General features: G+C 35.2%; 4 protein-coding genes across 4 annotated transcripts; 2 read left to right on the top strand and 2 right to left on the bottom strand.

Moving 5' to 3' along the window:
• Nucleotides 1-32,053: 32,053 nt before the first annotated feature.
• Nucleotides 32,054-36,852, bottom strand: LOC144446700 (H/ACA ribonucleoprotein complex subunit 2-like protein). Its single transcript, XM_078136521.1, has 4 exons — nt 36,660-36,852; nt 34,681-34,750; nt 32,971-33,076; nt 32,054-32,541 (listed from the first exon to the last, which is right to left on the bottom strand). The coding sequence occupies exons 1-4, from the start codon at nt 36,814-36,816 to the stop codon at nt 32,416-32,418; spliced, it is 459 nt and encodes a 152-aa protein (XP_077992647.1). The 5' UTR covers nt 36,817-36,852; the 3' UTR covers nt 32,054-32,415.
• A 2,293-nt stretch (nt 36,853-39,145) lies between these two features.
• On the bottom strand, nt 39,146-42,447 carry LOC144446841 (uncharacterized). The gene is made up of 3 exons (XM_078136682.1): nt 42,341-42,447; nt 40,761-40,905; nt 39,146-39,496 (listed from the first exon to the last, which is right to left on the bottom strand). Exons 1-3 carry the CDS (start codon nt 42,406-42,408, stop codon nt 39,146-39,148), a joined length of 564 nt encoding a protein of 187 aa, XP_077992808.1. The 5' UTR covers nt 42,409-42,447.
• Nucleotides 42,448-54,232: 11,785 nt separating this feature from the next.
• LOC144446778 (alpha-tocopherol transfer protein-like) lies at nt 54,233-58,311 on the top strand. The gene is made up of 4 exons (XM_078136612.1): nt 54,233-54,614; nt 55,640-55,833; nt 57,115-57,225; nt 57,883-58,311. Exons 1-4 carry the CDS (start codon nt 54,233-54,235, stop codon nt 58,138-58,140), a joined length of 945 nt encoding a protein of 314 aa, XP_077992738.1. The 3' UTR covers nt 58,141-58,311.
• A 2,485-nt stretch (nt 58,312-60,796) lies between these two features.
• LOC144446787 (alpha-tocopherol transfer protein-like) lies at nt 60,797-68,656 on the top strand. The gene is made up of 4 exons (XM_078136621.1): nt 60,797-61,178; nt 64,548-64,738; nt 66,568-66,678; nt 67,934-68,656. Exons 1-4 carry the CDS (start codon nt 60,797-60,799, stop codon nt 68,189-68,191), a joined length of 942 nt encoding a protein of 313 aa, XP_077992747.1. The 3' UTR covers nt 68,192-68,656.
• The last annotated feature ends 3,433 nt before the right edge of the window (nt 68,657-72,089 follow it).

Genomic DNA, 72,089 nt, shown 5'->3' with positions numbered 1-72,089 from the left:
GTTATCTCCTACTACAGATCTGATGACTGACTCTATGAAAGTGATTGTATATTGTACATTAGTTATCTACTACTATAGATTTGATGACTGACTCTATAAAAGTGCTAGTATATTGTACATTAGTTATCTACTACTATAGATCTGATGACTGACTCTAGGAAAGTGATAGTGTACTTTACATTAGTTATCAACTAGTATAGATCTGATGACTGACTCTAGGAAAGTGATAGTGTACTTTACATTAGTTATCTCCTACTATAGATCTGATGACTGACTCTAGGAAAGTGATAGTGTACTTTACATTAGTTATCTCCTAGTATAGATCTGATGACTGACTCTAGGAAAGTGATAGTATACTTTACATTAGTTATCAACTAGTATAGATCTGATGACTGACTCTAGGAAAGTGATAGTATATTGTACATTAGTTATCTACTAGTATAGATCTGATGACTGACTCTAGGAAAGTGATAGTATACTTTACATTAGTTATCAACTAGTATAGATCTGATGACTGACTCTAGGAAAGTGATAGTGTACTTTACATTAGTTATCTCCTACTATAGATCTGATGACTGACTCTAGGAAAGTGATAGTATACTTTACATTAGTTATCAACTAGTATAGATCTGATGACTGACTCTAGGAAATTTAAGTGACAGTATATTGTACATTAGTTATCTCCTACTATAGATCTGATGACTGACTCTAGGAAAGTGATAGTGTACTTTACATTAGTTATCTCCTACTATAGATCTGATGACTGACTCTAGGAAAGTAATAGTGTACTTTACATTAGTTATCTACTAGTATAGATCTGATGACTGACTCTAGGAAAGTGATAGTGTACTTTACATTAGTTATCAACTAGTATAGATCTGATGACTGACTCTAGGAAAGTGATAGTATACTGTACATTAGTTATCTACTAGTATAGATCTGATGACTGACTCTAGGAAAGTGATAGTATATTGTACATTAGTTATCTACTAGTATAGATCTGATGACTGACTCTATGAAAGTGATAGTATACTTTACATTAGTTATCAACTAGTATAGATCTGATGACTGACTCTAGGAAAGTGATAGTATACTTTACATTAGTTATCAACTAGTATAGATCTGATGACTGACTCTAGGAAAGTGACAGTATATTGTACATTAGTTATCTCCTACTATAGATCTGATGACTGACTCTAGGAAAGTGATTGTATACTTTACATTAGTTATCTACTAGTCTAGATGTGATGACTGACTCTATAAAAGTGCTAGTATATTGTACATTAGTTATCTACTAGTATAGATCTGATGACTGACTCTATGAAAGTGATAGTGTACTTTACATTAGTTATCAACTAGTATAGATCTGATGACTGACTCTAGGAAAGTGATAGTATACTTTACATTAGTTATCAACTAGTATAGATCTGATGACTGACTCTAGGAAAGTGACAGTATATTGTACATTAGTTATCTCCTACTATAGATCTGATGACTGACTCTAGGAAAGTGATTGTATACTTTACATTAGTTATCTACTAGTCTAGATGTGATGACTGACTCAATAAAAGTGCTAGTATATTGTACATTAGTTATCTACTAGTATAGATCTGATGACTGACTCTATGAAAGTGATTGTGTATTGTACATTAGTTATCTCCTACTACAGATCTGATGACTGACTCTATGAAAGTGATTGTATATTGTACATTAGTTATCTACTACTATAGATTTGATGACTGACTCTATAAAAGTGCTAGTATATTGTACATTAGTTATCTACTACTATAGATCTGATGACTGACTCTAGGAAAGTGATAGTGTACTTTACATTAGTTATCAACTAGTATAGATCTGATGACTGACTCTAGGAAAGTGATAGTGTACTTTACATTAGTTATCTCCTACTATAGATCTGATGACTGACTCTAGGAAAGTGATAGTGTACTTTACATTAGTTATCTCCTACTATAGATCTGATGACTGACTCTAGCTAGGAAAGTGATAGTGTACTTGACATTAGTTATCTCCTAGTATAGATCTGATGACTGACTCTAGGAAAGTGATAGTATACTTTACATTAGTTATCAACTAGTATAGATCTGATGACTGACTCTAGGAAAGTGATAGTATATTGTACATTAGTTATCTCCTACTATAGATCTGATGACTGACTCTAGGAAAGTGATAGTATACTTTACATTAGTTATCTCCTAGTATAGATCTGATGACTGACTCTAGGAAAGTGATAGTATACTTTACATTAGTTATCAACTAGTATAGATCTGATGACTGACTCTAGGAAAGTGATAGTATACTTTACATTAGTTATCAACTAGTATAGATCTGATGACTGACTCTAGGAAAGTGATAGTATACTTTACATTAGTTATCAACTAGTATAGATCTGATGACTGACTCTAGGAAAGTGACAGTATATTGTACATTAGTTATCTCCTACTATAGATCTGATGACTGACTCTAGGAAAGTGATTGTATACTTTACATTAGTTATCTACTAGTCTAGATGTGATGACTGACTCTATAAAAGTGCTAGTATATTGTACATTAGTTATCTACTAGTATAGATCTGATGACTGACTCTATGAAAGTGATTGTGTATTGTACATTAGTTATCTCCTACTACAGATCTGATGACTGACTCTATGAAAGTGATTGTATATTGTACATTAGTTATCTACTACTATAGATTTGATGACTGACTCTATAAAAGTGCTAGTATATTGTACATTAGTTATCTACTACTATAGATCTGATGACTGACTCTAGGAAAGTGATAGTGTACTTTACATTAGTTATCAACTAGTATAGATCTGATGACTGACTCTAGGAAAGTGATAGTGTACTTTACATTAGTTATCTCCTACTATAGATCTGATGACTGACTCTAGGAAAGTGATAGTGTACTTTACATTAGTTATCTCCTAGTATAGATCTGATGACTGACTCTAGGAAAGTGATAGTATACTTTACATTAGTTATCAACTAGTATAGATCTGATGACTGACTCTAGGAAAGTGATAGTATATTGTACATTAGTTATCTACTAGTATAGATCTGATGACTGACTCTAGGAAAGTGATAGTATACTTTACATTAGTTATCAACTAGTATAGATCTGATGACTGACTCTAGGAAAGTGATAGTGTACTTTACATTAGTTATCTCCTACTATAGATCTGATGACTGACTCTAGGAAAGTGATAGTATACTTTACATTAGTTATCAACTAGTATAGATCTGATGACTGACTCTAGGAAATTTAAGTGACAGTATATTGTACATTAGTTATCTCCTACTATAGATCTGATGACTGACTCTAGGAAAGTGATAGTGTACTTTACATTAGTTATCTCCTACTATAGATCTGATGACTGACTCTAGGAAAGTAATAGTGTACTTTACATTAGTTATCTACTAGTATAGATCTGATGACTGACTCTAGGAAAGTGATAGTGTACTTTACATTAGTTATCAACTAGTATAGATCTGATGACTGACTCTAGGAAAGTGATAGTATACTGTACATTAGTTATCTACTAGTATAGATCTGATGACTGACTCTAGGAAAGTGATAGTATATTGTACATTAGTTATCTACTAGTATAGATCTGATGACTGACTCTATGAAAGTGATAGTATACTTTACATTAGTTATCAACTAGTATAGATCTGATGACTGACTCTAGGAAAGTGATAGTATACTTTACATTAGTTATCAACTAGTATAGATCTGATGACTGACTCTAGGAAAGTGACAGTATATTGTACATTAGTTATCTCCTACTATAGATCTGATGACTGACTCTAGGAAAGTGATTGTATACTTTACATTAGTTATCTACTAGTCTAGATGTGATGACTGACTCTATAAAAGTGCTAGTATATTGTACATTAGTTATCTACTAGTATAGATCTGATGACTGACTTTCTGAAAGTGATTGTGTATTGTACATTAGTTATCTCCTACTACAGATCTGATGACTGACTCTATGAAAGTGATTGTATATTGTACATTAGTTATCTACTACTATAGATTTGATGACTGACTCTATAAAAGTGCTAGTATATTGTACATTAGTTATCTACTACTATAGATCTGATGACTGACTCTAGGAAAGTGATAGTGTACTTTACATTAGTTATCAACTAGTATAGATCTGATGACTGACTCTAGGAAAGTGATAGTGTACTTTACATTAGTTATCTCCTACTATAGATCTGATGACTGACTCTAGGAAAGTGATAGTGTACTTTACATTAGTTATCTCCTACTATAGATCTGATGACTGACTCTAGCTAGGAAAGTGATAGTGTACTTGACATTAGTTATCTCCTAGTATAGATCTGATGACTGACTCTAGGAAAGTGATAGTATACTTTACATTAGTTATCAACTAGTATAGATCTGATGACTGACTCTAGGAAAGTGATAGTATATTGTACATTAGTTATCTCCTACTATAGATCTGATGACTGACTCTAGGAAAGTGATAGTATACTTTACATTAGTTATCTCCTAGTATAGATCTGATGACTGACTCTAGGAAAGTGATAGTATACTTTACATTAGTTATCAACTAGTATAGATCTGATGACTGACTCTAGGAAAGTGATAGTATACTTTACATTAGTTATCTCCTAGTATAGATATGATGACTGACTCTAGGAAAGTGATAGTATACTTTACATTAGTTATCAACTAGTATAGATCTGATGACTGACTCTAGGAAAGTGATAGTATACTGTACATTAGTTATCTACTAGTATAGATCTGATGACTGACTCTAGGAAAGTGATAGTATATTGTACATTAGTTATCTACTAGTATAGATCTGATGACTGACTCTATGAAAGTGATAGTATACTTTACATTAGTTATCAACTAGTATAGATCTGATGACTGACTCTAGGAAAGTGATAGTATACTTTACATTAGTTATCAACTAGTATAGATCTGATGACTGACTCTAGGAAAGTGACAGTATATTGTACATTAGTTATCTCCTACTATAGATCTGATGACTGACTCTAGGAAAGTGATTGTATACTTTACATTAGTTATCTACTAGTCTAGATGTGATGACTGACTCTATAAAAGTGCTAGTATATTGTACATTAGTTATCTACTAGTATAGATCTGATGACTGACTCTATGAAAGTGATTGTGTATTGTACATTAGTTATCTCCTACTACAGATCTGATGACTGACTCTATGAAAGTGATTGTATATTGTACATTAGTTATCTACTACTATAGATTTGATGACTGACTCTATAAAAGTGCTAGTATATTGTACATTAGTTATCTACTACTATAGATCTGATGACTGACTCTAGGAAAGTGATAGTGTACTTTACATTAGTTATCAACTAGTATAGATCTGATGACTGACTCTAGGAAAGTGATAGTGTACTTTACATTAGTTATCTCCTACTATAGATCTGATGACTGACTCTAGGAAAGTGATAGTGTACTTTACATTAGTTATCTCCTACTATAGATCTGATGACTGACTCTAGCTAGGAAAGTGATAGTGTACTTGACATTAGTTATCTCCTAGTATAGATCTGATGACTGACTCTAGGAAAGTGATAGTATACTTTACATTAGTTATCAACTAGTATAGATCTGATGACTGACTCTAGGAAAGTGATAGTATATTGTACATTAGTTATCTCCTACTATAGATCTGATGACTGACTCTAGGAAAGTGATAGTATACTTTACATTAGTTATCTCCTAGTATAGATCTGATGACTGACTCTAGGAAAGTGATAGTATACTTTACATTAGTTATCAACTAGTATAGATCTGATGACTGACTCTAGGAAAGTGATAGTATACTTTACATTAGTTATCAACTAGTATAGATCTGATGACTGACTCTAGGAAAGTGATAGTATACTTTACATTAGTTATCAACTAGTATAGATCTGATGACTGACTCTAGGAAAGTGACAGTATATTGTACATTAGTTATCTCCTACTATAGATCTGATGACTGACTCTAGGAAAGTGATTGTATACTTTACATTAGTTATCTACTAGTCTAGATGTGATGACTGACTCTATAAAAGTGCTAGTATATTGTACATTAGTTATCTACTAGTATAGATCTGATGACTGACTCTATGAAAGTGATTGTGTATTGTACATTAGTTATCTCCTACTACAGATCTGATGACTGACTCTATGAAAGTGATTGTATATTGTACATTAGTTATCTACTACTATAGATTTGATGACTGACTCTATAAAAGTGCTAGTATATTGTACATTAGTTATCTACTACTATAGATCTGATGACTGACTCTAGGAAAGTGATAGTGTACTTTACATTAGTTATCAACTAGTATAGATCTGATGACTGACTCTAGGAAAGTGATAGTGTACTTTACATTAGTTATCTCCTACTATAGATCTGATGACTGACTCTAGGAAAGTGATAGTGTACTTTACATTAGTTATCTCCTACTATAGATCTGATGACTGACTCTAGCTAGGAAAGTGATAGTGTACTTGACATTAGTTATCTCCTAGTATAGATCTGATGACTGACTCTAGGAAAGTGATAGTATACTTTACATTAGTTATCAACTAGTATAGATCTGATGACTGACTCTAGGAAAGTGATAGTATATTGTACATTAGTTATCTCCTACTATAGATCTGATGACTGACTCTAGGAAAGTGATAGTATACTTTACATTAGTTATCTCCTAGTATAGATCTGATGACTGACTCTAGGAAAGTGATAGTATACTTTACATTAGTTATCAACTAGTATAGATCTGATGACTGACTCTAGGAAAGTGATAGTATATTGTACATTAGTTATCTACTAGTATAGATCTGATGACTGACTCTATGAAAGTGATAGTATACTTTACATTAGTTATCAACTAGTATAGATCTGATGACTGACTCTAGGAAAGTGATATTATACTTTACATTAGTTATCTCCTACTATAGATCTGATGACTGACTCTAGGAAAGTGATAGTATACTTTACATTAGTTATCAACTAGTATAGATCTGATGACTGACTCTAGGAAAGTGATAGTATATTGTACATTAGTTATCTCCTACTATAGATCTGATGACTGACTCTAGGAAAGTGATAGTATACTTTACATTAGTTATCTCCTAGTATAGATCTGATGACTGACTCTAGGAAAGTGATAGTATACTTTACATTAGTTATCAACTAGTATAGATCTGATGACTGACTCTAGGAAAGTGATACTAGTAGTATATTGTACATTAGTTATCTACTAGTATAGATCTGATGACTGACTCTAGGAAAGTGATAGTATACTTTACATTAGTTATCAACTAGTATAGATCTGATGACTGACTCTAGGAAAGTGATAGTGTACTTTACATTAGTTATCTCCTACTATAGATCTGATGACTGACTCTAGGAAAGTGATAGTATACTTTACATTAGTTATCAACTAGTATAGATCTGATGACTGACTCTAGGAAATTTAAGTGACAGTATATTGTACATTAGTTATCTCCTACTATAGATCTGATGACTGACTCTAGGAAAGTGATAGTGTACTTTACATTAGTTATCTCCTACTATAGATCTGATGACTGACTCTAGGAAAGTAATAGTGTACTTTACATTAGTTATCTACTAGTATAGATCTGATGACTGACTCTAGGAAAGTGATAGTGTACTTTACATTAGTTATCAACTAGTATAGATCTGATGACTGACTCTAGGAAAGTGATAGTATACTGTACATTAGTTATCTACTAGTATAGATCTGATGACTGACTCTAGGAAAGTGATAGTATATTGTACATTAGTTATCTACTAGTATAGATCTGATGACTGACTCTAGGAAAGTGATATTATACTTTACATTAGTTATCTCCTACTATAGATCTGATGACTGACTCTAGGAAAGTGATAGTATACTTTACATTAGTTATCAACTAGTATAGATCTGATGACTGACTCTAGGAAAGTGATAGTATATTGTACATTAGTTATCTACTAGTATAGATCTGATGACTGACTCTAGGAAAGTGATAGTATACTTTACATTAGTTATCAACTAGTATAGATCTGATGACTGACTCTAGGAAAGTGATAGTATACTGTACATTAGTTATCTACTAGTATAGATCTGATGACTGACTCTAGGAAAGTGATAGTGTATTGTACATTAGTAATATCTCCTACTATAGATCTGATGACTGACTCTAGGAAAGTGATAGTGTACTTTACATTAGTTATCTACTACTATAGATCTGATGACTGACTCTATGAAAGTGATTGTATACTTTACATTAGTTATCTACTAGTCTAGATGTGATGACTGACTCTATAAAAGTGCTAGTATATTGTACATTAGTTATCTACTAGTATAGATCTGATGACTGACTCTATGAAAGTGATTGTGTATTGTACATTAGTTATCTCCTACTACAGATCTGATGACTGACTCTATGAAAGTGATAGTATATTGTACATTAGTTATCTCCTACTATAGATCTGATGACTGACTCTATGAAAGTGATTGTATATTGTACATTAGTTATCTACTACTATAGATTTGATGACTGACTCTATAAAAGTGCTAGTATATTGTACATTAGTTATCTACTACTATAGATCTGATGACTGACTCTAGGAAAGTGATAGTGTACTTTACATTAGTTATCAACTAGTATAGATCTGATGACTGACTCTAGGAAAGTGATAGTGTACTTTACATTAGTTATCTCCTACTATAGATCTGATGACTGACTCTAGGAAAGTGATAGTGTACTTTACATTAGTTATCTCCTACTATAGATCTGATGACTGATTCTAGCTAGGAAAGTGATAGTGTACTTTACATTAGTTATCAACTAGTATAGATCTGATGACTGACTCTAGGAAAGTGAGTGTACTTTACATTAGTTATCTCCTAGTATAGATCTGATGACTGACTCTAGGAAAGTGATAGTGCACTTGACATTAGTTATCTCCTAGTATAGATCTGATGACTGACTCTAGGAAAGTGATAGTATACTTTACATTAGTTATCTCATACTATAGATCTGATGACTGACTCTAGGAAAGTGATAGTATACTTTACATTAGTTATCAACTAGTATAGATCTGATGACTGACTCTAGGAAAGTGATAGTATACTTTACATTAGTTATCTCCTAGTATAGATCTGATGACTGACTCTAGGAAAGTGATAGTATACTTTACATTAGTTATCAACTAGTATAGATCTGATGACTGACTCTAGGAAAGTGATAGTATATTGTACATTAGTTATCTACTAGTATAGATCTGATGACTGACTCTATGAAAGTGATAGTATACTTTACATTAGTTATCAACTAGTATAGATCTGATGACTGACTCTAGGAAAGTGATATTATACTTTACATTAGTTATCTCCTACTATAGATCTGATGACTGACTCTAGGAAAGTGATAGTATACTTTACATTAGTTATCAACTAGTATAGATCTGATGACTGACTCTAGGAAAGTGATAGTATATTGTACATTAGTTATCTCCTACTATAGATCTGATGACTGACTCTAGGAAAGTGATAGTGTACTTTACATTAGTTATCTCCTACTATAGATCTGATGACTGACTCTAGGAAAGTGATAGTGTACTTTACATTAGTTATCTACTACTATAGATCTGATGACTGACTCTATGAAAGTGATTGTATACTTTACATTAGTTATCTACTAGTCTAGATGTGATGACTGACTCTATAAAAGTGCTAGTATATTGTACATTAGTTATCTACTAGTATAGATCTGATGACTGACTCTAGGAAAGTGATAGTATATTGTACATTAGTTATCTCCTACTATAGATCTGATGATTGATTCTATGAAAGTGATAGTATACTTTACATTAGTTATCTCCTAGTATAGATCTGATGACTGACTCTAGGAAAGAGATAGTGTACTTTACATTAGTTATCTCCTACTATAGATCTGATGACTGACTCTAGGAAAGTGATAGTATACCTTACAATTAGTTATCTACTAGTATAGATCTGATGACTGACTCTATAAAAGTGATAGTATATTGTACATTAGTTATCTACTAGTATAGATCTAGATCTGATGATTGATTCTATGAAAGTGATATTATACTTTACATTAGTTATCTCCTACTATAGATCTGATGACTGACTCTAGGAAAGTGATAGTGTACTTTACATTAGTTATCAACTAGTATAGATCTGATGACTGACTCTATAAAAGTGATAGTATATTGTACATTAGTTATCTACTAGTATAGATCTAGATCTGATGATTGATTCTATGAAAGTGATATTATACTTTACATTAGTTATCTCCTACTATAGATCTGATGACTGACTCTAGGAAAGTGATAGTGTACTTTACATTAGTTATCAACTAGTATAGATCTGATGACTGACTCTATAAAAGTGATAGTATATTGTACATTAGTTATCTACTAGTATAGATCTGATGATTGATTCTATAAAAGTGATAGTATACTTTACATTAGTTATCTCCTACTATAGATCTGATGACTGACTCTAGGAAAGTGATAGTATATTGTACATTAGTTATCAACTAGTATAGATCTGATGATTGATTATATAAAAGTGATAGTGTACTTTACATTAGTTATCTCCTACTATAGATCTGATGACTGACTCTAGGAAAGTGATAGTATACTTTACATTAGTTATCAACTAGTATAGATCTGATGACTGACTCTAGGAAAGTGATATTATACTTTACATTAGTTATCTCCTACTATAGATCTGATGACTGACTCTAGGAAAGTGATAGTATACTTTACATTAGTTATCAACTAGTATAGATCTGATGACTGACTCTAGGAAAGTGATAGTATATTGTACATTAGTTATCTACTAGTATAGATCTGATGACTGACTCTATGAAAGTGATAGTATACTTTACATTAGTTATCAACTAGTATAGATCTGATGACTGACTCTAGGAAAGTGATATTATACTTTACATTAGTTATCTCCTACTATAGATCTGATGACTGACTCTAGGAAAGTGATAGTATACTTTACATTAGTTATCAACTAGTATAGATCTGATGACTGACTCTAGGAAAGTGATAGTATATTGTACATTAGTTATCTCCTACTATAGATCTGATGACTGACTCTAGGAAAGTGATAGTGTACTTTACATTAGTTATCTCCTACTATAGATCTGATGACTGACTCTAGGAAAGTGATAGTGTACTTTACATTAGTTATCTTCTACTATAGATCTGATGACTGACTCTATGAAAGTGATTGTATACTTTACATTAGTTATCTACTAGTCTAGATGTGATGACTGACTCTATAAAAGTGCTAGTATATTGTACATTAGTTATCTACTAGTATAGATCTGATGACTGACTCTAGGAAAGTGATAGTATATTGTACATTAGTTATCTCCTACTATAGATCTGATGACTGACTCTAGGAAAGTGATAGTATACTTTACATTAGTTATCTCCTAGTATAGATCTGATGACTGACTCTAGGAAAGTGATAGTATACTTTACATTAGTTATCAACTAGTATAGATCTGATGACTGACTCTAGGAAAGTGATACTAGTAGTATATTGTACATTAGTTATCTACTAGTATAGATCTGATGACTGACTCTAGGAAAGTGATAGTATACTTTACATTAGTTATCAACTAGTATAGATCTGATGACTGACTCTAGGAAAGTGATAGTGTACTTTACATTAGTTATCTCCTACTATAGATCTGATGACTGACTCTAGGAAAGTGATAGTATACTTTACATTAGTTATCAACTAGTATAGATCTGATGACTGACTCTAGGAAATTTAAGTGACAGTATATTGTACATTAGTTATCTCCTACTATAGATCTGATGACTGACTCTAGGAAAGTGATAGTGTACTTTACATTAGTTATCTCCTACTATAGATCTGATGACTGACTCTAGGAAAGTAATAGTGTACTTTACATTAGTTATCTACTAGTATAGATCTGATGACTGACTCTAGGAAAGTGATAGTGTACTTTACATTAGTTATCAACTAGTATAGATCTGATGACTGACTCTAGGAAAGTGATAGTATACTGTACATTAGTTATCTACTAGTATAGATCTGATGACTGACTCTAGGAAAGTGATAGTATATTGTACATTAGTTATCTACTAGTATAGATCTGATGACTGACTCTAGGAAAGTGATATTATACTTTACATTAGTTATCTCCTACTATAGATCTGATGACTGACTCTAGGAAAGTGATAGTATACTTTACATTAGTTATCAACTAGTATAGATCTGATGACTGACTCTAGGAAAGTGATAGTATATTGTACATTAGTTATCTACTAGTATAGATCTGATGACTGACTCTAGGAAAGTGATAGTATACTTTACATTAGTTATCAACTAGTATAGATCTGATGACTGACTCTAGGAAAGTGATAGTATACTGTACATTAGTTATCTACTAGTATAGATCTGATGACTGACTCTAGGAAAGTGATAGTGTATTGTACATTAGTAATATCTCCTACTATAGATCTGATGACTGACTCTAGGAAAGTGATAGTGTACTTTACATTAGTTATCTACTACTATAGATCTGATGACTGACTCTATGAAAGTGATTGTATACTTTACATTAGTTATCTACTAGTCTAGATGTGATGACTGACTCTATAAAAGTGCTAGTATATTGTACATTAGTTATCTCCTACTATAGATCTGATGACTGACTCTAGGAAAGTGATAGTATACTTTACATTAGTTATCTCCTAGTATAGATCTGATGACTGACTCTAGGAAAGTGATAGTATACTTTACATTAGTTATCAACTAGTATAGATCTGATGACTGACTCTAGGAAAGTGATACTAGTAGTATATTGTACATTAGTTATCTACTAGTATAGATCTGATGACTGACTCTAGGAAAGTGATAGTATACTTTACATTAGTTATCAACTAGTATAGATCTGATGACTGACTCTAGGAAAGTGATAGTGTACTTTACATTAGTTATCTCCTACTATAGATCTGATGACTGACTCTAGGAAAGTGATAGTATACTTTACATTAGTTATCAACTAGTATAGATCTGATGACTGACTCTAGGAAATTTAAGTGACAGTATATTGTACATTAGTTATCTCCTACTATAGATCTGATGACTGACTCTAGGAAAGTGATAGTGTACTTTACATTAGTTATCTCCTACTATAGATCTGATGACTGACTCTAGGAAAGTAATAGTGTACTTTACATTAGTTATCTACTAGTATAGATCTGATGACTGACTCTAGGAAAGTGATAGTGTACTTTACATTAGTTATCAACTAGTATAGATCTGATGACTGACTCTAGGAAAGTGATAGTATACTGTACATTAGTTATCTACTCGTATAGATCTGATGACTGACTCTAGGAAAGTGATAGTATATTGTACATTAGTTATCTACTAGTATAGATCTGATGACTGACTCTAGGAAAGTGATATTATACTTTACATTAGTTATCTCCTACTATAGATCTGATGACTGACTCTAGGAAAGTGATAGTATACTTTACATTAGTTATCAACTAGTATAGATCTGATGACTGACTCTAGGAAAGTGATAGTATATTGTACATTAGTTATCTACTAGTATAGATCTGATGACTGACTCTAGGAAAGTGATAGTATACTTTACATTAGTTATCAACTAGTATAGATCTGATGACTGACTCTAGGAAAGTGATAGTATACTGTACATTAGTTATCTACTAGTATAGATCTGATGACTGACTCTAGGAAAGTGATAGTGTATTGTACATTAGTAATATCTCCTACTATAGATCTGATGACTGACTCTAGGAAAGTGATAGTGTACTTTACATTAGTTATCTACTACTATAGATCTGATGACTGACTCTATGAAAGTGATTGTATACTTTACATTAGTTATCTACTAGTCTAGATGTGATGACTGACTCTATAAAAGTGCTAGTATATTGTACATTAGTTATCTACTAGTATAGATCTGATGACTGACTCTATGAAAGTGATTGTGTATTGTACATTAGTTATCTCCTACTACAGATCTGATGACTGACTCTATGAAAGTGATAGTATATTGTACATTAGTTATCTCCTACTATAGATCTGATGACTGACTCTATGAAAGTGATTGTATATTGTACATTAGTTATCTACTACTATAGATTTGATGACTGACTCTATAAAAGTGCTAGTATATTGTACATTAGTTATCTACTACTATAGATCTGATGACTGACTCTAGGAAAGTGATAGTGTACTTTACATTAGTTATCAACTAGTATAGATCTGATGACTGACTCTAGGAAAGTGATAGTGTACTTTACATTAGTTATCTCCTACTATAGATCTGATGACTGACTCTAGGAAAGTGATAGTGTACTTTACATTAGTTATCTCCTACTATAGATCTGATGACTGATTCTAGCTAGGAAAGTGATAGTGTACTTTACATTAGTTATCAACTAGTATAGATCTGATGACTGACTCTAGGAAAGTGAGTGTACTTTACATTAGTTATCTCCTAGTATAGATCTGATGACTGACTCTAGGAAAGTGATAGTGCACTTGACATTAGTTATCTCCTAGTATAGATCTGATGACTGACTCTAGGAAAGTGATAGTATACTTTACATTAGTTATCTCATACTATAGATCTGATGACTGACTCTAGGAAAGTGATAGTATACTTTACATTAGTTATCAACTAGTATAGATCTGATGACTGACTCTAGGAAAGTGATAGTATACTTTACATTAGTTATCTCCTAGTATAGATCTGATGACTGACTCTAGGAAAGTGATAGTATACTTTACATTAGTTATCAACTAGTATAGATCTGATGACTGACTCTAGGAAAGTGATAGTATATTGTACATTAGTTATCTACTAGTATAGATCTGATGACTGACTCTATGAAAGTGATAGTATACTTTACATTAGTTATCAACTAGTATAGATCTGATGACTGACTCTAGGAAAGTGATATTATACTTTACATTAGTTATCTCCTACTATAGATCTGATGACTGACTCTAGGAAAGTGATAGTATACTTTACATTAGTTATCAACTAGTATAGATCTGATGACTGACTCTAGGAAAGTGATAGTATATTGTACATTAGTTATCTCCTACTATAGATCTGATGACTGACTCTAGGAAAGTGATAGTGTACTTTACATTAGTTATCTCCTACTATAGATCTGATGACTGACTCTAGGAAAGTGATAGTGTACTTTACATTAGTTATCTACTACTATAGATCTGATGACTGACTCTATGAAAGTGATTGTATACTTTACATTAGTTATCTACTAGTCTAGATGTGATGACTGACTCTATAAAAGTGCTAGTATATTGTACATTAGTTATCTACTAGTATAGATCTGATGACTGACTCTAGGAAAGTGATAGTATATTGTACATTAGTTATCTCCTACTATAGATCTGATGATTGATTCTATGAAAGTGATAGTATACTTTACATTAGTTATCTCCTAGTATAGATCTGATGACTGACTCTAGGAAAGAGATAGTGTACTTTACATTAGTTATCTCCTACTATAGATCTGATGACTGACTCTAGGAAAGTGATAGTATACCTTACAATTAGTTATCTACTAGTATAGATCTGATGACTGACTCTATAAAAGTGATAGTATATTGTACATTAGTTATCTACTAGTATAGATCTAGATCTGATGATTGATTCTATGAAAGTGATATTATACTTTACATTAGTTATCTCCTACTATAGATCTGATGACTGACTCTAGGAAAGTGATAGTGTACTTTACATTAGTTATCAACTAGTATAGATCTGATGACTGACTCTATAAAAGTGATAGTATATTGTACATTAGTTATCTACTAGTATAGATCTAGATCTGATGATTGATTCTATGAAAGTGATATTATACTTTACATTAGTTATCTCCTACTATAGATCTGATGACTGACTCTAGGAAAGTGATAGTGTACTTTACATTAGTTATCAACTAGTATAGATCTGATGACTGACTCTATAAAAGTGATAGTATATTGTACATTAGTTATCTACTAGTATAGATCTGATGATTGATTCTATAAAAGTGATAGTATACTTTACATTAGTTATCTCCTACTATAGATCTGATGACTGACTCTAGGAAAGTGATAGTATATTGTACATTAGTTATCAACTAGTATAGATCTGATGATTGATTATATAAAAGTGATAGTGTACTTTACATTAGTTATCTCCTACTATAGATCTGATGACTGACTCTAGGAAAGTGATAGTATACTTTACATTAGTTATCAACTAGTATAGATCTGATGACTGACTCTAGGAAAGTGATATTATACTTTACATTAGTTATCTCCTACTATAGATCTGATGACTGACTCTAGGAAAGTGATAGTATACTTTACATTAGTTATCAACTAGTATAGATCTGATGACTGACTCTAGGAAAGTGATAGTATATTGTACATTAGTTATCTACTAGTATAGATCTGATGACTGACTCTATGAAAGTGATAGTATACTTTACATTAGTTATCAACTAGTATAGATCTGATGACTGACTCTAGGAAAGTGATATTATACTTTACATTAGTTATCTCCTACTATAGATCTGATGACTGACTCTAGGAAAGTGATAGTATACTTTACATTAGTTATCAACTAGTATAGATCTGATGACTGACTCTAGGAAAGTGATAGTATATTGTACATTAGTTATCTCCTACTATAGATCTGATGACTGACTCTAGGAAAGTGATAGTGTACTTTACATTAGTTATCTCCTACTATAGATCTGATGACTGACTCTAGGAAAGTGATAGTGTACTTTACATTAGTTATCTTCTACTATAGATCTGATGACTGACTCTATGAAAGTGATTGTATACTTTACATTAGTTATCTACTAGTCTAGATGTGATGACTGACTCTATAAAAGTGCTAGTATATTGTACATTAGTTATCTACTAGTATAGATCTGATGACTGACTCTAGGAAAGTGATAGTATATTGTACATTAGTTATCTCCTACTATAGATCTGATGACTGACTCTAGGAAAGTGATAGTATACTTTACATTAGTTATCTCCTAGTATAGATCTGATGACTGACTCTAGGAAAGTGATAGTATACTTTACATTAGTTATCAACTAGTATAGATCTGATGACTGACTCTAGGAAAGTGATACTAGTAGTATATTGTACATTAGTTATCTACTAGTATAGATCTGATGACTGACTCTAGGAAAGTGATAGTATACTTTACATTAGTTATCAACTAGTATAGATCTGATGACTGACTCTAGGAAAGTGATAGTGTACTTTACATTAGTTATCTCCTACTATAGATCTGATGACTGACTCTAGGAAAGTGATAGTATACTTTACATTAGTTATCAACTAGTATAGATCTGATGACTGACTCTAGGAAATTTAAGTGACAGTATATTGTACATTAGTTATCTCCTACTATAGATCTGATGACTGACTCTAGGAAAGTGATAGTGTACTTTACATTAGTTATCTCCTACTATAGATCTGATGACTGACTCTAGGAAAGTAATAGTGTACTTTACATTAGTTATCTACTAGTATAGATCTGATGACTGACTCTAGGAAAGTGATAGTGTACTTTACATTAGTTATCAACTAGTATAGATCTGATGACTGACTCTAGGAAAGTGATAGTATACTGTACATTAGTTATCTACTAGTATAGATCTGATGACTGACTCTAGGAAAGTGATAGTATATTGTACATTAGTTATCTACTAGTATAGATCTGATGACTGACTCTAGGAAAGTGATATTATACTTTACATTAGTTATCTCCTACTATAGATCTGATGACTGACTCTAGGAAAGTGATAGTATACTTTACATTAGTTATCAACTAGTATAGATCTGATGACTGACTCTAGGAAAGTGATAGTATATTGTACATTAGTTATCTACTAGTATAGATCTGATGACTGACTCTAGGAAAGTGATAGTATACTTTACATTAGTTATCAACTAGTATAGATCTGATGACTGACTCTAGGAAAGTGATAGTATACTGTACATTAGTTATCTACTAGTATAGATCTGATGACTGACTCTAGGAAAGTGATAGTGTATTGTACATTAGTAATATCTCCTACTATAGATCTGATGACTGACTCTAGGAAAGTGATAGTGTACTTTACATTAGTTATCTACTACTATAGATCTGATGACTGACTCTATGAAAGTGATTGTATACTTTACATTAGTTATCTACTAGTCTAGATGTGATGACTGACTCTATAAAAGTGCTAGTATATTGTACATTAGTTATCTACTAGTATAGATCTGATGACTGACTCTATGAAAGTGATTGTGTATTGTACATTAGTTATCTCCTACTACAGATCTGATGACTGACTCTATGAAAGTGATAGTATATTGTACATTAGTTATCTCCTACTATAGATCTGATGACTGACTCTATGAAAGTGATTGTATATTGTACATTAGTTATCTACTACTATAGATTTGATGACTGACTCTATAAAAGTGCTAGTATATTGTACATTAGTTATCTACTACTATAGATCTGATGACTGACTCTAGGAAAGTGATAGTGTACTTTACATTAGTTATCAACTAGTATAGATCTGATGACTGACTCTAGGAAAGTGATAGTGTACTTTACATTAGTTATCTCCTACTATAGATCTGATGACTGACTCTAGGAAAGTGATAGTGTACTTTACATTAGTTATCTCCTACTATAGATCTGATGACTGATTCTAGCTAGGAAAGTGATAGTGTACTTTACATTAGTTATCAACTAGTATAGATCTGATGACTGACTCTAGGAAAGTGAGTGTACTTTACATTAGTTATCTCCTAGTATAGATCTGATGACTGACTCTAGGAAAGTGATAGTGCACTTGACATTAGTTATCTCCTAGTATAGATCTGATGACTGACTCTAGGAAAGTGATAGTATACTTTACATTAGTTATCTCATACTATAGATCTGATGACTGACTCTAGGAAAGTGATAGTATACTTTACATTAGTTATCAACTAGTATAGATCTGATGACTGACTCTAGGAAAGTGATAGTATACTTTACATTAGTTATCTCCTAGTATAGATCTGATGACTGACTCTAGGAAAGTGATAGTATACTTTACATTAGTTATCAACTAGTATAGATCTGATGACTGACTCTAGGAAAGTGATAGTATATTGTACATTAGTTATCTACTAGTATAGATCTGATGACTGACTCTATGAAAGTGATAGTATACTTTACATTAGTTATCAACTAGTATAGATCTGATGACTGACTCTAGGAAAGTGATATTATACTTTACATTAGTTATCTCCTACTATAGATCTGATGACTGACTCTAGGAAAGTGATAGTATACTTTACATTAGTTATCAACTAGTATAGATCTGATGACTGACTCTAGGAAAGTGATAGTATATTGTACATTAGTTATCTCCTACTATAGATCTGATGACTGACTCTAGGAAAGTGATAGTGTACTTTACATTAGTTATCTCCTACTATAGATCTGATGACTGACTCTAGGAAAGTGATAGTGTACTTTACATTAGTTATCTACTACTATAGATCTGATGACTGACTCTATGAAAGTGATTGTATACTTTACATTAGTTATCTACTAGTCTAGATGTGATGACTGACTCTATAAAAGTGCTAGTATATTGTACATTAGTTATCTACTAGTATAGATCTGATGACTGACTCTAGGAAAGTGATAGTATATTGTACATTAGTTATCTCCTACTATAGATCTGATGATTGATTCTATGAAAGTGATAGTATACTTTACATTAGTTATCTCCTAGTATAGATCTGATGACTGACTCTAGGAAAGAGATAGTGTACTTTACATTAGTTATCTCCTACTATAGATCTGATGACTGACTCTAGGAAAGTGATAGTATACCTTACAATTAGTTATCTACTAGTATAGATCTGATGACTGACTCTATAAAAGTGATAGTATATTGTACATTAGTTATCTACTAGTATAGATCTAGATCTGATGATTGATTCTATGAAAGTGATATTATACTTTACATTAGTTATCTCCTACTATAGATCTGATGACTGACTCTAGGAAAGTGATAGTGTACTTTACATTAGTTATCAACTAGTATAGATCTGATGACTGACTCTATAAAAGTGATAGTATATTGTACATTAGTTATCTACTAGTATAGATCTAGATCTGATGATTGATTCTATGAAAGTGATATTATACTTTACATTAGTTATCTCCTACTATAGATCTGATGACTGACTCTAGGAAAGTGATAGTGTACTTTACATTAGTTATCAACTAGTATAGATCTGATGACTGACTCTATAAAAGTGATAGTATATTGTACATTAGTTATCTACTAGTATAGATCTGATGATTGATTCTATAAAAGTGATAGTATACTTTACATTAGTTATCTCCTACTATAGATCTGATGACTGACTCTAGGAAAGTGATAGTATATTGTACATTAGTTATCAACTAGTATAGATCTGATGATTGATTATATAAAAGTGATAGTGTACTTTACATTAGTTATCTCCTACTATAGATCTGATGACTGACTCTAGGAAAGTGATAGTATACTTTACATTAGTTATCAACTAGTATAGATCTGATGACTGACTCTAGGAAAGTGATATTATACTTTACATTAGTTATCTCCTACTATAGATCTGATGACTGACTCTAGGAAAGTGATAGTATACTTTACATTAGTTATCAACTAGTATAGATCTGATGACTGACTCTAGGAAAGTGATAGTATATTGTACATTAGTTATCTACTAGTATAGATCTGATGACTGACTCTATGAAAGTGATAGTATACTTTACATTAGTTATCAACTAGTATAGATCTGATGACTGACTCTAGGAAAGTGATATTATACTTTACATTAGTTATCTCCTACTATAGATCTGATGACTGACTCTAGGAAAGTGATAGTATACTTTACATTAGTTATCAACTAGTATAGATCTGATGACTGACTCTAGGAAAGTGATAGTATATTGTACATTAGTTATCTCCTACTATAGATCTGATGACTGACTCTAGGAAAGTGATAGTGTACTTTACATTAGTTATCTCCTACTATAGATCTGATGACTGACTCTAGGAAAGTGATAGTGTACTTTACATTAGTTATCTCCTACTATAGATCTGATGACTGACTCTATGAAAGTGATTGTATACTTTACATTAGTTATCTACTAGTCTAGATGTGATGACTGACTCTATAAAAGTGCTAGTATATTGTACATTAGTTATCTACTAGTATAGATCTGATGACTGACTCTAGGAAAGTGATAGTATATTGTACATTAGTTATCTCCTACTATAGATCTGATGATTGATTCTATGAAAGTGATAGTATACTTTACATTAGTTATCTCCTAGTATAGATCTGATGACTGACTCTAGGAAAGAGATAGTGTACTTTACATTAGTTATCTCCTACTATAGATCTGATGACTGACTCTAGGAAAGTGATAGTATACCTTACAATTAGTTATCTACTAGTATAGATCTGATGACTGACTCTATAAAAGTGATAGTATATTGTACATTAGTTATCTACTAGTATAGATCTAGATCTGATGATTGATTCTATGAAAGTGATATTATACTTTACATTAGTTATCTCCTACTATAGATCTGATGACTGACTCTAGGAAAGTGATAGTGTACTTTACATTAGTTATCAACTAGTATAGATCTGATGACTGACTCTATAAAAGTGATAGTATATTGTACATTAGTTATCTACTAGTATAGATCTAGATGTGATGATTGATTCTATGAAAGTGATATTATACTTTACATTAGTTATCTCCTACTATAGATCTGATGACTGACTCTAGGAAAGTGATAGTGTACTTTACATTAGTTATCAACTAGTATAGATCTGATGACAGACTCTATAAAAGTGATAGTATATTGTACATTAGTTATCTACTAGTATAGATCTGATGATTGATTCTATAAAAGTGATAGTATACTTTACATTAGTTATCTCCTACTATAGATCTGATGACTGACTCTAGGAAAGTGATAGTATATTGTACATTAGTTATCAACTAGTATAGATCTGATGATTGATTATATAAAAGTGATAGTGTACTTTACATTAGTTATCTCCTACTATAGATCTGATGACTGACTCTAGGAAAGTGATAGTATATTGTACATTAGTTATCTACTAGTATAGATCTGATGATTGATTCCATAAAAGTGATAGTATATTGTACATAATGTTTCTATTGTATTATTACAGATATAACAATTACATTACATATTTGTATGTTTACTATATCCCAAACCTTAGACAAATTTTAATTAATGAGCAGTATACAAACAATTCATTGAGAGAAAGAATATTATTACACTAAAATATTCTAGATAAAAATGATCATTATATATGAGTTTACAAAACTTATTAGTGACAGTGTATGGTTTTCAGTTTACTAAGGGTCAACACTATTTGATATTCATTGTCATCACTAAAGAACCTCGGACAGATGGTATGCACAGGAAGTCCATTGATACGTAAATGAGTATCGTTTGACACCCTGAGCATGTGTAGAACCCCTTCAGACCACCCCTTTCACTTTTAGAAATTTGGATTTTACTTGCACATACATTATGCGTCTAATTATCCAAGGTAAAATTATCATGTGAAATTTAGAACTAAAGGGAAGAACTTCCCGACTTAAAGAATCATTTTCAACTAAAACGTGACTAAAATGTGCTTATAAATATAACAATACAAGTTTATTAAACAGTGTATCTTGTGCCGAAAAATTACTTGACAGTACTAGGAACACTTGTTATGCAAGTCACTGTGGTAACCTAGTTCTATTTAGACGCATGGGATGCACAAAAAAGTAAAGGTAACTGACATTAGAGGCTTTTACTCATTGAACCAACTTTCTCAAATATTATTCATTGGGCCAGTCATCAATACTATCCGGCACTAATCTAATTTGTAAAAACTATTTATCAAAAGCAACCATTCTTCCTCGGTATAATTCTACAACTAAGTTGCAAGACATACATTATCATATCAGACAAAAATGAGACACTCACCCGACTTGTTCAGAATCTTCGTAGACTTGGTGTCTACCCTTCGCTTTCCAATTTCTACCTCGTCTTCTTTCACTTGTGGGGCAGGAGTGTTTCGGAGAAACACAACTTCAGCTTTGGCGGCGGTTTTCAACGTTCCCTTGCATATGGCGGCTCTAAATCGATACAGGGCACTCTGAAAATCAAACAAACCATTAACATGCGTACATGATAAACACAAATACTCTTCCTCAAGACCCTCCATCACCTTCAGGCCAGCGGTGGACAAGTTCTCGCACACAGCGTGGTACCATAATTGGCATCCATCGCAGTACACGGACCGGTCGTTGCATTGCAGACTGCAGGCACCGCAAGGCCACTTTCGCTTGGTAACACGGCTTGGTCTTCTATTCATGACGGTACTCATCTTGGCTTCTCGTACTTGGAGTATGAGTGGTGGAAATACAGACACAGTTTTGGATGATAATCGGTGGATAATAATCGGTGGATGATAGCAGGTGGATAATCGGTTTTAAGGATAGCAGGTGCTAAGCTCAGTAGATCGAAATGATCGAGCAGCTAAAAATATGGCCTTTTATACATCGTGTATAGATCCTCTGAAATTTGATTGGTTGAAATTAGGGAGAAAGTTACTTTATCCTTTGCACACGGCCCAAGAAAACTGATTGGCTGAAGTTTAGCTAGAAAGTTACTTTGTTAATACTTGGCACATGCACCAAAACCGTCCCCACGTGGGTGGGAGGTGTTATTGGTACTAAAACCTCGATAAATCATGTGTGAAAATTACGACTGAGTGTGCATTTAATGCCGAGGTAATGTCTCAAACCCGGGTGTCTCTATTAGGCCCTAGTAATTATAAGTTCAATAAAAGAATACATTATCATAATACATTATCGAACATATAGATATATGCTTGGCGATTGGTACATGCTCACACCACTATCATGACTATAGAGAAGGTATGGTGTTTATGTGTTTACAGAAGTCGCTACGAGCTATGCTATGATGTAGCCAAGTGATTGAAAAGTTGCAAAACAAGTAACAATTAATCTGGTGTTTATTTGAATAACAAATATGAATGGCTGGTAATCATTTATGTTGATTTTGGCGTTCGCTGGGTAGAAAGATAACTGGCATGGTACCAGTCTCACGGGAGATTTTTTCCCCATTTTTAGTGAATCTGGGAGAAAACTTCACTGCAAAGAACATCGCCTTATTTCCTAAAACCGGAAATTTTTACATTCAAAGACACTTACATGTAATCCATACACTACACATACACTGTTAGCCCTAATGTTAGGGTAATCAGAATAAAGTACCCTTTTAATACCCCTTTTTTAACGATTCCTCGGATTTAGATGGCCGACACAAAACACCGCCGTGAAATTTCTGACAAGCACGCGTACCCGCTTCGTCTGGGCCTGCCATCATAGGGGCATTATGTATGTCACAGAATAGAACACACTTTTGCTAAGAAAATATTTATTCAAATAAAAAAAAGACCACAAAAACTAGGGGTCATTACAACGAAAGTATACCATTGCTGATTTGCGCAGTGGATGGGGGATAGTTAGAAGAAAATTCATCTGTCAGGACCATGCTTGTAAAGGCGCTAGGCGCATCTCGGCGTACTTCAGAACTGGTCGTCCACACCTTGTCGATAATGATAATGATAATAAATCATTATTAGCACCTTGTTGCTAAATAGCCCGATCGGTGTCCATTAGTCGGCAATTTGCTTCAGATCTGCCCCTTTGTCGGCGAAAAATGTCGCACAAGTAATAATACACTTTCACACATTTGAATTTATACAAAGGTTGTTTCTCCACAGCTGTCATGTAGACTCATACTAGACTCACACTTTCATTATGTTCGATGTTCTTCCCGACATGCATTAACGATGCCAAGAAGGTGGTTACTTGCAAGTAACAAATCTAATTCGCACCTAATTTACACGTATTGAGTTCGTTTCTCTGGGGATTGCTGTATTTTGTTCAAACGCCAATTAAAAAAACAAACTCATACTAAAACGAACTAAAATTATTCACCACTATACTCTTATAGGACCTAAAGAAATAAGTATTTCTTATATTTCACAAATGTATATCTATGGACTTTTGCCCTAATTACATTAGCTCGATTTTCCCTTCGCATCCGATAAATGTTTTCGGTATTAAAACAAGAAACATGGGGACATCTCGGACTTGTAATGGGTGACGGTGGTACGGCAAATCTCGGGCCTGATATTTTCACCTTAGGACGTCTGTAAATGGCACATATTTGGTAGCTATAACATCGCAAGTATTCAAAATATATATCTATGACGTTTGAAAGGAGTTTAAATAAAGTGGCGCGGTTTTCCCCGGGCAGTCGATCTCTCTGCCGTGCAGTTAGCAAGGTTATGGACTTATGGGTAGTTAATATGGGTGACGGTGGTAAGGAAAATCTCGGACATGATATTTCACCTTAGGGCGTCTGTAAATGACAAATATTTGGTAGCTGTAACATCGCAATTATATATATATATATATATATATATATATATATATATATATATATATATATATATATATGACGTTTTAAAGGAGTTAAAGTGGCGCGATTTTCCCCGGGCACTCAATATATGTCCTCCATCCCTATCATAGGGAACGCCATTACTTATCGCCGGTTGGTATGGGTGACGGCAACGGCAATTGTTGGGCGCAAAATGTCACTTTTGCTTTCTTGAAATTAAACAATTTTGTAGCTATACCCTTCTGAGTATGTATACTATATATCTATATACTTTTAAATTTATTACCATTCCGCGATTTTCCCCGGGCACTCGATATATGTCCCCCTCCCCTATCTTAGGGAACGCCATTACTTAGCGCCGGTTGGCATGGGTGACGGCAACGGCAATATTGCCGGGCCCAAAATGACTCTTTTTACTTCTTGAAATTATACAATTTTGTAGCTATACCCTTCTTAGTATCTATATTATATACCTATATAGTTTTAGTTGTATGACCTTTCCGCGATTTTCCCCGGGCACTCGATATACTCCCCCCTCCCCTATCTTAGGGAACGCCATTACTTAGCGCCGGTTGGCATGGGTGACGGCAACGGCAATATTGCCGGGCCCAAAATGACTCTTTTTACTTCTTGAAATTATGTAACAGATACAATCCGACCAATATGCGTCGAGCGGTAGCGAGGCGCATATTGGTCGGATTGTATCTGTTTTGTACACCGGCTAATTTCCTTTGTTGTGTATTGAGTTTCGAAATCCAATATACTCCGGAGATAACTCATACACTGCTATCATACCACCACAACAATAATAATAACAGTGTCTGCGCCATCGTGCATGTCTGCATATCTTCCGGGCTATGTATACACTCTAGCTAATACACATACACAAACAAAATTAGACACTCACTTCACACTACAAGTTCTCAAATACAGTGTCTGCTGTACTGTGCATTATCTCAGAGGATATTTTTGACATTGGAGTCAGAATTACATACATCAATGAAGTTGGATACTCTCCGCACTCTCCATGTTCATAAATGTAAACTGAGCGAAACATCGCTTTCGACAAGACATGCTTAGCTACTGAAAGGTTCAGACACACAAGCTATTGACGTTTATTTCGTTGGGCTTTCGCCACCATCGATCATTCATTTTGACAGCTCTTTCTGGTTGATAACAAACTCGCATTACAAACTTCTTCCTGTTGGAGTATATTGCGCACACAGTCAAATATACTCCGGATGTTGACTTTTTATTACCATGTCTGTCTAATATACTCTGGGTATGGACTTTTCATTACCCGGATGGTATTTCTCATATTCTCAGCTCCCTGGATTTTGAAGCGGGAAGTTTGAGGACACCTGATTGGCTGATCGCCCGATTAGTCACTGTCGCTTGACAAGTAACGCCCACGCCGGTGTACAAACAATTTTGTAGCTATACCGTTCTTAGTATCTATACTATATGGCCGAGTCTGCTGACAAGCGCTTGTCACTAGAACAATATGCTGCTGACAAGCGTGACCTTTGACACCCATTATGATGTGTTTTGGCGTCAAGTGTAAAACGTTCTTATTACCCTTGAAATTGATTGCACTTTATCAAACACCATCAGTTCTTAAAACTGTTAATTTACGTGTGATAGCTCCTGTTTTTTCCAACAACCGCGAAGTCCGCCGCGTACACACATTACATGTACACTTCACCGCCTATATGCTCCATGGCCATGGCCGCGTATGTGATGTAGTACTACGTGCAACGTGTAAACAGTAAAGGTAATTAATCTAAAACAACTAAAGTTTGTTGCATCAATAACATTCATTATTGTGAAGGACAGGTAAAATGCGTATAGTTTTTGTGGTGTTGCGTGGTCTTTTTTACTTGTTTTATCCCATGTGCAGTGATGGCCTCAAAGTAATGACATACAGCTGACGACAGCTCACCGGCCGCGCAAGTTAAACGCCGAATCGTGAAATAAACATTAAATCTCAAGTACTATTAAAGCTGGGGTGGGAAACTTGAAACTACTACAGGAAAACGACACGGTGACGGTATAACTCCATTCCGGGCCTTAATTGTGTCAAAGGTACGGGTCAGTACTAGCGCACATGTTGACGTCGACCAGGCTGTAGTACACATGTACGCTCGGCGCTTGTCACGAGAACAATATGCTGCTGATAAGCGCTTGTCACCAGACACTCCGATACTTATATACCTATATAGTTTTAGTTGTATGACCCTTCCGCGATTTTCCCCGGGCACTCGATATATGTCCCCCTCCCCTATCTTAAGGAACGCCATTACTTATCGCCGGTTGGCAGGGGTGACGACAACGGCAATTGTCGGGCGCAAATTTTCAATTTTGCTTTCTTGAAATTATACAATTTTGTAGCTATGCCCTTCTAAGTATATATACTATATATCTATATACTTTTAGATGTATTACCCTTCCTCGATTTTCCCCGGGCACTCGATATATGTCCCTCATCCCTATCTTAGGGAACGCCATTACTTAGCACCGGTTGCCTTGGGCGTCGGGCGCAAAATGTCACTTTTGCTTTCTTGAAATTATACATTTTTGTAGCTATGCCCTTGTTAGTATCCATACTGTACATCTATATAATTCTAATGGTGTTATAGAGGCGCAATTTTCCCCGGGCACTCGATATATGTTCCTACCTTAGGAACACCACTACTTAGCGCCGGTTGGTACTGGTGACGGCAATGACAATTCTTGGGCCTTTAAAAACAACTTTTTTTTTTAGTTTTTATGAAATTGAACAATTTTGTAGCTATGTCTTTGTCAGTATCAATGCTGTATATGTCTTGCTTGTTTACTTGTGTAAAATTTCGACGATAACCATTTTGTTTTGGAAATTTCCAAATGAAAATAACTGTAGAGGTCAGCGTCCTTGAGGAGAGAGTAGATAAACCTGTAATAAAGTCTAGATATCAACATGCATGGTCACAGGTGAAAATAACGTATGATTTCACTGAATGTAGGAAAACGTGTCGGCCTACTTGTATTGACAAAAATTGTACTATCTCTCTGCCACTGGCACGCCTGGTTATCCTGTGTGATAGAAACCCTACAAGAGCAAGTATTGTGTCTTGAATACATACCGTATTCAACAACATTGACATATGGCGTTGAATGCCTGCCAATATTCGAAAATTCAATACTGCAATGACTATATGCAATACTGCAACGACTATATGCAATACTGCAATGACTATATGCAATACTGCAATGACTACATGAGATGACTATATGCGATATGACTACATGAGGTGACTACGTGCGATATGACTACATGCGATGTGACTACATGAGATGACTACATGCGATATGACTACATGAGGTGACTACATGCGATATGACTACATGCGATGTGACTACATGAGATGACTACTTGAGATGACTACATGCGATATGACTACATGAGATGACTACATGCGACATGACTACATGAGATGACTATATGCAATACTGCGATGCGAGATGATGACATGATATGCGGCGATTTTGTAATGACGTTATGCCATTCGTAGATTATTCAATACGCATAATACGAGTATTAATATAAAACAGGCTAGGGAGTACTCCTCAGCATGTTGCACGTGGTAAGAGGTGGACCATTTGATATCCTGGGGGGGGGGGGGGGGCTTGGAAGATTTCGGGGAAAAAAAGATGCCAAATGGATTTTCTTGAAAAAAATCCGGATATGAGAGGGTTATGGGAAAAAAAGATGGACCACTGCTGCTAGAAAAAAAATGTCTTGGCATGGAAATGATGCACAGGTTCGAGTATACTGTTCAACTTGCTTGTACCTCTCCAACCAGGACACTTGTCAAATCATGACAAACAGTTTCAAACACATGTCAGGGACCAGTCAGTTTCGTTAGCCTGTGGTACATATATATATTTGTTCTTGTCTCTGTTTCTTTCATAAATGGTTTAAATATTACTTCATGTAAGGGTTCAAACATAACTATACATAAAATTATACATATAATACATGTATTACCTAGCTACAACACTAGTTACAGAACATGCCATGTAAGTGTTTGGCTGTTTCACAATCAATGCTTCACTTATCTTACACTTTGGGGCAAAAGTGAACTTGAAGGTTTTGTAATGGTAACCTTCATACTATTGGATAGTTTATAAAAGAACTTAATCTAAATTGTTCTAGTCTGAATTTGTCAAAAGGGATGATATACTTCCTATTTCAGACACTACATGTATCGACACCACAACTCAAATTCAAGTTTCTATTGTACACTAGGTATGACCTCCTAAAGTGCTCTAACACATCAGTAACTTTACTATACATGCAATATCAATGCCCCTATACCAATGTTACAGGCCCACTTTTATAACATGGAAAACTTATGTAAAAAGTTATATTTACTTTAGCTTTTCGATGCTTGGCATGATATATCTCAGAGGCTATGAATAACCTAAAAATTGCCTAAATAGAAACAAAAAACTGCAGATCTGGCGGGGGGGGGGGGGGGGGGGGGGGGCCTTGGACTCCATCCCCCCAGAGGCCACTCATTCGTTAAACCAACAATAAGATTCACCAAAATTGGTAAAAAAAACAAACTTGAAAAGCTTCTAGGGGAGATCCCCTAGGACCCCTCATAAGAGGTAGACATGTCCAAGCCTCAAATCAAAGTTCTTCCCTCCACCTCTTACTGTCAAGATGCTATGAAACTTTATTTCAAAAATGTTTCAACCTCACAGAGTTGCTTTTTACATGTTAGAGCTGTCTTGTAAAATTTGTACATTATTGTCTGAAAGTGTCTGTGAATAGCCAAAACATTGCCTTTAGAAGTAAAAATCCTCCAGGCCGTTTTCTAGGGGGAGACCCCTAGAACCCCCCCCCCCCCATTCACACACACACTCACGCACACAAGAGGTGGACATATCCCAGTCTCAAAGCTCTTCCCTCTACAACTTACTGTCAGATGCTATGAAACTTTATTCAGGGGGGTCAGTGACTTTTTGTCGGCCCAATGGAAAAAAACACTGACACCCCCCCCCCCCATCCCCCAAGCTGGAGAAACTGACCGGTCTATCTGAATGTTTGAGCTCACCAATCAAGTTTCCGATTTGTATTTTCAGTGTGTCACCATACCATGGCATAAAAACTGTCAACGATGTTTATTTAATTGAAAATCAAACATGTATGAAATATGTAGTTTTCTAAATATAATATGTGTGTGATAGAACAGCATCTTTTTACTCTCTCTATTACCGTGTGCCAAAACCAAACAGAAAATTGTGGCAACAAATGTAGGTGACTTACGACGTTATTGTCAATTATACCTAAAGCGTCTAAATTAAATGCCAGACGCACAAGGGTTACACACTTCTGTTGGAAGCCATCAAAGTTTCTATCATTTAGTGATCGCAGGTCTACCAGTAAGGAATGAACACTCGACTGTAAATTACGGATTATGGAGGCTGTGGTCGAAGTGGAAGCCATGGGCAGACGCTAGACGAGAGCAATTCTCAGCAAGAGACAACGGAAGCCACGTGGTTCATTCTTGACCTGTTTCTTCTTGTTAGACAGTACTCCCTAGCCTGTTTCATATTAATACTCGCATTATGCATATCGAATAATCTACGAATGGCATAACGTCATTACAAAATCGCTGCATATCATGTCATCATCTCGCATCGCAGTATTGCATGTAGTCACATCGCATGTAGTCACATCGCATGTAGTCATATCGCATGTAGTCACATCGCATGTAGTCACATTGCATGTAGTCATATCGCATGTAGTCATCTCATGTAGTCACATTGCATGTAGTCACATTGCATGTACATGTAGTCATCTCATGTAGTCACATCGCATGTACATGTAGTCATATCGCATGTAGTCATCTCATGCAGGCCAGATGTGTCCCGGGCAGTTATATATGCTGTAGCCATGCAATGTCTGTAACACGCTAGAAAATTTAAGACTGGAAAAGCAGCAATCGGGGGCTTAAATCCACTAAATTTTGGTCAATATACATTCCAAGTGGGCCAATGCACATAAATATCGACTTTTGAGTGCCATTTGGCCACCAGTTTGCTCCCGGGCACTTCTTGTATCTCCCGGGCAGTAATTAGTAGGACCGCACTCACTCACTCACGCATACGTAGGATATGTATAAAACTACTGAACTTTTCCAAATCTTCAGGCTTGTACAACATTTATGTAAAAATTAATAAAAAAAATTTCAGTAGAAATTGTCATCTTTATTATACAGCTTTGCAAATGTATTAATGAAGATGTTATATACCATGATTAAACTTGGCAGAATATACTATTAATAGTATTATCTAACTCTGACTAACAGAAGAGTAATGACATCAGATACCCAATTTGTACCTTACAACTTGCATCGCCTCAACTTAAGAAAGATACAATTAGGAAGAAAGCAAATTTCTCTCTTACGTCTTAGTTTTATATCAACTGTATAATACAAGACCCACTCCTATATCTTTTCATTATAAAATATAGTTAACAGGGCAAATAAGTGCCTGGCTGTCACTGAGACAGTCCATAAAGTTTCAACTATTCTGCCTTCTGATTAAAATGACACCAGATACTTTGTGTCGTTGGCAGTCATAAAATACAGAGTTCAGTGTGGAATACTGATTTGTCCATCATATTGGCAGTGGAAGTGCTTTCAGTTCACCGTTACATTCTAAATACGTGTCTTTGTACTCATCAGACTGTTTTACAAGTACACAAGCTGTGGGTCGTTTGGCTCCTGTGGCGGCTCCAAGATCCTACAAAATAGAGTTACAGTGTGTTAGAATTAGTTTAAACAAACAATAACCTTTATTACTTAACAACATGCTGTGGAAAGCATGGTATAGTAAACACAATACAATACAAGACAAGACAAAAATACAATACACATTACTTGTCTGCTGAGGATATCTTTTGAGATGTATCTAAAAGGAATTTGGCAAAAGGAAGTCTAAAATACTGGCTTTGCTTAGATATGGGCATCATAACAAAAAACCAAATGACCGATAATGTCGCTGCATATGCGTACATGTTTGTCACGGCATACAAATTTGCAGTCAATAGCTGGATTGGACACTACTGGAGTCACTTACATGAAGTTGATCAGGTAATTCACTGTTTGGCACACATCTTTGTAATGTACATGTACATGTACATGTATATAATTTGTAAGCCATGATACTGACCTGTTTTGACGGTACATATCCATATGGAATTTCAGCTTCTTCACACATGAGTGGAATATGGCAGTAGACATCAATGGGTGTCACATCACCAGCTAACACAACAAATCTATGGAAAGTATAAATCAAATATGAGTGGAATATGGCAGTAGACATCAATGGGTGTCACATCACCAGCTAACACAACAAATCTATGGAAAGTATAAATCAAATATGAGTGGAATATGGCAGTAGACATCAATGGGTGTCACATCACCAGCTAACACAACAAATCTATGGAAAGTATAAATCAAATATGAGTGGAATATGGCAGTAGACATCAATGGGTGTCACATCACCAGCTAACACAACAAATCTATGGAAAGTATAAATCAAATATGAGTGGAATATGGCAGTAGACATCAATGGGTGTCACATCACCAGCTAACACAACAAATCTATGGAAAGTATAAATCAAATAATCCTGTTTTTGTTCAACTTGTTGTTATTGTGTACAAGCAAATACATGTATGGGGGGGGGGGGGTATACCCCTAGTAGTAGTAGAGAAGATTAACAAAAATTGTATCATGACAACATAAATTCAAAATTAAAAGAAAAGTCCTGGAAAGTCACTCCAGGTAAAGGGAAACAACAAGTGATATTGCATAGCAGTACATATAGCAGTCAATAATACATTCATACAATGTATGTAAACAAGTTCTTGGTTAACTTGCCTATAAATTATTTCAAAAAAGAACTGGGCTATTTGAATTGGCAACGAACTGTTTCCAATTTAATAGCAGTGAAACACTAGGAAAAGACTCTGAACAAACAAATACCCCTTGGGAGAAAGAGGACCAACTTGTATTTAGTTGTGTAAAAATAAATACTCCTAGGGAGAAAGAGGACCAACTTGTATTTAATTGTGTAAAAATAAATACACCCTAGGGAAAAAGAAGACCAACTTGTACATAGTTGTGTACAAACAAATACCCCCTCCAGAGAAAGAGGACCAACTTGTATTTAGTTGTGTAAAAATAAATACCCCTTGGGAGAAAGAGGACCAACTTGTATTTAATTGTGTAAAAATAAATACACCCTAGGGAGAAAGAAGACCAACTTGTACATAGTTGTGTACAAACAAATACCCCCTCCAGAGAAAGAGGACCAACTTGTATTTAGTTGTGTACAACAAATACCCCCTAGGGAGAAATAGGACCAACTTGTATTTAGTTGTGTAGAAACAAATACACCCTAGGGAGAAATAGGACCAACTTGTATTTAGTTGTGTTCAAACAAATACCCCCTAGGGAGAAAGAGGACCAACTTGTACTTAGTTGTGTACAAACAAATACACCCTAGGGAGAAAGAGGACCAACTTGTACTTAGTTGTGTACAAACAAATACACCCTGGGGAAAAAGAGGACCAAATTGTACTTAGTTGTGTACAAACAAATACCCCCTAGGGAGAAAGAGGACCAACTTGTACTTAGTTGTGTACAAACAAATACACCCTAGGGAGAAATAGGACCAACTTGTACTTAGTTGTGTACACCCTAGGGAGAAAGAGGATCAACTGCTAAGACTAGTATGAGGACATTTCTGTCCATGATATTCACATTGCTAAGAGGACATTTCTGTGGCTATAAAATGTATGACCAAATATATTGTAAAATATGTCAAACTATTCTGGCACACAAGAGAAATGAAATAACATGGAACATGCAACTTACCCTTTTTCTCCTTTGCGTATGAATTTTTGTACTTCTTTCACACCTCTTCTGACCATCTTTTGTTTACTTGCTGTAAAAATAATAGATGTAAACTAGATAAAAATTTTCATTTGATAATATGTATATGTTATTTGCCAAATACTGTTCCATGTCTTGCAGCAAGAGATCATTAATGACCTTGCATAGCAAGTTGTGGAACAGTATTTGGCAAATAACATACTTACACGTCACCTGCGGCTATGATTTCATTCTTCAAGGAAAGTCTAAAAGTACTGCTTCATTTCAAAATAAAATCACTTATGCATTATTCTGCAGCACTAATATCACACACCTCTCTGATGACTGCAATGCAGTTGTTTATGACAACCCTAACTTTACCATCCAATCAGAGTGAGCGTTTGCTCTGTAGTATGATGTAAAGTTTACTATATTTGAAAGTTTGTTGCGTGCCATTATTGATTTGAAATGTAGAAAATTGTATAGGCCATGGACAAGACTAGTTCCGCTGATGCTCTACATCAGATAACAATTGTCTATTTCTTTTGTATTCATTTTGTATATTTGTATCATATGTTTCTTTGAAAGTGTAGCTTATTTTTGTTATCTGGTGAAATAAATTGCATTCATTCATTCATTCATTATTTGCATATCACTCAGTCAGATTCAAACTACAGAAATGTAATACTGTAGTAACCTTCAGCTGGAAAATGTCCTTGTTTTGCATACTTCATAATATGCTTTGTTGTTCTAGTTAAGCAAAAATTCTGCCCTCTGTGGTGGTAATTTCGACATCATTCATAAATTTAGGAATTCATGTTTACGATCATGAGATGACTGTGCGTTCACTGTCTCCGGGACATTCGCCATTCTGTATGGAATTTTTGACAATTTCCCTATGTATTTTGTACATTTGACAATAAATTTGGCATTGGAAATGCTGGTAATACCTGGATTTGTACATGTAGTTTTCTGTATGGTTTGTTTACAAGGGGACATGCAGTGATCATGTGACACAACAAGCAAAATTACAGCTGTTGGTGAAAAATATCTGCAGGGCTCTCAACCAATCAGAATGCGAGATTGGCAACAGGTGACATATAAATAACTAAAGTGTACATGACACTCACATTTGTGCATTTTTTGTTTTTTGCTATTATGTTATGTACTGAATAAGTAATATATTGCAAGAATAACGATGTATATATTGAACAGTCTCTGGAATTTAGAAATTTAAAAGTTGATCTCACCGAGACTTTTAAGTTTTATCTCTTTAAAATCCAGTGGAAGAACTTTAAGCTTAATATTCTTTCAAATTCGAATGTTACAAAAAAAAACCCCGAATGTAAAGTATTCTCTCTGAACAAGCTAACACATGGCCTGGGCACTGTACGACTGGGAGAGAGGCACCCAATGATGTTAACATTAGCCCTGACCAAACCAGTAGATGAGAGACCCCCCCCCCCCCCCCGATTTGTCACTCGACCCTCACGCTCAATAATCACATATATTACAACCACACATACATGCACAATTAAGGATTAACAACTAGTCAAGCTTGCAGACGGAGTACGGGTTTCGATTTTAACCATGAAAAGGGGCACTGTCAGAATCGAGTCCCGACTTAAACCTCTGTCTGCAAGCGGGACTCGAAGTAGTTTGCACGTAATTAATTCAACCATGGGTTATACATGTATTGCCATGATTCAACAAACCATACACAGTATGTTTTTCACTAACACTAACACTAACACTAACACTGCACTGTAATGATTCAGAACGTATAGTTTTAGAAATATCGTTACATGCAACAATGTAGCTACAATTTCATTTACGTTCCAACAACAATTAACAATGGTTAATGTTTTGGCTTTCGCGTTACAATCATCTATTCGTAGATACAAACAAATATACGAGTGTGGACCGCGTGGTCACGAATGGTGGCAGCCATATTGGGGATTATTGAATATTGTGTCACTGACCTTTCTTGACAGTTTTATACAGTCGTTTTGTAAGTTTTCTTCCCGCAAGAGGACTTGAAATTGGATTGACCAAAGTAACAAGACTTTCATACGTCCTTTCGGTGCTTTCAACCTCTTCTTCCCGAGCCTCCTTGTCTTTTTTCGGTGTCTTACCCATGGTTGTTCAACTTCCACACTGCTGGGTTAACAAGTATACCGGCGTTGGAAGGCGCCCTCAAAGTTTGATACATCAATTCCTTCGTACACATTTGTATTAATTGTGCCATTCAGTCATCTTTGGGCATGCCTGTCTGTCCATAGGGGCACATAGTTGTTGTTTTCCTTGTCCACAGGCTAATATAAGGGAGCCTTTAGTAATTACTAGGGGCAGGGGTGGGGGAAATAGGGGGTTGGTCACTTTTTACAAATAGGTCTTCAGGGGACCATATATTAAAATATGGGAATTAGGGCAGGGTTACATTTTACTCATTTTAATCTAAATTTGCATTATAATTTATATTGTTATTTTGGCCTGATCCTACCACTGCCATCGGTTCCAAATCCTACTGCTACCACATCCCACCACTGCCAGCATTGTAATGTACTGTAATAATCCCATCAATTTGGCCAGATTTAATAATTACGATATGTTAGTGGTCGGATTACTTGATTTATGAAAATTAATTTCCGTTTTTGCTAGTCGAATTGCAAGACCGATTTTGCTAGTCGAATTGTGTTAGGGTCATATTTCAGAGAAAAAAAATTATGAGAGGGTCACTTTTTAGCATAATGGACAAGGGGGAGGATTGCATTTTATACCATAGACTGGGCTTGATTTCCCCCAGCATCCCCCCCCCCCCAGTTGTAATTACTGATGGCTCCCTAAAAACGTTTTGACTTGAATTTATTTCCCCTACCTTTTGGAAAGAATACTTCTACTAGTATATAGTGTATATTGATACATTTTCAGTCAGGATTTGTGTGATATTTTCCCTTTCCTTTTTAGAAAAACAACAATCGAAGCAATAATATGTGTCCCTGTGTCAAGGTCTGCCTGTCTGTTTGACATTCGTGACCGCCATCCTGGGCTTTATGTTAGCGTGTCAATCTACTTCAAGTTTTTCGTTTCTTTTGAAAAAGACATAGTTATGCATAGAGATTGATGCAAGGGCTGGAGATTTCTTATCACAGACGTTGCCTGTGGTTCCATAAAGGACACTGAGTAGTATAAATTACACATCCCAAATGACATCCCCAACAACAATCTACCCAGTACTTCTTGAGTGTAAGTTGTTTTACCAAAAATACTTTTTTTTACTCAAATCATGCATGCACACAGCTGTGGTGCGATCATTTTCATTTGAAAAACAAACAAACTAGACAGTGTCACTCAAAATAATATTGGTGTTTACACACACACACACACACACACACAAACCATTCAGTAAAAAAGAGGTAATAGGAGCAACAAATTAAAGCATGTATGTATTTCTCATTTTTTATTACCTGTGCCCAAGATTCAAAGAAAACCCCCAAGTCCCTGTCCAACACAGTCTCCTCTCAAGTACAACACACTATCTCCCCTCAAGTACAACACAGTCTCCCCTCAAGTACAACACACTATCTCCCCTCAAGTACAACACAGTCTCCTCTCAAGTACAACACTGTCTCCCCTCAAGTACAACACAGTCTCCTCTCAAGTACAAGACACTATCTCTCCTCAAGTACAACACAGTCTCCTCTCAAGTACAACACACTATCTCCCCTCAAGTACAACACAGTCTCCCCTCAAGTACAAGACACTATCTCTCCTCAAGTACAACACACTGTCTCCCCTCAAGTACAACACAGTCTCCCCTCAAGTACAACACTGTCTCCCCTCAAGTACAAGACACTATCTCCCCTCAAGTACAAGACACTGTCTCCCCTCAAGTACAACACTGTCTCCCCTCAAGTACAACACACTGTCTCCCCTCAAGTACAACACACTATCTCCCCTCAAGTACAGCACACTGTCTCCCCTCAAGTACAACACACTATCTCTCAAGTACAACACACTATCTCTCCTCAAGTACAACACTGTCTCCCCTCAAGTACAACACACTGTCTCCCCTCAAGTACAACACACTGTCTCCCCTCAAGTACAAGACACTGTCTCCCCTCAAGTACAACACACTGTCTCCCCTCAAGTACAACACACTGTCTCCCCTCAAGTACAACACACTGTCTCTCCCTCAAGCACAACACAGTCTCCCCTCAAGTACAACTCACTGTCTCCCCTCAAGTACAACACACTGTCTCCCCACAAGTACAGCACACTGTCTCCCCTCAAGTACAACACACTATCTCCCCTCAAGTACAGCAGTCTCCCCTCAAATTACTTCTGTGTGACTAACAAATGAAACTGATTATTTCATTCACTTGATTGAGAACTGTAGACAGAGAAAATACTTAAACTACATTGGTCTAAATTAAGTCTTGGTTCTACTTTTTCATCTTTTGATTTTTCAGGAGAAAGTGGTTTTCATGTGTAGTAATGTGACAGCCTTGACTGCCATATAAATAGTCAATATAGGAAAAACATCATAACATTGATTAGAGTCATGGGAAGTAACCTTACGATACAAGAAATGGGACTTTTCCAATGCTGGCTGGTCTCCAATACAACTTTCTGTTCTTTCAGTTAATTGTTTCCAAACATGTGCTCTTGCTAACAGAATGGAACGTTTGCCACACATAGAAACACTGTACAGTATATGATGAGTATCAGTATTGAAACGGGCATGTCTTGCTGCTGCTACAAACTGACAAACCATTTGTGGGTATGACGCCTCCAATTCATACATATTGGCTTTATTCTGAAAGTAAAAAAGAGAACCTTATTGGATAACGTGTTACACAGTCATTCTGTAAAATACTTGGCACATCATAATCTCATCTCTACTTATATTTACCAGTGAATCTAACTATGGATGTATATCACACAAGAGTATGTCTATGTAATACATCCCTTAGTATTGTTAACTATGGATGTATATCACACAAGAGTATGTCTATGTAATACATCCCTTAGTATTGTTAACTATGGATGTATATCACACAAGAGTATGTCTATGTAATACACCCCTTAGTATTGTTAACTATGGATGTATATCACACAAGAGTATGTCTATGTAATACACCCCTTAGTATTGTTAACTATGGATGTATATCACACAAGAGTATGTCTATGTAATACACCCCTTAGTATTGTTAACTATGGATGTATATCACACAAGAGTATGTCTATGTAATACACCCCTTAGTATTGTTAACTATGGATGTATATGACACAAGAGTATGTCTATGTAATACATCCCTTAGTATTGTTAACTATGGATGTATATCACACAAGAGTATGTCTATGTAATACACCCCTTAGTATTGTTAACTATGGATGTATATCACACAAGAGTATGTCTATGTAATACACCCCTTAGTATTGTTAACTATGGATGTATATCACACAAGAGTATGTCTATGTAATACATCCCTTAGTATTGTTAACTATGGATGTATATCACACAAGAGTATGTCTATGTAATACACCCCTTAGTATTGTTAACTATGGATGTATATCACACAAGAGTATGTCTATGTAATACACCCCTTAGTATTGTTAACTATGGATGTATATCACACAAGAGTATGTCTATGTAATACATCCCTTAGTATTGTTAACTATGGATGTATATCACACAAGAGTATGTCTATGTAATACACCCCTTAGTATTGTTAACTATGGATGTATATCACACAAGAGTATGTCTATGTAATACACCCCTTAGTATTGTTAACTATGGATGTATATCACACAAGAGTATGTCTATGCAATACATCCCTTAGTATTGTTAACTATGGATGTATATCACACAAGAGTATGTCTATGTAATACATCCCTTAGTATTGTTAACTATGGATGTATATCACACAAGAGTATGTCTATGTAATACACCCCTTAGTATTGTTAACTATGGATGTATATCACACAAGAGTATGTCTATGTAATACATCCCTTAGTATTGTTAACTATGAAATACATTATGTACGAACTGTTTTTAAAACTGAACAGAAACAACCTACCTCTGCCATTGTTAACACTTTGTAGTTCTTTACCCAGTCTGTCGTGTAGTTGGGTCCATCACAAACAACTCTAACTTCCACACCAGTTTCCGTTTTGTTTCTTAGACCGCACATTTCAAATTGTCTCCTTGTACTCCCTTTGGATCTAAAGAAAGAATACAAGGTCTTTGTATACTTCTCCAAACTATATAATTCTTGACTAAATTATTAAATGTGCCACAGATTTAGAAACATGATGTATCTCTGATCAATGACCTTTGACCTGTTTGTAGGTTTTAACATAAACTTGATCTCACTGCCAGGTGAAATTTGCTTGATCTAGCAGTACAATAGGACTGACTGCGAACTTTCATTGATCTATTAGAATGAATGCTTTTACATAAACTCCATATTTTTATCATAAACATGTAGCCTGTTACAAGGTCATCAACCTGTAGCCTGTTACAAGTTACATCAACATGTGGCCTGTTCCAAAATGCATTATGTGTCCCCCATACAATGTCAAATATTCTGTGGTTTACATGAGCTACTCGGGATGGTTTTCACCTGACCATACCCTGGGTTTAGCAATAAAACCCTTCTCTGTCATTAATGGTGTTTAGTCTTTGTTCTATAAAATCATTCACAATTAAAGAGATCAACATGTCTTTCCATCATTTCACATGGGAAATATTATTATTTCAATTAAAATACACAAAAAACAAAACAAGCCTAAATGTAACAATGTATTATGATGTTGTCTCAAGCGATACATCTTTGAACCGTAAAATCAAATATGATTAGATATGTACACATTGAACCTTACCTATTGACATTTGATTGGTTATGATGAACATCAATAAGAAGAAAAGAGTTTACATCTGTATGGTTTAATCATGGTTTAGTAAAGAGTTGATTCATGCACTCATATGTTTCAGGATAATTTTGACATAAATTTCATAAGCACTATCATTTTAATCCCTGGTATAGTCACAGTTACCCAGACTTCCTCTGACAGAGTCTTGGACAATACAATGTTATCCCTGGTATAGTCTCAGTTACCCAGACTTCCTCTGACAGAGAGTCTCGGACAATACAATGTTATCCCTGGTATAGTCTCAGTTACCCAGACTTCCTCTGACAGAGAGTCTCGGACAATACAACATTATCCCTGTTATAGTCTCAGTTACCCAGACTTCCTCTGACAGAGTCTCAGACAATACAATGTTATCCCTGGTATAGTCTCAGTTACCCAGACTTCCTCTGACAGAGTCTCGGACAATACAACCTCAGTGATTTGAACGTAAGATGGAGACTCTCCGACACTTCTGATTGGATGAAAATGGAAAATTCATTTTCACCAAATCTGAATATATTTCATGGAAATCATGGTATTTATGAAAGTTTTGAAAACTGTCTTTGTTACAAAATTAATAACCAAAATAATCTTAGCAAGAGTACCACCATTTGAGTGGTCATATGCATGTTGTGGATCAGTGTCTCCATGCAGTCATCTTGTTCCAATCGCTGAAGCTGTATCCTCCAAGACTATCTAACCAGAAAGTCTGGGTAGCCGACTAGCCTTGGTATGGTTTGCTCACCTTATTTTGTAAAGTTCATGTGGAATTAAATCTTCACTCAGGAATAGAAAGGATACTAAAGATTGCATAACAGCAGTTAATGTGTTTTCTTTTACAAAGTCATTCTTACACACCACTAGCCACTCTGAGAATACATTTAATGCTGTTCTGAGGTACGTCTGTGGCACATCTTGAATAGCCTAGTCATGAAAGACATAAAGACATTCAATACATGTAAAAGTGTTACCCTGAGACATATCATGTGTGTTGTATCCTGTATTTAGTGATATGATGAGGTATTATGCCTGGTTAGTTCTCACTATTTATACAAGGTGATAACTGACATATCATGTGTATTGTATCCTGTATTTAGTGATATGATGAGGTATTACGCCTGGTTAGTTTTCACTATTTATACAAGGTGATAACTGTCATATCATGTGTGTTGTATCCTGTATTTAGTGATATGATGAGGTATTATGCCTGGTTAGTTCTCACTATTTATACAAGGTGATAACTGTCATATCATGTGTGTTGTATCCTGTATTTAGTGATATGATGGGGTATTACGCCTGGTTAGTTCTCACTATTTATACAAGGTGATAACTGTCATATCATGTGTGTGTTGTATCCTGTATTTAGTGATATGATGAGGTATTATGCCTGGTTAGTTCTCACTATTTATACAAGGTGATAACTGTCATATCATGTGTATTGTATCCTGTATTTAGTGATATGATGGGGTATTATGCCTGGTTAGTTCTCACTATTTATACAAGGTGATAACTGTCATATCATGTGTGTTGTATCATGTATTTAGTGATATGATGAGGTATTATGCCTGGTTAGTTCTCACTATTTATACAAGGTGATAACTGTCATATCATGTGTGTTGTATCCTGTATTTAGTGATATGATGAGGTATTACGCCTGGTTAGTTCTCACTATTTATACAAGGTGATAACTGTCATATCATGTGTATTGTATCCTGTATTTAGTGATATGATGGGGTATTATGCCTGGTTAGTTCTCACTATTTATACAAGGTGATAACTGTCATATCATGTGTGTTGTATCCTGTATTTAGTGATATGATGGGGTATTATGCCTGGTTAGTTCTCACTATTTATACAAGGTGATAACTGTCATATCATGTGTGTTGTATCCTGTATTTAGTGATATGATGAGGTATTATGCCTGGTTAGTTCTCACTATTTATACAAGGTGATAACTGTCATATCATGTGTGTTGTATCCTGTATTTAGTGATATGATGGGGTATTATGCCTGGTTAGATCTCACTATTTATACAAGGTGATAACTGTCATATCATGTGTGTTGTATCCTGTATTTAGTGATATGATGAGGTATTATGCCTGGTTAGTTCTCACTATTTATACAAGGTGATAACTGTCATATCATGTGTGTTGTATCCTGTATTTAGTGATATGATGAGGTATTATGCCTGGTTAGTTCTCACTATTTATACAAGGTGATAACTGTCATATCATGTGTGTTGTATCCTGTATTTAGTGATATGATGAGGTATTATGCCTGGTTAGTTCTCACTATTTATACAAGGTGATAACTGTCATATCATGTGTGTTGTATCCTGTATTTAGTGATATGATGGGGTATTACGCCTGGTTAGTTCTCACTATTTATACAAGGTGATAACTGTCATATCATGTGTGTGTTGTATCCTGTATTTAGTGATATGATGAGGTATTATGCCTGGTTAGTTCTCACTATTTATACAAGGTGATAACTGTCATATCATGTGTATTGTATCCTGTATTTAGTGATATGATGGGGTATTATGCCTGGTTAGTTCTCACTATTTATACAAGGTGATAACTGTCATATCATGTGTGTGTTGTATCCTGTATTTAGTGATATGATGAGGTATTATGCCTGGTTAGTTCTCACTATTTATACAAGGTGATAACTGTCATATCATGTGTGTTGTATCCTGTATTTAGTGATATGATGGGGTATTATGCCTGGTTAGTTCTCACTATTTATACAAGGTGATAACTGTCATATCATGTGTGTTGTATCATGTATTTAGTGATATGATGAGGTATTATGCCTGGTTAGTTCTCACTATTTATACAAGGTGATAACTGTCATATCATGTGTGTTGTATCCTGTATTTAGTGATATGATGAGGTATTATGCCTGGTTAGTTCTCACTATTTATACAAGGTGATAACTGTCATATCATGTGTATTGTATCCTGTATTTAGTGATATGATGAGGTATTATGCCTGGTTAGTTCTCACTATTTATACAAGGTGATAACTGTCATATCATGTGTGTTGTATCCTGTATTTAGTGATATGATGAGGTATTACGCCTGGTTAGTTCTCACTATTTATACAAGGTGATAAATGTCATATCATGTGTATTGTATCCTGTATTTAGTGATATGATGGGGTATTATGCCTGGTTAGTTCTCACTATTTATACAAGGTGATAACTGTCATATCATGTGTGTTGTATCCTGTATTTAGTGATATGATGGGGTATTATGCCTGGTTAGTTCTCACTATTTATACAAGGTGATAACTGTCATATCATGTGTGTTGTATCCTGTATTTAGTGATATGATGAGGTATTATGCCTGGTTAGTTCTCACTATTTATACAAGGTGATAACTGTCATATCATGTGTGTTGTATCCTGTATTTAGTGATATGATGGGGTATTACGCCTGGTTAGTTCTCACTATTTATACAAGGTGATAACTGTCATATCATGTGTGTTGTATCCTGTATTTAGTGATATGATGGCGTATTATGCCTGGTTAGTTCTCACTATTTATACAAGGTGATAACTGTCATATCATGTGTGTTGTATCCTGTATTTAGTGATATGATGAGGTATTATGCCTGGTTAGTTCTCACTATATTTATACAAGGTGATAACTGTCATATAATGTGTGTTGTATCCTGTATTTAGTGATATGATGAGGTATTATGCCTGGTTAGTTCTCACTATTTATACAAGGTGATAACTGTCATATCATGTGTGTTGCATCCTGTATTTAGTGATATGATGAGGTATTATGCCTGGTTAGTTCTCACTATTTATACAAGGTGATAACTGTCATATCATGTGTATTGTATCCTGTATTTAGTGATATGATGAGGTATTATGCCTGGTTAGTTCTCACTATTTATACAAGGTGATAACTGTCATATCATGTGTGTTGTATCCTGTATTTAGTGATATGATGAGGTATTATGCCTGGTTAGTTCTCACTATTTATACAAGGTGATAACTGTCATATCATGTGTGTTGTATCCTGTATTTAGTGATATGATGAGGTATTATGCCTGGTTAGTTCTCACTATTTATACAAGGTGATAACTGTCATATCATGTGTGTTGTATCCTGTATTTAGTGATATGATGAGGTATTACGCCTGGTTAGTTCTCACTATTTATACAAGGTGATAACTGTCATATCATGTGTGTTGTATCCTGTATTTAGTGATATGATGAGGTATTACGCCTGGTTAGTTCTCACTATTTATACAAGGTGATAACTGTCATATCATGTGTGTGTTGTATCCTGTATTTAGTGATATGATGAGGTATTACGCCTGGTTAGTTCTCACTATTTATACAAGGTGATAACTGTCATATCATGTGTGTTGTATCCTGTATTTAGTGATATGATGAGGTATTATGCCTGGTTAGTTCTCACTATTTATACAAGGTGATAACTGTCATATCATGTGTGTTGTATCCTGTATTTAGTGATATGATGAGGTATTATGCCTGGTTAGTTCTCACTATTTATACAAGGTGATAACTGTCATATCATGTGTGTTGTATCCTGTATTTAGTGATATGATGGGGTATTATGCCTGGTTAGTTCTCACCATTTATACAAGGTGATAACTGTCATATCATGTGTGTGTTGCATCCTGTATTTAGTGATATGATGGGGTATTATGCCTGGTTAGTTCTCACTATTTATACAAGGTGATAACTGTTATATCTGAATGTTTCAAGGTGTCAATATCATTTTACAAATAGATTATTTCCTAAACTAAAAATACTATTAGCACTTCACTGAGTAAATTCAGTATGTTGTTTCAATCAACAAAAAAAACAGTGACATTTTTGCTGCATACCTGTGAATGACAAATTTAAGAACTTGTACTGTATATAATCATAAATGAAAGCACACAAGACACTAAAATGTAAATATAGCAAAGAATTTGTTTTACCACATGATAAAAAAAGTACTTGCAATGGTTATTACTTTTAGTGTGTCATATCCAAAGAGTGTGATTTTACGATATGGATGTAGATGAGGATATTGCCAGAATACATGCTATCTTTTAGATGGGGATATCGCCAGAATACATGCTATCTTTTAGATGAGGATATTGCCAGAATACATGCTATCTTTTCTTGTTTTGTTCCTTAAAGTGACCATATGGATTAGGATTTGGTATTTATTTTGGATTTTTAATTTACAAACCAGTTTTATCATGACTTCCTACTTGAAAAATCAATGTAAAACAACATAGACATAGTCCGTGTTTGTAACTCAATACATTAAAAATGCTAAAAGATGTGTCAAAAGTTTGTTATTGTATGTACAATAACAAAAATTTTACACACATATAATCTATTGCAATTTATAGATTTACAAACAAGGACTTGGTATATGTTATTTCATGTTGATTTTTCAAGTAGGAAGCGATAATAAAATTGTTTTGTACACCGGCGTGGGCGTTTCTTGTCAAGCGACAGTGACTAATCGGGCGATCAGCCAATCAGGTGTCCTCAAACTTCCCGCTTCAAAATCCAGGGAGCTGAGAATATGAGAAATACCATCCGGGTAATGAAAAGTCCATACCCAGAGTATATTAGACAGACATGGTAATAAAAAGTCAACATCCGGAGTATATTTGACTGTGTGCGCAATATACTCCAACAGGAAGAAGTTTGTAATGCGAGTTTGTTATCAACCAGAAAGAGCTGTCAAAATGAATGATCGATGGTGGCGAAAGCCCAACGAAATAAACGTCAATAGCTTGTGTGTCTGAACCTTTCAGTAGCTAAGCATGTCTTGTCGAAAGCGATGTTTCGCTCAGTTTACATTTATGAACATGGAGAGTGTGGAGAGTATCCAACTTCATTGATGTATGTAATTCTGACTCCAATGTCAAAAATATCCTCTGAGATAATGCACAGTACAGCAGACACTGTATTTGAGAACTTGTAGTGTGAAGTGAGTGTCTAATTTTGTTTGTGTATGTGTATTAGCTAGAGTGTATACATAGCCCGGAAGATATGCAGACATGCACGATGGCGCAGACACTGTTATTAATTGTTGTGGTGATGAGTTATCTCCGGAGTATATTGGATTTCGAAACTCAATACACAACAAAGGAAATTAGCCGGTGTACAAAACAGATACAATCCGATCAATATGCGCCTCGCTACCGCTCGACGCATATTGGTCGGATTGTATCTGTTACTTATAATTAAAAATCCAATCCTAATCCATATGGTCACTTTAACAATTTGATCTTACTATTCTTTAATAAATCTCAGAATGATTTTTTTTACATTTGTTGCCACCAACTCATATTGTAATGTGCTTATTTAGAAATAGGAACAAACGGTTTACTTACCATGATTATGTCATGTAATCTATTTATGGTTAAATATGAACAAATGGTTTACTTACCATGATTATGTCATGTAATCTATTTATGGTTAAATATGAACAAATGGTTTACTTACCATGATTATGTCATGTAATCAATTTATGGTTAAATATGAACAAATGGTTTACTTACCATGATTATGTCATGTAATCTATTTATGTTTAAATATGAACAAATGGTTTACTTACCATGACTATGTCATGTAATCTATTTATGGTTAAATATGAACAAATGGTTTACTTACCATGACTATGTCATGTAATCAATTTATGTTTAAATATGAACAAATGGTTTACTTACCATGATTATGTCATGTAATCTATTTATGTTTAAATATGAACAAATGGTTTACTTACCATGACTATGTCATGTAATCAATTTATGTTTAAATATGAACAAATGGTTTACTTACCATGATTATGTCATGTAATCAATTTATGTTTAAATATGAACAAATGGTTTACTTACCATGACTATGTCATGTAATCTATTTATGGTTAAATATGAACAAATGGTTTACTTACCATGATTATGTCATGTAATCTATTTATGGTTAAATATGAACAAATGGTTTACTTACCATGATTATGTCATGTAATCAATTTATGTTTAAATATGAACAAATGGTTTACTTACCATGACTATGTCATGTAATCAATTTATGTTTAAATATGAACAAATGGTTTACTTACCATGATTATGTCATGTCATCTATTTATGGTTAAATATGAACAAATGGTTTACTTACCATGATTATGTCATGTAATCTATTTATGTTTAAATATGAACAAATGGTTTACTTACCATGACTATGTCATGTAATCTATTTATGTTTAAATATGAACAAATGGTTTACTTACCATGACTATGTCATGTAATCTATTTATGGTTAAATATGAACAAATGGTTTACTTACCATGATTATGTCATGTAATCTATTTATGGTTAAATATGAACAAATGGTTTACTTACCATGATTATGTCATGTAATCTATTTATGTTTAAATGCTTCAATGGAACACATCTTGTTGCATCCTGAATGGCCATGGCAATCTTACAAAAATATGACCCTAGAGAGAAAATTTAGTGAATGGCTTTAGTGCAAGGATAAATATAGTTTGGAAAGATCATATGAAATGAACTTCTATTAGAATTAAGTAGATTCAGTATTTCCCCATCTATTTGAACAAAGTTGGATCATTTAGTGGATCAAAAATATTACTAGATTTGGTGCAAACTATGAATTTCTCCCCTAGTTCAATACAGTATATTAGTTTTTTTATTCAAATAACATACATTCTCAGTACATGTTAGTCATGTTTGCAGATGGCGTAAGTCAGTACAGATTCGGATATTGTACCATTTACACCATCCTGTGGAAAGCCGTACAATCAAAACTCAACTGCCCTGTCCACTATCAATAGAATTAACTCACACACACAGTGGGTCAAATGTTAGCAACTGATCAACTCTTTACTTATAAACAGTGACAGCTTTTTTTACAATAGTCTCCGCTCAGATGTCCAAAAATTAGGAATCAAAATGGTTCAGAATTTCAAATGTCCCTCCATATAATGTATGCGCAACAGTGCATCCAATGTGTCATGGTGGCATACGCTCGCATGTGTGAGGAAAGGTGCTTGAAATTATGAAAAAAACCCCAGATTTTTGATCATTTCAACAGGGACTAGCTTTCATCATCAAATAGACCACTCTGTAAAATAAGTAGATAGTCAATTGATAGCTAATAGTTGACTACTGGGCCTCAGATGTTTTTTGTTATTCACGTTCTGGTTTGTTTATAGCTTTTGGCAGGATAGCATCAATGGGAATGTGAGAATTGTCTTCAGGTAGGTACATATACACTACATGTATGCATCAAGTATTACACACAACTGTTTATGGCAACCAGCAGCTTTTATAGTCCTTACGACCAGCAGTAATTTTTCCCACAAGTTTGCAAACTGAGTATTGTTTTGCATACCCATGCATCACCTAAAATGGGAAATTATAGTGAACTTGGCCGTTATCCAATAGATATATAACTATTATAATCATGCAATTGATTGCTCAAAGCCACTACTAAATGAGTCTATCATAGTTAACATAAATACAAAAAGTTAATGGTTCAGTACAATATTGAGAATCTTTCAAAGATGTGTGATTAATGTTCACTCAATATAAATACTAAATTTTCAGCTTCTATTGGCATAGTGACTTACATAATGATAACACAAAGGGTCTTAATTCAAATAATAAAAGTAAACTGAGAACATATAGATTGTTCAACACTCATTTCAAATGTAATATATTATTTCCTTTCAAATTGGGCATACACAATGATCAATCTAAAGATAGCAATAGGAAGACACTTAAAAAAATCCCTACAGGAAAGATAATGTTTAAAATTTGTAATGTAAGTCAAAGAATGTTGAAGAGAGGTACATTTCTTATTAACTTGCCCATTACATGTATATCACCATCACAGACAAATGAAAAAATTAAACTCTATGTGCCCACATTTGAAAATGTAGCAAATTATTTCAAATTCATATCTTTAATGACTAACTATGATATTATGTCGCACAATACATAAGCATTTGTTCAGACATGAGACAGCAAAACCTACTCTTACTATAACTCCTTTATCAAATTAACGTTTCAATTTTATCATGGATTATTGTTATTATTTTTTAAATTAAACAAAAATAAAAAAATTATTATCACTATTATTACTTTTAACTTTTTTATATTTTTATTTTATTTTATTTTAATTTCTATTTCTTAATGTAATTCCTCTGGGAATTATTATGTTTACTTCCAAGACAGAAAACTGATCTTAGCAACTGCGTGTACCAGATGCTCGTGCATGCTCCTCAGTTACATTAGGTTTCATTAAATTTAAACAACGAAATATTGTGAGGATTATTTTTCACACAGGCACTCGAATCAATCTGTATGATTTTGGGGAAAAAATGTACATTATCCACTATACATTAAAAAAAAAAATCAAACACATTGATTCAAATCATTCTCATAATTTGGTAGATGAGCATAACTTGGTGTTTTTACAATGTACATCTGACAATATATCACATTAAGCTTCAAGTACATTACTCAACATGACATATTTTTGGCTACATATCAAAGCTTTATACTTTTAATGCAAACACAAAATGTAAATGTAATCATGGGTTTTTCATTTCCATGGATGTATCAGCGTCTGAGATACTCCATGATACGTCCCATGGTCTCACTAATAGTAAAACAACCATGGGTCTTGCTGATGTACATGTACGTCTAAGTACAATTTATAGTTTTAAACTCACATTTACTTTATTTTGTCGTAATTCGTAACAAAATACGTCGGGTGAGACGTAAACAACACAACTACAATCTCTCTACTTTAATATTACATTGTACCTGCAAGTTCATTGAGAATATCGTTCTTCACACGTTCGCTTACACTCATCGTGCTAACTTCAAATTTCTTGATTTCGGGTGGTTCGAACTCCCCATCCTCTAACAGCCACTGCATAATAGGCATTAGACAAGATCTCTTCAGAAATACGTGGTTGTCTGTATCACCAGGCAAATCGAGATTCTCCAAGGCATCCTTGGGAAAAGTATCATAGATGAATGGGAATATACCAGGAATCCAACGTAACATCATCATCTGTCGTTCAATCCACCAGGATGCATACTGTAGCTTTCTGCGATTAGCAAGTCTGGGAAGACATTGCCCACTAGTCATGCTAGTTACAAGTGTTCTGTGTTTGGGACGATAATTATCGCTAAACCCTTTAAATCTTTTAGCTCCGCGTGGAAAACCCTGGGAACATAACAAAGCTTCTTCGATTTCAACTACGTCTTGCTCTTCTTCATTGAGAGCGTCCGCCATTATTCTCGCTCGAACGTGTTGATGTTATTTACATTCAGATTCGCATTGAAAAGTTGATCTCGAATCTGAATATAATCTATATGCATAACCAGGGTCTATGGTATAACTATAAGGGACCGGTCAGTTTATCCAGCCTGGGGGGGGGGGGGGGGGTGTCCGGTGGATTCTTCCATCGGGCCGACAAAAAAAGGGGAGGGGTCACCCTGTTTTTGAAATTGGCAGTGTGTGTGTGTGTGTGTGTGTGGTGGGGGGGGGGGGGTTCATGCTGTTTTTTAGGGTCATTGTGTTTTAGATTGTGATAGAAGAAAAACAATGCTTTTCTACAATGGCATATAGCCTTGTCTGAAATGTGGTACATATCAATATTTGTTCTTGTCCCTGTTTCTTACACCAATTCTTTAATATTACTTATTATTTCAAACATAACTATACATACACATATACATATACATGTATGACCTAGCTACCATCAGATCAAATTACCAAGACTACAGACCTGACTTAGTACAACGAGTAACACTGAAGTAAAGGATTTTCTTTATGTGCTACACTCATTTATAGTATTCACATCAAGTGTAAAAGTATACTGATTCAATTGGTTTATTTACAAGCCTAGCATGTGGCCTTTGTAATGTGGTCATATAGTGAAAAAAGTATACTTTTACACTTGATATGGATGCCATAAATGACTGTGGTACATACAGAAAATACTTCACTTTGGTGTTATGGGTTGTACCTTGAATGAATCCTGTAATTTGTCAGAAGTAATGGTAGCCTGGCCTGGCACTTTTCAATGATGCCAGACAGGGTGAGACTCGGGGACAGTAATCCATGGATACATATTCTTCCATTGCCAAAGCGAAATGTAACCATAAACTCCAGACAACTGCAGTAACAGGTAACCCATGTTTTCTAGATTATATTCTTGCTCCTTTCCAGGAAACCAGGGAACAATTGAACATTCCGGAATGTTCAGTCAACTGAAATGCACGATTGACTTCCTATCCTATAGGATGAAAAGTGGCCCAGGTACATTTTGTAGTTTGTTGTTTTCCTTGTTACAGTGCACTGGTCATGAAGTACGTATTCAGCACATATTGAACAGCGCCCGCACTCGTTGGTAAAGATTACCATGTAAAACCTTCGCATCTTGCATGTTTATTACATGTGTACATTTATCGTGTATCGGATGAAAGAATTATGAAACTCAAATATCGAAGACATACACGTAGTTATTCCTGAAAATGTAGAAACGCCATTGTATGTATCTGAAATGTAGTAAAATAAATCAATCTACAGTATTTTAGAATAATATTTTTTATCAGTTTAATTACAGTGAAATTAACAGGATAATGGCCTAATTCTCTAACAATGCCATCTTGACCCGTTCTTTATAGAAACCCCAAGTAGAAATATATATAACAAAAGAAAAAAACGTGTCACTTTGTTAACTGTCTACAATCGTCATGGCGACTTTTGTACTCTATATATGAACACTATTTTAGTTGATAAAATCAAATTAACCCTTGTATGACATCGTAGTTTTCTGTGTATACCCAGTAACTTCCATGGGTAATGGCCTTGATTTTCTTGCTTTACTAACACATATGTTTCACACTACACAGTCGGATGGCAAGATAATTCGAACACAAAGGCAATATATCAAACTGCAGAACTACTGTTTGGTTCGCCTACTTTCAGATCGAAAGCCAGATCCAATATGGCCTTTAAGACAAAATATGTGTACATCTGCATGCCATTTCAATTTAAACCCAAGTAATTTATACTTGAACGTTGAGGGCGCAATACACCACTGAGGAAAAAACGGTAATATTTTTAATACATCAACATTATTTTCTATGTTGTATGCATTATTTGCATTGGAATACTGTTTGTGTCAGGGTATTGGCCTCAGTTGTTCGATTACACAAATTTAAAAATAGCACGTGAAAGCAGCTGTACATGTCAGTGTATATTTACCGGTATGATGTTGAACATCCCGGCAGATATATGTATTGGGGGTCACCGTAAGATAAATGTGGCTCTTCACAAAGAATTGTAGCCCAGATTTTACATGACTCAAATAAACTTGCCATTCTACTTTACACTTTTGTCGCTTTCGCCACAATTTATGTGACGCTCTAAAAAGTGAGCAAAGTCCTCAGAATCAATGACATGACATCATCAAAATACCAGACAGTTGCAGTATCGCTGACTTGTGGTTGCTATTCATACATGTGTGCTGTCACCATTCACATGTTAATAATTGCTAAAGTAGTCAGAGAGTATGCACCTTCTTCACTAGCAGTGGTAACAATGTCTGACTCTGGTACACGTCGGCGTTATGTCAGCACACTGAGTGCTAAGACGGCTGAGAAAGCTAAACAAGAACTAAATGAAGATCCTGAAACCAGGGACCAGAAAATAGACGAGTTGAGGGGAAAATTTAGAAAGGAGAAACCTGAAGTCAAACTACCCCCTGATGATGCATTTCTCGTCAGATTTTTACGCAACAAGAAGTTTGATGTCGACAGAGCGTTCAAAATGCTGTTGCATTATTACGATGTGAGACGGAAATACAAAGAAATATTTGTGAAATACCAACCGTCATTTTACAAACATATTTACGATTTGGAAATGGTGACTATTTGTCCTGGGCATGATGATGAAGGGAGAACGGTATTGCTGTTTAGAATAGGTTAGTGTACACTTACAGTAATAGATTCACTGACGTTGAGTCAAGGTCATTTATATGTGTGTGTTAAAAGGCCAACCTATTACACGTAACACAGCATTCTTCCTTGGCTGCTACATTATGCATACTTGGTATATAGGTTAATTTCTCATCGTGGGACCATACAAACACAACATAGCAGACGTCGATGGCCACGTGTCGTTCAACTGATAATTGATAAAAAAAACCACGATATACACGTACATCTATATAGTTGAAATATAACAAAGTAAACTCTCAAAGTCACTCCAACACCTCTCACCGTGACTGATTGTTGAAATAATCCGACACATACTCGTATTCTAAGAGTTGGTTGAATGGAGTCATTTTACATGCGCAAACCCGAGTTCATACAGTAGATAACACAAGGTGACACACATTATACAGATAACAAAGTTTAACATGTACACGTTGGCCTATATGGACCAAATGTCGACACTGCATCGGTGTAAACCCCTGCCTCTTCTTACGGCACCAATATACAAGACGCACCAGAGCGTCAGACAAAAAGTACAGCATTGGTTGTGACCACACTGTCATTGAGCTACTGTACACGCCAGCAAATACAATGTACTGTCAGAGAACAAACCCAACCCGATATGATGTCATATACTAAATTGATTTGGCTGCCTTGCGAAACATAGCAATTGTAGTTTAGGATCAGGAGAAGTTAAGAATTTATATTTCGTGATAATGAGGGAAAAGTTTAGAATGAATAGTAAACTGGTCCAACACCCACAGAAACAGCTCTTATACTACACCCTAAGGACGTATGGAGTTGATTTCTATCTTTTTCGCAAACCAAAGGACACATTTGCTGATCAAAGCAACCTCTTTGCAGGTACGTTTAGCCTCAGGACGGTGCCGTAAAGAGGCTTGTTGATTACGACGTTGATGTTCATCTTCTAACTTACATTGTGTAATTTATGACAAGAAGGATTGACTAACTTTGGGATAATACATAGTGTAAACCTTTGTCTTTTGTTTAGAGAGGTGGGATCCAGATCGATACAGTCTGGACTCTATCTTAACAGCTGTCATGATGCTGTATGATAAGTTGCTAGAAGATGAAGAGGTACAAGTCCATGGTATTGTCTTTGTAGGTGATTACGAACACCTGACGATGAAAATGATGACAAAGTTTGGACCGCTGGAAGCAAAGAAACAGATGGATTTAATAATGGTTCGTAGAATCTCACATTGTTTTATGTAAAATACCAGCCATCATCACTTCACCGACATTTTTATAGTTACAGACCCTGTGTATTTTGATCTTTACATTATGACCATGCACATTGAGATGCTATTGCATTATCAAGGCTGACTATACCTTTCATACATCATGCCCACACCAGGATATTGTCTGTGAACAAAAAATACACTAATACCCTGGTTGTTCTACGTCATGACAACCGGTGTCTACGTCACTGGTTCTGCGGTGCTCGAAATATGAATCAAAACGTTCAAAATCGTCATTATTTTTCCGATTTTCCATAGGCAATGCTTGAGGGTGTATTATTTTTCTTGTGACCTAAGGGGTTTGTCACTACTTGTTTATCCATGATAGACTCCTAGTAACAAGACCCCTTAGGTCATGCCTTTTTTCCTTGGATGAACGAAGAAAATTACTGGACAATAATTTGCAATTATTTTTATCTGCAATACAAATCAATACAAGAAGGAAGAAGGAGTAGGAGTATTCTCAAATAACAATATCAGTATTGAATAACGTGAAATATTCAGATGTTTATGTGTTCGTGAACTGTGTTGGCAAACTTTTGGTTCCAAACATACACATAAAGAAAATAGTACCTCTCAAGTGAATACTTCAGTCTTTTAACGATAGAAGGATGACCCACGTGACTCGTCTGTAAGGTCGTGTGTACTGATGAATAGCGTGTCAGCTAGTTGACAAACACTGATGAGTTCTGTCGAAAGTTTCAATTCAATACACTTCTTTTCGTTACGTTTCTTCTGTATACATATTATTAAAATTGATTTCAATAATGCCTTAGACAACGGATCCTGAAGCATGGCAAATGAGGATCTTTGCTTGGTTACAGCGGAACTAAAGATGAAGATGAGGACCCAGCGTTGCTGAGATATATAACTTTAAATGATATAAATTCACTGACAGAAAATGATACACGTCAGCTGAATAGTAGACTTAATTAATTATATCAATGTCAACGTTACCTTTGGTGTCTTTTAGATATGAAAGTTTCGAACTATGTAATAGTGATATTGTAATTTGATGAGTTCCGTTGGTGATGCCACTTAAAACACTATTAATAGACAAATCATTATTGAACGTTTAATCTTTGGTAGTTTTGGATATGTGGATATACATTAATAAATGAACGGTGTGGTTTATTAGGTAATTATTATCTTTAGTTTAACTGAAATTTGATGTATGAGAAGAACAAAATAACAAATAAAGGCATGTGTTTGTATTTCTATACAGAATGTATTGCCACTCCGCATGAAAGCCTTCCATTACGTTCGTCAGTCGGAAATCTTTGACACCTTAATGGCGATCTTTAAGCCATTGATGAATGAAAAGATGCTAAGTCGGGTAAGTACAGAACCTCGTATGATGTTTATTAAGTCGGGCAAGTACAGAACGAGGGGGGTACCACTGGCCAGGTCTAGTAGGCGTGTGTGTCCAATGCTGTCAACCCCATCATGATATTCCATCAGTAGTTCCCCGGCTGAACAAATAAATGACTTTGGTGAATATAGTGTACAGCCACCTTTATACCGTTTAGCTGTGTATGATGTCAACTATATATATCAATGTCTTGTTATACTTGATTTTCTTTGTTTTCTCCCATGGGAGTGATGATCCTATAGTTAGTACATAGTTTGACCTTCAACTTATTTCAATAATTGATACATCCTTTGGATATTAAAGCCTTTATTCCTTCTTACATGAGACGCCTTTCGTATATCGATATCTCGCCATGTGGAAATAGTTTTAGCTAAGATCACTGAGTATTTACTAGTGGTCTTTGGATAGATTCAACATTCTTTATAAATATAAGCCTTGCTGTAAAAGAGGATCTTGCAAACAATTGAAAGGGTGAATGTCGTTCTAAAACAATTACACTTCGGAGCGACGTAGTCTAGGCATTCTTGGTAATGATGATATTAAAGGATTTGGGATTCAAGTGTTAGACCATAGACAGTAGAGGCTTACATTGTATGTATAAATTATTTCTTTGTATTCAAGATACATCTACATGGTAAAGACTTTGGTACTCTACACAAGTACGTACCGTCCTCTATGCTGCCGACAGATTTTGGTGGACAGTTGACGGACAACAACTCCGCCAAAGAGTTTTTTGACGAACTGGTCAAGGAAGACGTCAAGTTTGCTGAATACAATCAATATGGTTTCCCAAAGGCTGGTGCAATTCTTGGTGCTCAATCCCAAGGTGTTGATCCGGTCGGTGGACTGGCGGGAAGCTTCAAGAAGTTAGAAACATAATATAGAACTCTTTTCCCGTAACATGGAAACCGAATCCAGAATCCGGAATCTAGAATCATTACTAATCATATTGCACTCAATCTGGCAAAGCCAGTCTCTTTCAGAAAACAATGTTAATGTAGCTACAACAAATTGTCGGATCACTGTCGAGCAGGAAGTAATCATTATTTACGGCCGGTGGAGGGGGGGGGGGGGGCAGTAATAATATTGCACATACATAGGGGAGGGAGGCCAAGGGGAAAATGTAGAATGGCAAGGGGCGCTGTCTGTCTGTCTCTGTCTGTCAGTCTGTCTATATATGTATGTATGTATGTATGTATGTATGTATGTATGTATGTATGTATGTATGTATGTATGTATGTATGTATGTATGTATGTATGTATGTATGTGTGCGTTCATGTCCCGGAATGTCTGTCTGTCTGTCTGTCTGTCTGTCTGTCTGTCTGTCTGTCTGTCTGTCTGTCTGTCTGTCCCACGTTCCCTCATATCACTCATTACAGATACGTCCCCCTTATATTGTATTTAGAAAATAAAACATAATCGTAAATTTTATTGTCATCAGTTTTGATGAACGTGGAGACGATATAGTTTGGTATTGAGTTCAATGAGGTTAACTATCTTTCTTTAACTTTGGTTCACTTTATCGTTTGAAATAATCGTTTGTAAGATTTCTTTAGAAAGACTAGATTATTGTTGATGTACTTTGTTTTTAGGTTATCGAGTAAATACTGCAATGGTAAAGATACACATGTTTATGTGGTACTACCTGTCAACAGTTCAAAGTAAAGAGTCAAAAAATGATAATCAAACAGACAGACAGACAGCCAGACAGACTGCGCACGCACATACACATATAGACACACACACACATACATACATACATAGCATACATACATACATACACACATACATACATACATACATACATACATACACACACACATACCAAAACAAAACAAAACAAAACAAACATATGCAAGGGCCCAGTCCATTTTTTTTGCTTTCGTAAGAGTGAAACCTGTTGGAACGAAAAGTGGTGGTAGTAAAAACACTTAAATTACTAATGGAAGTATTCGCAACCTTAATGACTACACCGATTTCAAGTTACATGTATCAGCCATTACCTGAATCTCGTAATCTATTAGTGAATTAAGTGCTTATAAGTGTTAACTTAGTTCTTCGTCACCATTAAAGTTACTCGTGCAAAACTGAATACGAAAGGCATTGTAATTCTCAATTGTCTTCATGTCACTGACAGTCATAGGCTAATTGTACCCGTTTCTCTTCGATCAAAATCAGATACACCATAGCAATTGTCTGTGACCATAGCTAGCTTCTGTATGACCATCATTAACATTAGAACCTTTGGTGAAATCCTGAAATGATTTTGAAAGTTTGAAATGAGTTTGAAATGTCGAAAATTGTCACTAATGGCCCTGGAATTCTCTCTGTACATAGTGAATCATACAACAACGACACACTTTGTTTTGTATTTCTCACATGAGGGTATCGAGATTATTGGGGAGAAAGGAAATAGTCCAAAACAACACGATATATATAGCACACCAGTCTACATCCAGTTCCAACCCAACCTTTACCACGACGTAAAACCCCTACATTTTTAGGATTGTTATGAATTCAGACATGGTGCTGTTTATACATGTCTGAACTTAAACGCATCTAGTAATTAGCCTTTGAGGTAATATTTCCAAGCTTCGAAAAGCTAAGTTTCCCATGTGACATAAAAATGGGCCCGTAACATTGGTATAGGGGCATTAGTATTGCATGTATAGCAAAGTCACCGGTATGTTAGAGAACTTTAGGTGGTCATACCTAGTGTATAATAGAAACTGGAATCTGATGAGATGTGGTGATTTGTAGTGTCAATAACGTGTAGTTTCCAAAATAGAAGGTGTATTAATCCCTTCTGACAAGTTCATACTGACGAGTAGAACAATTTAGATTAAGTTCATTTATAAACTATCTCTGAAGATTACTATTACGAAACCTTCAAGTTCACTTTGTCCCAAAGTGCAATATAAGTGAAGCACTGATTGTGAAACAGCCAAGCATTTACACGATATGTTCTGTAACTGGTGTGGTAGCTAGGTAATACATGTATATGTATATGTGTATTTATGTTTCACATAATAAGTAATATTAAAAAATTGATGTAAGAAACAGGGACAGGAACAAATATTTACATTACCACGAAAACACAATGACCCCAATGACTGCCAATTTCAAAAACAGGGTGACCCCCTACAAATCCGCCGCTCCCCCCAGGCCGAAGAAACTGACTGGTCCTTAAAACACACATATGTTAGAGTCCCATGAAGTAAAGGATGGAATCGAAGTATAATCTAAAACCTAAAGACAACCTCGCGTCACTCGAATATACTTTCGCCAGTCACTTTGAGCTCCCCATTCTACATAATTTCTGTTATTGAAGTTTCGATAGATTTACGTTTCAAAATTCCTGGCGGGAACGAAATCTGCGACACCAATGTCAATGAAAAAAACATACCCAGTCACATCTGGTGACTTAGGGGCGCAGTTCATTCAGGTGTTTGTCATGCCAGTGTCACCATTCACATGGTAATAATTGCTAAAGGAGTCAGAGAGTATTCACCTTCTTCACTAGCAGTGGTAACAATGTCTGACTCTGGTACACGTCGACGTTATGTCAGCACACTGAGTGCTAAGACGGCTGAGAAAGCTAAACAAGAACTAAATGAAGATCCTGAAACCAGGGACCAGAAAATAGACGAGTTGAGGGAAAAATTTAGAAAGGAGAAACCTGAAGTCAAACTGCCCCCTGATGATGCATTTCTCGTCAGATTTTTACGCAACAAGAAGTTTGACGTCGACAGAGCGTTCAAAATGCTGTTGCATTATTACGATGTGAGACGGAAATACAAAGAAATATTTGTGAAATACCAACCGTCATTTTACAAACATATTTACGATTTGGAAATGGTGACTATTTGTCCTGGGCATGATGATGAAGGGAGAACGGTAGTGCTGTTTAGAATAGGTTAGTGTACACTTACAGTAATAGATTCACACGGTCATTTCTGTATAATGAAGGGAGAACGGTATTGCTGTTTAGAATAGGTTAGTGTACACTTACAGTAATAGATTCACACGGTCATTTCTGTATAATGAAGGGAGAACGGTAGTGCTGTTTAGAATAGGTTAGTGTACACTTACAGTAATAGATTCACACGGTCATTTCTGTATAATGAAGGGAGAACGGTATTGCTGTTTAGAATAGGTTAGTGTACACTTACAGTAATAGATTCACATGGTCATTTCTGTATATGTTAAAATGCAACGCACTCTTTTTTGTTTTCCCTTTGACGGCTATTGTACATTTGTATGTAAAATAAGCCAAGGTCGTATGTGTTTTCTCCTCTGATTGCTACAGATGAATGATTTTGTATATAGGGTCATTTGTCACTATCGTGGGACCAGGCCTAGGGACACAAACACAACGCAGCAGACAGACGGCTAGCAAGGTCGCGGAATATTGACCAATGCTTAAACTATCTACTATATATATACACACGTATATGTTTGTGTCAAACTTTCCTATCACAAATTACCACACAAATACCTAGTAACCACACCATTGTTCAACACGACCTATGCACAAAATATATTGGAAAACTGATCGACCATGTCTGCATAGCGGGTTTGATAATACAAAAAAGCAACCCTTCTAACAATGTGTAGGCCAAATTCCCACTTTAAAATGATGTGAACAAAGGAAAAAGGTAGCGATCGGTACGAAACACAGGTCATGATCAGGTATAGACTTAATATTTTTGGGGGATTCACATTCCTATTTGGATCAACACCTAACCTGATTTTTGCGCCAACTTTCATTGACCTTTTGATGCAATGTATAATATGATAGTCTCAGCACCCAGCAAGGGTAGAGCCCTCGACGGCAAGAGTCTGGGTAACCAAGACTTTGTATATGTCGCAATATATATTAAAGCATAATTTCGAATATTCATATGGAACAGATTGAATATAAGGCTAACTTTGAAGTATTCTTATTATTACACATAATGCTTCAACTGTTAAATTCTAACGACTGTTACTATACATGTTATATTGCCCACTGAATAACCTTTGACCTTTACATCTATAACACATTTACGTAAACATGACATCTAAAAAAAAAGGGATGTATGGAGGGCATTGATTTTCATGATGCTATTGCAAACTGCCAAAGGTTTACCCCTCTGAGTTAGAGTGACAGATTTCCAGTCATCGCCTAGATCGTTATTTATCTTCGGTGATGATACACTTAGACTAATATCCCAAGATGTTTTGTTCTTGAACGAGTAATTGTCACTTCATTTAGACAAGTCGTTTTCATACATTCTTGTCTTAAACATATTGCAATGGTATATTTTAGTTGTGCAAATTGTGTTGTTATCAATAAATACTGAAATCTGCACGAAATGCGACTATTTTCGCATATGAGTGTCTGCAATCTTTTTGTTTTTCATGTGTAACATTTCTAAAGTGCATGCAGTTGGTAAAATATGTTTACTCTTGAATGTACCCAGTTTGTACAAGAACGAGTATGAAATCTATGTGAAAAATGTAATACCTAGTACAGAAGACACTAATTGTGTGGTGATTTTGAAAACAATGATAACTGGTGACGAATTCCTGAGAAAAACTAATCTAAAATCTACACCAAATCTAATGACAGATTCACATTTTTGGATCTGAATGTGATAAAAAAAATATTAAGTCGATACCTGATCTTACCTGGCCTGGTCTGCAAGTGGCCTGTACCTACGTTATAATATAATAATTTATTTTCACCATAATAATAAGTATTTACATTTCATAAATCTAACTAAGTATAATTGGTGGGGACCATGAAATATAGTTCAGCAGAACTAATCTTCCTTCATGGCCCAAACAAATTATATGAAATAAATCATTTTATACAATGAAGATATGTAGAGTTGCAAAAATGATATACATGTAGAACAAAATAAGTGCATACTCTATTACCTCATACATAAAGAAATAACTCCAAAAAAATACAATTTGATAGGAAAACAAAGCAACAAAGAAAACAATAATCTAGGAATGGGGAAGAGTTAAAAAACAAACAAACAAACAAACCAAAAAAAAACAAAACAAACAAAAAAACCGATCGGTTAAGTAACAAAGATTAGAGAGAGGTTGACTCTCTAGTATACTTTCTCGCTAGTCCTCGGGAGCATTGCTTAAATAGTTGTTTTGTATGTACCGATATCTAAAGCATATTTATTGTAATATCCTTGTACTGTGCGCCCTCCCCCGAGAACTGATTTGTAAAAAAGTGAACCCCCTCCAATTCACCCGGCCCTCCCTCCTTGTAATTTCTGAAGGCTCCCTTAAAACTTAAGGATTAGAATTGACAAGGTGTCTTTATTCAGTCAATACAAAGTGAGAAAAGACAGGAAGAGGACAACAGCTTATGAAAGTTTATTTATTTCATTGCTTTAATCACAATCAATCAATCAATCAATCAATCAATCAATCAATCAATCAATCAATCAATCAATCAATCAATCAATCAATCAATCAATCAATCGATCGATCGATCGATCACCAAGTCACCCTATCAACCACGTAATTACTGTACTCCACCCCGTGATTGTATATTTAAGTTCGCATTAAAATGCGAAGTTGTTAAATGACGAGCAAATGAAATGATAACACTCCAGAAAGATGACCCTTCAGAATACAACGGAAGGGAACTATGAGGAGAGTCAGTAGAACTGACAACATGAAGCAGTGTAGGAAGTTTTTTCAACAGCCAAGGTGGGGGAGTTTGGGAAGGTAGTTGAGTTTATGGAGATAATAAAGGACAGAAAGGTCAGAAGTCGGGTTATCTTTTCTTTTTTTCTACCGAATTCTGAAATCGATTTTGTCCTTGACTGTATAGAGAGGACCAAATGCTTCTTGTTTCTGTCCTGTAGTCTTGTCAAAGGACAGAGCTTGAATTAGTAGGAGTAATTGGTGCGATGACGACATCTGCCAACCAGAACATCATACACAAAAATCAATGTTACATATAATCATATTCTTTAATTCATTTATTCAAACTTAAAAGGTCATCTCTAACACTTCGTGCTAATTGTTTCCCAATACGAAGCGAGAATATCAATTCACAAGACACCGTACCATCAGAGTGTCGCGCTCTAGAGAACAAACTCAAACTCCCTGATTTGATGAGTTTGTTCTCAGACCACCGAGCTTTGTGACAGCATACATGACATTCAATAACTCTTACCATTATCCCAACTCTGAGTCGATGTCCATCTTATTTACTTTGTTTACAATTTGTGAACAATTGCTACATTTGGATGATTAACTCTTTCAGGGCGAATTGATCTCAATCAATACAGCCTTGACGCCTTCTTGACAGCCGTTTTGATGATGTTTGACAAGTTGCTAGAAGATGAAGAGATACAAGTCCACGGTATTGCCTCTGTGGGTGATTACGAATATCTGACGTTGAAATTGATAACAAAACTGACTCCGGACGCAAAGAAGCATACGGATTTGATAATGGTAATGGTTTGTAGAATATCACATTACTTAAATACCATTTTTTGTTAGGATTGGACATTGTTATGGATACAGTCACTGTATTTTAATTAAACCTATGATTTCATATTTTTTCATTTCATATTTCATATTATTTATTTTCACCAGACACAAAGGGAAAATAATACACAACTGGGAAGAAAAGAAAAGAAATACTGCACCTGGTGAGGCCCATAGAAATAGTTCAAGCAGAACTAGTAAACAAAACAAAACTCACATAGTATATTTATAAGTAAACTAATCACATGAAATGAAATTAATGAAAATAAGTCATAGTTGAAAACATATACAAGTTCTGTAGAAGTCACTGAAAGGAATTAATTTTTAGCAAGAAGGTGTTCTTTAAAGTGTTTTTGAAGGTGCGTCTGTGGGTAATATTTTTGATATAGCTAGGGAAGTGGCTGCATATTTTAAATTATGTTTGCTTTGTGTTAACTTTATTTTGGGTATGCAAAAGTTGTCATTTGTAGCCAACCGGGTAGGGTACACACGAGGAAGAACATCGAACGAGACTACAATACTGACTATGTCTAATATATATGTCTATGATACCAAACATCACAATTAGACGTATGGTTACGTCCAGGAAATGACTATATTGATTTAGGAACGTGAACTTTGGTTCAAACGACAACATACACAAGAAGCAAGTTACGATATGTTATCTGGTTACAGAGAAAATAAAGATAGGGCGCAGCGTTGCTGAGATATTCAACTTGAAAGTTATAAACAAGCAAATGATACAAATGAATAGAAGATTGAATTGATATATCAGTTTCACCTTTATATATACCTTTGATGTGCCTTTATTTAGATATAAAGGATCGATCTGTCAAACAGTTCAAAAGTTATAGATAACAGTCCCTGATATTAAGATAAATCAATGAAGTTTTGAATACTAGTATATTGCAAAAAGGAGATGAGCAAACTGCTGTACAATTCTTGTAAAAGGCAAAACAGATATGCTAATGTGGTATTCCAATTTGATGAGTTCCGTGGTGATGCTATTCCAACTCTAATGCTGGTGGTGAATCCGATTAACATTTTGAGTGGTGTATTATCCTATCAAAATACTGTGTTATTGATTAAACACATGATAGCGTTTAATTGCTGGTAGTTATGGAGAGGTGCCAATACATGGAAGGGTCAGTGGATGGATGGATGTATGGATGGATAGCAGATGGATGGATGGACGGACGGATGAATGGATGGCTGGCTGGATGGATGGCTGGATGGATGGATGGATGTATGGATGGATGGATGGATGGTGGATGGATGGATGAAGGGATTAATGGGTGGGTGGATGGATGGATGGATAAATGGATGGATGGGTGGATGAATGGATTAATGGGTGGATGGACGGATGAATGGATGGATGGATGGACGGACGCACGGACAGTGATTGATGGACAGACGGATGGATGGATGATTGATGAATGAATGAATGAATGAATGAATGAATGAATGAATGAATGGGTGGGTGGGTGGATGGGTGAAGGGAATAATGGATGGGTGGATGGATGGATAAATGGATAGATGAATGGATGGTCGGTCGGACGGACAGTGATTGATGGATAGATGGATGGATAGATGATAGATGAATGAATGGATGGATGAATGAATGAATGGATGGATGGCTGGATGAATGAATGAATGAATGAATGAATGAATGAATGAATGAATGGATGGATGGGTCGATTGATTTGATGGGTAATTACTATAATGTACTTTTGTATCTAGTAACCTATATAAAAAAACAAAATAACGAAATTCATCTGTTTGTATTTATACAGAACTCATTGCCACTCCGCATGAAAGCCTTCCATTACATCCGTCAACCGGAAATCTTTGAAACCATGATGGCGATCTTTAAGCCATTGTTGAATGAAAAGTTGCTAAGTCGGGTAAGTACAGAATATTCTACTATGCGCAAGCAAACTTGAACGTAGTCTAATTACTCTAAGTACAGTGGTTTTCGTTTTCTACACTGTGTGTGTGTGTGTGTGTGTGTGTGTGTGTGTGTGTGTGTGTGTGTGTGTGTGTGTGTGTGTGTGTGTCCATCTGTCTGTCTGTCTGTCTGTCTGTCTGTCTATCACGTATAGTGAAACGACAAATTTTACCGAAAAGCTAGCTAAATCTCCTGTTGGGGAAAGAATGAACAGAGCATGTCAGTAGTAAACCACCACACACTGACATGCAGTTGTAATTGGTTATTTTTTCATGTGTACTACAAACTCCAGAAGTTTGAAAGTAAGTCACGCGAGGACACGAAGAAAATCACACTTTATATATCAATAGCATAAAATAATTTGTTAGTGGTAAGAACAGAATGCTGTGCTAGAGATTTCCATTTGACAGTACAGTGCACACTCATTTTCTTTAGTTGAAAGAAGGACAATATTGGAGAACGATATCTAATTACACCACGTGTATGCAAGTTGAACATGTTCGACCTGAAAGTACAGAGTTCATGGCCCTGGTCCTTATATCGTCACAACAATGCGCCTCCCTGTCATTGGTTTTGTGATCGAAATATGACTCTAGATTTTGAACAGGAATTGTTTGTGACTTTTTATCTAGTATGCTAATCATTTGATATACCAAGCTATTGGACAGTTTAGTTCATGACTCAAGATGTCACTATTTTTTTTCGTAAATCATACTTATACAGACATAATTACACTAGTATTCTTTCAATATTTGTCTTCATCTAACCAGTGACTTCAGGGTTTGTTACCACTCGTATACGATCTGTAGTGACAATGGCCCTAATCTTATATTGGTAATTTATCAACATGTGCCATGATAGTGTGTGACCTACATAAATGTGACCTTCAATTCTTTTATATAACTATTTTAACCATATCAATAGCCCTTTATTCCTTCTCACAAGACAATGATAACTTTCATATCATGACATCAAAATCTCGCGTTGACGAACGGGGTTTTCAAATCATTACTTCCAAATCTCGCGTTGACGAACGAGGTTTTAACTGAGACTACTTGTCTCAGAATAAAGTCAAAATGCAGTATTGTCGTAAAACAATTATGATACATGGTGACGAAGTCATTCTTGGTAACATGCTATCGTGGTTAAGAACATTCACGGTGATTATTTGCCAGGTATACCAACATATATATTATTTCTTTGTATTCAAGATGCATCTACATGGTAAAGACTTTGGTACTCTACACAACCACGTACCGTCCTCTATGCTGCCGACAGATTTTGGTGGACAGTTGACGGACAACAACTCCGCCAAAGAGTTTTTTGACGAGCTGGTCAAGGAAGACGTCAAGTTTGCTGAATACAATCAATATGGTTTCCCAAAGGCTGGTGCAATTCTTGGTGCTCAATCCCAAGGTGTTGATCCGGTCGGTGGACTGGCGGGAAGCTTCAAGAAGTTAGAAACATAATATAGAATATCGTATGACTTTTACCGTCATTTAATTTTATGAACTTTCAAGTGACCTACCTATAATTTTGATAAACTTGAACATAATGTACTTTGACAGATAACTTTGAAGGCATACACAATATTATTCTTTCATTGTAGATTAATGTATTTGCGTAGAAACGTAATTACTTTGATCAGACTTAGTCTAGTTCCTATACAGTACCGTTATGATTTATACCTCAACTCACAACGTGGTTTAGTTAGAGACCACGTTAGCATCCAGACTAGATGATGCTAGGTTATCGTGCATAAAGTTCAATCCTAGCACTGTCAATGATCACGGTAATGCTTACTAGAATGGGTACTTGTGCTCCAAACCTCTTAAATTAGAACATTAAATGACACCGTAAGAAACTACAATCACATCTATGTATGAATGGTTTTGGAGAATAAAGTGGTAACCCGAAAAAATCGTTCTCTTTGGAACCCAGAGCACCGTGTCCGTGTATAGTAGGGAGACCACACCGGAATACGTGATAAATGTACTCTTTTGAAATGAGACTGTACTGTGAGGCCATATTTTTGTTCCTCTGTACATGTACAATAAGGGCGGGATCGCCGAAGGTCTACTTACTCTACATACACTGGAAACTTGAAGACGAGTTCAAAAAAGGACGACTCTTCAGAGAAACGTGATGTGAATGGGAATGGGATGAGAAATGTTGGAAACATAAAAATGAAACTTCAATGTAGTGAAGTAAACGGGAAGCTGACATTCATAATTTTCAATTTGTTCTGTGCACGTCCATGTTTCCAAAAAGCTTTCACTCTTTATATACTGGTGTTGACACGTACATTAACAGATTCCCTTTGAAAACGGGTGAGTAAATAGGGCAAATCATAGTTTTGCCCATCTGCGACTGTGTGTGGTGAGAAATGTTCATCAACAAAGACTCAGAACCATGGCATACACGGTGCTACTTGTGATGCTTTTAGATGATTTACAAAAGTGCCCAAGTCGATTTTACGATGTGCATTATCTTTCCCTGATATGGGGTTAGGGTCTTTGTCAGTGTATTGATTTGCAATGACCCTTGCTGACCTTATGCATACACTGGGTATTGATACGCTACTGTACATTCGTGAATTCCCACGACTCAGCTGAAGACCGGATGTGTAAATGTTGTCAAGAAATGAAGAAAGATATTGTTCAAATTCAATGGAAAACTTGAATTATCCAAACTGCTGGTTAGAACAATACTCAGTATTTCATCCCCACACAGCCCGAACATTTACGAAGTTCCGGGCCCGTTTTTTTAAACTGTGTAAAGTATATAGTTCTACTCAATGAGTAGTGTCTGTTTTGTGGCTATACAGTAAATAGTGTAGTTCCTGACGACCGTGTTCCGACGTTATCTTCGCACATTACTAAATGTGGGTAGAAATGTAGTGTAAAATTGGAATACGGTCGTCAAGAACTAGACTACTATGCAGTGGGAAGAAATCTCGATTAATGGACGAGTTATTCAGTGACGTCACTTTTACTCGGCAAATTACGTCATCGATTCATATGCATATTATTCCTGGTGCCAGTTTGTACATCTGCCATCAGCCAAAGTATCAGTAAGAAGAGTGTATAACGTATGCAAAACATGTAGCTCCTATACCTACACATAAGACACACTTACAGTGAAGAGAAGGACAGTGTCGACTTCCACAACATCAAGATTTCGGATAGGGGAATGTGTTTTGGTTGAACTCTTTCCGTGCAAGCTTATGTACATATTTTAGGAAGGCGAGGTAGAATGGGTATGACAAGTAAGGAAACTGTCATGAAGTAAATTTAAACCAAATTAAAATATAAATAAAATATTTTAAATCAAATTAAAATATACAGGGAAGGGTCTGGTAATGAAGGGACAATGGAAATGAAGAGAATGGTGAAATTTGAATTTGAATTTGATCCGACACCACTTGAGTCTGAACTCGGGATAACTGTAGTTGAACTTGAAATACTTATGCAGGACAGACACGAATGGATACGTATTGTAAACAAGTTATATGGGACCTGGTAACAAAGTAAAAGCTCAGCATTGATGCAACCAAAGTAAGACCATTATTTTCAACGAGATGTAGAAATGGATAATAAGTGTAAGGATCATTACTGTCGATGAGGGCGCATTTCAAACAACTGTGGAAATACTTGGGGACCGGTCAGTTTCTTCAGCCTGGGGGGGGGGGGTGCGGTGGATTCTTAAATAGGGCCGACAAAATGTCACTGACCCCCCCATCTGTAAAACCAAAAACAGGCTGACCCCCCTATACTTAATTCTAAAACATGATGACCCCCCATATATACATCTATATATACATATATATATATATATATATATATATATATATATATATATATATATATATATATATATATATATATAATATTCACATGACAGGTATTTTTTGATCGTGACTCAGTGTGGACTGCTTGACTGTCTTGCATCTACTTTATAAGATCCCGGGTTAGCACTATCATATTTAAATATATTGACTACACAAGGTAAATATATTCCAAAAGGAGTTTAATAGCATCTTGACAGTGAAAGGTATAGGAAAGCTTGAGCAGGGAATATGTATATCTGTTATGGGGGTCCTAGGGGGGTCTCCCCCTAGAAGCCCTGGAGATTTTTTACTCTGAAAAGTCAATTTTGAGACTATTCAGGCCCTTTCAGACAATAATGTCCAAGCTTTACAAGACAGCAACAACATGTAAAAAGATTTTTTTTTTGAAATATTAAGTTTGATAGCATCTTGACAGTAAGAGGTAGGGTGAAGAACTTGAGATTGGGATGTGTACACCTCATGTAGTGGGGGGGGGGTCCTAGGGGGTGGTGAGGTAATACATGTATATGTATATTTATAGTTATGCTTGAACTAATAAATAATATTAAAGAATTCATGTAAGAAACAGGGAGAAGAACAAATATTGACATGTACCACATTTCAGACAAGGCTATATGCCATTGTAGAAAAAGGATTTTTTTCTTCCATCACAATCCAAAACACAATGACCCCCCCCCCCATCCACAATTCTGAAAACAGCATGACCCCCCCTACTGCTAATTTCAAAAACAGAGTGACCCCCACCCTCCCAATCCACCGGACCCCCCCCAGGCCGAAGAAACTGACCGGTCCCTTACAGGGCAGCATCTGTGATCATCCATTATTTAATGTCACTAGTTTATATCAATGATAACATACGATAAAAGTGTACAACAGAGATGAGAATGTTATTTCAACAGCGGAACTGACCGTATTCGTGGAGTGAAAACATAATATGTATACTAAGGATAAACATAGACGACAGTAATAATACAAATAAAAGTTAGTGTAAAGCTATAAAGAAACGTACAATTGTTTATTGTCAAATTATTAGGGGGGGCTAGATCAATAGCTAATTGTAGAATTAACAAATTAAAATCGTTTAGTTAGGCCTCAGCCTCACCCCATCCTCGCTTTTAACTAAATTGGACAAAATTGAAAATGTTTCAGGCAGCATAATCGATTTCAAATCAGTATGTAGTAGTATGTAGTGCTATGAATACAAAGACAGTATGTAGTAGTATGTAGTGCTATGAATACAAAGACAGTATGTAGTAGTATGTAGTGCTATGAATACAAAGACAGTATGTAGTAGTATGTAGTGCTATGAATACAAAGACAGTATGTAGTAGTATGTAGTGCTATGAATACAAAGACAGTATGTAGTAGTATGTAGTGATATGAATACAAAACCAGTATGTAGTAGTATGTAGTGCTATGAATACAAAGCCAGTATGGAGTAGTATGTAGTGCTATGAATACAAACCAGTATGTAGTAGTATGTAGTGCTATGAATACAAAGCCAGTATGTAGTAGTA

Source organism: Glandiceps talaboti, chromosome 15 (genome assembly GCF_964340395.1).
Source record: "Glandiceps talaboti chromosome 15, keGlaTala1.1, whole genome shotgun sequence".
Lineage (NCBI taxonomy): Eukaryota > Metazoa > Hemichordata > Enteropneusta > Spengelidae > Glandiceps > Glandiceps talaboti.
This window is presented reverse-complemented; position numbering and strand designations above follow the sequence as displayed.

Bases quoted from the DNA above. Each gene is read 5' to 3' on its own strand.
- LOC144446700 (XM_078136521.1), bottom strand. From the start codon at position 36,816: ATGGGTAAGACACCGAAAAAAGACAAGGAGGCTCGGGAAGAAGAGGTT. The intron at 34,751-36,659 runs GTCAGTGACACA...TTATTTTTACAG, and splicing joins GTATAAAACTGTCAAGAAAG to CAAGTAAACAAAAGATGGTC. The intron at 33,077-34,680 runs GTAAGTTGCATG...TACTTTCCATAG, and splicing joins ATACGCAAAGGAGAAAAAGG to ATTTGTTGTGTTAGCTGGTG.
- LOC144446841 (XM_078136682.1), bottom strand. From the start codon at position 42,408: ATGCAATCTTTAGTATCCTTTCTATTCCTGAGTGAAGATTTAATTCCA. The intron at 40,906-42,340 runs GTGAGCAAACCA...TTCTTTCTTTAG, and splicing joins CATGAACTTTACAAAATAAG to ATCCAAAGGGAGTACAAGGA. The intron at 39,497-40,760 runs GTAGGTTGTTTC...TTTTACTTTCAG, and splicing joins AAGTGTTAACAATGGCAGAG to AATAAAGCCAATATGTATGA.
- LOC144446787 (XM_078136621.1), top strand. From the start codon at position 60,797: ATGTCTGACTCTGGTACACGTCGACGTTATGTCAGCACACTGAGTGCT. The intron at 64,739-66,567 runs GTAATGGTTTGT...GTATTTATACAG, and splicing joins AGCATACGGATTTGATAATG to AACTCATTGCCACTCCGCAT. The intron at 66,679-67,933 runs GTAAGTACAGAA...TTTGTATTCAAG, and splicing joins ATGAAAAGTTGCTAAGTCGG to ATGCATCTACATGGTAAAGA.
- LOC144446778 (XM_078136612.1), top strand. From the start codon at position 54,233: ATGTCTGACTCTGGTACACGTCGGCGTTATGTCAGCACACTGAGTGCT. The intron at 55,834-57,114 runs GTTCGTAGAATC...ATTTCTATACAG, and splicing joins AACAGATGGATTTAATAATG to AATGTATTGCCACTCCGCAT. The intron at 57,226-57,882 runs GTAAGTACAGAA...TTTGTATTCAAG, and splicing joins ATGAAAAGATGCTAAGTCGG to ATACATCTACATGGTAAAGA.